We start from the raw sequence: 69,680 nt of genomic DNA on the forward strand, positions 1-69,680 counted from the left end.
TGGAACCTACCTGATTGTACCTAAGATCAGCTGTGATTTTATATGCTTATTTTTTTCCTACTCGTGTGTGCTCTGTTAGACAAATAAATTGCAAATATGCAATGCTCAATGCTTCCTTGGTTTGAATGCTACCTGGCCATATCACCTGCTTTCCTTGATAAATTCATGAATATTTTCATTGCTATTTTGTTTTACTTTTTCCCATATATCCAATGAATGAGATGAATCACTAGTTCCTGTGTTCCTGTTGGAGTCCTGCTGCTTCTCCTGCTCACCGGAAGCGGAAGTGTGCCTCCTTGGTCGGCGTCCGACCGGCTCCTCCGGTGTGTGGCAGCAACTGCTTCCTGGAGGCCTGTGTGTGTCGGTGCGTGGACAGGTGAGGTGGTGGGAGCCGCCCAGACCTGTGCTGCTAAGGAAACGCGGAGACATGCAGGGTCCCGGGCCTCCTGGGGGCTCGGGTCGCTCCCGGCGTGTGAATGGCGCGTCCCCACGTGTTGTGGAGACACAGGTGCGCGGTTACCTTGAGCTGCTCCTCAGCCCTCAGTCACTGTTGGCCCCTGCGTATATTTACCGTTTACTGAGCTGTTTCTGGAGGACTGGGCACGGGGTCGAGGACTTCGTCTAAGGGACCTTCTTTGAGCCTCCAAACACCACTGCCAGGGAGCGACGATTTGTAACGTTTTACAGAAGTCTAATAATCTCGGAGAAATTTAATACCTCGCCCGTAGACAAATATCTACTCAGTGGTAGTGTCTGAACTCAAATGCAAATCTGTTGTTACTTCAAGGGGCATAGTGATCACAGTCTCCCTGCCTGAAACGGCTCCTCTTTCTTTTCTGTCCTTCATCAGGCAGGACTTTTGTTGAGTATTAGTGGTCCTGGGGAAATGAAGATTGTGGCGAGGAATATAACCTCCTCCTTTAATGGGTATATGTATTTAGGACTGATGAGCAATCAACAAACATGAATTGGAAATAGTACGTACGTTTAGGAGCACGTTTATCCCAGTTTCAGGAGGAAAACATTTAATACAGGCACCTTTCGAGGAATTCCTGGGGCGTTAAGGCAGAAATTTTCATCACGATTGTGTGAGAAACCATACAGCCAGTCGTAGTTGGTCCGATATAAAATGTGATGTTGCTGAACGGTCTTAATGCAGGCGACGAACGATTTATAGAGATGAAACACTCTGGGTGTGTAGTCTGTGCTAGATTGGGTACTGGGAATTGAACTGTAACCTAACCACTCGGGTTCTTGCCCTGTCTTATTAGCCGATTGAAATAAGATGGACACTGATTGCAAGGGCAACAGAAAGTGGCAAGTTTATTGTCTGCACATACAAGGAGCACCTGGGGTCTAGTGACCTTATGGCCACATGCTGGCTGACTAGGGGAGTTGGGGAGCTTTTGGTTTCCAGTGGCCTCAGGGGCTGGGTTTGGTACCTGGAGTCTTCTGCCTTTAGCCCTCCCCTGCCTATATTGGGGTGGGGGGAGGGTCAGGTGAAGGATGTGATTTCAATCTGTGCATGCTTCAGGGTGTAACTAGGGCTAGTCAATGGACCCAGCCAGTACCTGCTGCGACTTCCTGCTCAAAACAAGCTTGTGGTTAGCAAGACAAAGGGGGGGGGAGGGGTGTTGCCTGGGGTTTCCACTATGGCTGACAGCCTGTTTCAGAACCATTGTTTCTGCTACCAAGGAAGCACAGTCCTTAAAAAGTCCACGGCTTCTTGGAGCACAAAGCCTGCGTATTCCTAGAGTCAGAGCGGCGAAAATTAGGAATGAAGGGAAGGTGGGAGGCCCTTGTAACGCCACTAACCCATATACTTCAGATCTTAGAGGGTCAGCGACACTGCAGTGTTGAAAAGGTCCCTCATCTTGTATAAGAATTATTTTACAAAGTGAAAGAGTGAAGTAGGGCGGCCCTGGGTGGCGGAAAAGGTTCAGATTATTAGCGGAAAGGTTGGTGGATTGAACTCACCCAGATGTGCCTTGAAAGACAGGCCTGTCTATGTGCTCCTGAAAGGTCACAGCGCTGAAAACCCTATGGAGCAAATTTCAAGTGTCTATATTTCAGTGTCCTGTTGGAGAAATTATTGAGAGTGCCAGTGCTTAATCTTTTTTAAAGTTGCTATGAATTATAGTTCCTGTTTTGTGTGTACATATATATTTAATTATTATTATGGAAGGAGTCTTTTTTTCACATATTAACCAGGTGATCTAGATCTAATTACCTTAAAAAACCAATTCTTTACACACTGCAATTCTTGAAATGTGATTTTATTTCTTTAGGTTAGTACAGCCTGAGGTTGGTGTGAAATCTGAGAAATACCAGTTTTCCTCTCTATATCCTCACAGTATCTAAAGCTCCCTCCTTTCACTTACATTCCAACCAAGAAACTAAATTTCTTTCTTTCTTCTTAATAGTGTCATTTCATGGTACCTGTGTGTGTGTGTGGTAATATAAATATAACAAGTCTTTTTCCTTTTTCAACCATTTTTACATGCAGAATTCAACGTGAATTGCTTTCACCATGTTGTGCAACTATCACCTCTATCAATTTCCAAGATTTTCCATCACCATTAGAAGAAAGTCGGTGTCGCCTAAGCATTAACTCCCCTCCTCTCTCCCATCTTCCCCTAGTAACGATTTGGTCTCTATATACTTGCCTATTACAGATACTTAAGTGAGATTGTACAAGATTTATACTTTTGTTTCTGACTTGTTTAACTTAGCATAGAGTTTTCAAGGTTCATCCATAGCGTAACATTTATGAGAACTTAATCTCTTTTTATGGCCGAATAATATTCTATTTTTTTTAATCCATGCGTCTGTTGATGGACATTTGTTTTTTTTTTTACACTTTTTTGCTATTTTGAATAGTGGTGTTTGAACATTGGTGTAAAAATAGCTGTTTGCATCCCTACTTTCAAGACTTTTGTGTATCTACTTGTTAGGTATCATTGAGGTAATTTTAGACTCATGGTGAGACCACGTGACAGAGTAGAGCTGTAGTGTAGGGTTTTTTTGCTGTAATTTTAACAAAAGCAAATCATGGCATCTTTGCCACAGGTGAAAAGTGCCAACTTTTGTTTTCTTTAATTGCATAATTTCATAATTTTGTTGTGGAGAATATACACAGCAAAACATACACCAATTCAACATTTTCTACAGGTACCGTTTACTGACATTGATTATGTTCTTCCAGTAACACAACCATTCTCACTGAACTTTTCTCAGTTGTTCTCCCCTTAACATAAACTCAGTGCTCCCTAGGGTTACTGTCAGCTCTTCTGAGTTGCTGTTGTCAGTTTGATCCCACAGACACAGTTTTCTAAAGAGCAGAATGCTCAAGGCTCATTGTTTACTACTTAAGCTAAACTATTGTTCGATTTTAAGAAGACTCTAATGGATATTTTTGGTTTAAGGTTTAAAGATGATCGCAGGGCAATAGCTTCAGGGGTTCATCCAGCCTTCATGGCTCCAGGAAGCCTGGAGTCCTTAAGAATTTGAAATTCTGTTGTGCATTTTCCCTCTTTAGATCAGGATTCTGCTCTAGAAGTTTCGATGAAGATATTCCGTAATGGCAGCCAGGCACTCTCCTGTTCTTCTACTCTCATGGCCAGTGAGGCAGCTGTTCATGGAGGCAGTTACCACACATTCCTTATCCTCCTCCTTTTCCTGACTCAACTTTTTCCTCGGTTGTTCCAGGTGAATACAGACCAACTTTTGTGCCTTGGATGGCAGCTTGTAAGACCCCAGGCACCACACAGTGAACTAGGAGGTTAAATCACTCAACACGTTATTAGGCCAGTTAACTGCGATGTCCCATGAAAGCGTAACGCTCAACCTCCAAAGCAAGGAACCACGTCCCATGAGGTATATGGTTGTTCATCAGCAGCCTCAACATCTGCTCTTTTTGTTGTTATTCGTACCGTCAGTCTTTTGGTTAGCAAGTGGGTACTTAACCATTTGCACCATCTGCACTCCTATAAATGGAAATTTCTGGGTCATAGGCTATTTGTATGTTTAACATTTTGAAAAACAGGCACACTTTTCCACAGAGGCTGAACCATTTTACAACCCACCGGCAATTTCTTCATATTCTCCCCAACTCTTGTTGTTTCTGATAGTAGCCATCCTCCTAGGGATGAGGTGGTGTGTCTTGTGGTTTGGGTTTGCATTTCCCTAATGACAAGGGCATTCATCATCTTTTCATGTGTTTATTGACCATTTGCTTATCATCTTTGGTGAAATGTCTCCTTCAGTTGTTTGCCCAATTTTACAATTGTTGCTAACACTTAGGAGGTCTTTCTCTGTCCTGGATACTAAACCCTTATGGCATGTATGATTCCCAAATGCAGTGAAACCTGCGAAAGCTGGAACCTCTAAGGTGGAAACCTGTCAGAGTAGGAAAACTCAAATATTTTCCATTAAAGAAGTGACCAAAAAGTGGCAAGGCTGCGCTGCGTAAAAGGTGGAAAAATTTCAAGACCCAGAAAAAGAAGGCAGTCCTGTCAAATTCCAGCTCTCACAGATTTCAGTGTATTTTCTCCCATTCTGTAGATTGTCTCTTCCCTTTGTTGAGAGTCTTAATTGATCTGTTTTGTCTTTTATTCCTTGAGCTTTTTGCTATTGTAGCTCAGAATCCATTGTTGAAAGCTAGTGTGTGGAGAAAAGAAACGTGCTTCTTTTTTTAAATTGTAAAAATATAGTATGAGTCAAAAACTTTAAAACTGCGTACAGTAAAACCAATTTTTGAACAGCAGTTTTAATCTCAACATGGTGTTGAATAATGTGGTGCCTCCTATTTTCCTTCTCTAGAGATAGATATTCTAGGAGTACTCCCATTCTGGATGGGACTTTCCTTTGAAGACATGACTGTTGTCATGTTACTTCATGTCAAATTCAAGCCTTCATTCAAAAATACTGAGTTTTCCTCGGTGAGAATCTAAGAAATGCTCCTCAGATACCATGACAATATCAGTTTTTTTTTTTTCAGCCAAGAAAGCTTTTTAATTTTATTTGGTTCTTTTCCCTCTCTCTCTCTCTCTCTCACACACACACACGGTAGTCATTTAATTTCTTCTTGAACAAGACAGGTTAAACCACATGAAGTTCCATGTTGGCCTTTTTCAAAGTTACGAAAAAGGCAGGTTCTCATGCTTCCTCCAAATACGCCTGGGTGTTTACAAAGATCTAAAGAATTCACTGTAACATGTACAACTATAAGGAGTGGTTCAGTTAAAATAAGGGATGTCTTCACTCAGGAGAAGTCTTCACACAGCCTTGAAAGTCAAGCAGAAAAAAAGAAGCTTTTCATCCAGAAGTTGACTGTAATTACCATCCCCTGGTCTGCATCAAGCTCGTCCAGTCCCTTAGTACAGAAACCAAATGTCTGCTGTCAGACGTTAGAATCTGTGCCAGGAGCCATTAATTATTTGCTAAAGGCCTCATCCATGCCAACACTCTGCTCTTCCTCTCCTTTAGCTTGCAGCTTCAGAAGTGGGAATGCAGCCTGTTTCAGAGGACACAGTGTGATTGTTCGTGGCCAGCAGAAGACGGCCCACAGGATGAGATTCAGGCTCTTGGGTCCCAATGGACTCAGACACCAAGTCCTTCCCATAGCCCACCTGGAACACTAAGGACTGTAACGCTCTGAAACCTAACGTGTCCAAGACAGAGCTTTTAAAATCTCACCTGAACAAATCTACTTCTCACCTGGCTTTCCCAGCCGGTAAGCTGCACCAGCCTTCATTCATTCACTGCATTCAGGGAAACAGTCCAAGCTACCGTGAGAGGGGAGCTCCCTTAGGAAGGCAGCTCTCAACTTTCTTCTCCTATTTCTCTTTTCAGAGGAAGGTACAGCCTCCACCCAGCAGCAAGAGGCAGATATCAACAATGTAAACCAAGCCAACTCTCAATCACATCCAGAAAAAATCCGCATATTTTACCCTCTCTGGCAAGACCCTCCACATCTGACTTAAATTTAGAAAACCCTCATATTTCATAGGCTCTTGACATCTTTTTAGAAAAATCTTTTTCAGACATGTCAACATTTTCCCTGCCTTTCGGCCTTCGCACCAAGTATTTCTGCTGATTAGAGGAAAACTTTTAGACTCTAGGAACTCAATAATTTCTATAATTCTTGTCTCACTTCAAATGTCACCTCTGCAGAAAGTGCCCCTCCTGTCCCCTCAGTTATTCCCACTCATTTCTATGTTTAAATGTCATTGAGGTTTTCAGAATGACGTAAATCCAGTTGAGGTTGACATTAACCTTCATGATGCAAGTAAAAGCAAACTGAGTGCAATGTTCCATTTCCCTATGTGACAGACTTTTAGCAAGCCCAAAACTGTGAAGCTCTGCATTGTGCTGCTGGCAGCTTTCATGCCCTCTCTGCCCTGTTGGTTGCTTAAGGGTCTGGTGAGTTCACTTGAGCTGTGATGCCCATTAGCTGTGTGTTGCTATTTCAATTAAAAGTAATTAAAACTAAAAGTAGAGTTCCTTCTTTGCACTAGTCATATATTCTGTGGTGAATAGGCACATAGGCCTAGTGCCTACCATATTGGAGTGTACGGAAACAGAACAAGTCTATCTTCACATAAAGTACTCTTGGACAGTGCTGCTGAGGACTATATATAACAGGTAATAATCTGTGTGTGTCCTCAATGATCAGTGTCAAAGGCCAGAAGGAACAAGAAGACAAAATACAGAGTGTCTGCCCATAGATTTATCATCTAGCTTGGGAGACAGTTTTAAAGAAAGAATGAAAAACTAAGGATATGTGATATCTGTATTAAAAAGACCTAACCCGAGAGTGAGGTGCAACTGCTTGAAAAGGGAAATTATCTCAGTGAAGATTCAGAAAATGGTTTTTTTTTTTAGCTACATGCAGTGTTGTGTAGAGCTGATACCATTTTGTATGGGTGGGGGTGGAAAGAGTATTTCAGTTGGGAAAAATAAATGTGTAAATCCCTGAGACAGCAGAGAACCCAGTATTATCTATTCATTGATGGAAGTCAGAAATGATTAAAGCAGAGAAAACAACAAGTGAGTGGTGAGGTTTGTGTGAGCTGGATTGGAACAGATCGTTTAGAACCGTGCTGAATACTCTGGGCTTTTGGAAGGCCCATGGACAGCCACTGATGGGCACTGAGCATTTCCTATGCCACAGATAGAATTTGGAAGTGACAACGATGATTGAACGATGTCAGGCAGGAGCTTGTTATGAACAAGTTAGGGAACATTGTGAGGAGGCCTAGACGCGGAGATTGATTGTGAATCAGGAGGATAGCCAGTAATTTAATAGAGGTGTGGTTGGATAAAACGGCATCCCTTCATAGACTGCTCATTCCTGTACATCACTGAATGCTTCTCACGGTTGAATGTCAATGTGCATAACCCCCGGATCTGGTTGAAATGCAAATTTTGATTGAGAAATTCTGGGATGGGACTTGAGTTTTCCACATACTGAACAAGCTCGTGGTTTATGCTGGAAATACTAGTCGAGAAATAATGATGTGAATTAAAATTAGAGAGCTGTATTACAGAAAATAAAAAATAAGGGTAATTCGTAGAGGGGAGACACTGGTGTAAAGATCTTGCAACAGAGAATTCATTGACAGTGAGACCAAGAAATGAAATAGGACTCAAGCTGGAGAGGGAGCAGGGTGAAAAGAAATAGGAAGTGAAGTACGAGACGGGTCCTTCGTGAAAGCATAAAGATTTTCTGATTTATTTGTTGATCTATATCAGGAAGAAAAAGTGTTCAGGAATCCCCCCAGATTTCTCAAAATCTTAGTGAGTGGTGTTCTCATGGTTTGAAAATGGAGGGGGAAAAAATACGAGACAAGTCAAGGGGCAGAAAGAAATGTTAGTTACTTCCAAACGAACAGAAAAAATACTGATCAGATATTACAGTGTCATAAGTGAGATGAAAAAGTTTTAGAAAGCCACAGTGGAAGGTTTTTACAGCACATAACTTAAAAATAAATGAACCATGATGAGTTCATTGTCAATATATGAAAAGTATGTTCTTAAAATTTCATCCATGTTAATGTCAGATAACAGTAACATCTGACACCAGGAACAAAGGTACATACGTAAGCCCACAACTTGACCATTGAATCCCTAAGTCCCTGGAGGAAATCACGTTCAAGTTTTGTAGCCTGGCCAGGCCTGGTTGCTTCTCATGCTGTGGGAGAGGTAAATTCCTCCATGTGTGATCTTGTTGCAGAAAGGAGAGGCCTGTGGAGCTTCCTGAAGAATGCGGGTGTGTGCTGTGGGGGCTGGAGCCTGTTCTGCCTTTAGTGTAAAGGCCCTCAGGGTGGAGCATTGCCCTGAGCCTGGAAGGAGGCCAAAGGCCTGTCACTCCCTGCTTCCTCCACACTGTTTCTTCCCCATCCTTCTTCCATTTCAGACCTCAGGTGTGGTGCAGGGAGAACTAGTCCAGTCCAGGCAGCTGGGGACCTCAGGCGACCATCTGGCACATCCATCAATCACAGGGAAGGATTTCAATTGCTGTCACTGGTGTGTGGACCAAACATTATTCATCTGCCTCCAGACTGCCCAGGCCTCTGCTTCCAGTCCTGTCCCTCTTCCTGGAAGTGGCTTCTTGGGGTCAGAGACGTCATTCCATAGACTCCCAGAAGCTGGAGAAGAAAATGGTGAGTTCTATGCAGAACTGGGTTATCCTTAGCATTATGTGGGTGAGGCTGGATCTGAATTGTTGGGGAAGCAGCCGTTTGCTGCGGGACTGTGGTTTCAGTGAAGAAGACAGTGACAGAGGAGGCTGAGGAACTGAGCCCTAGGAGGCACCCTAATACCTTGCTCCACTGTCTCTGGGCCCTTCATCCCTACATACATGGCATTTGAAGATTTGAATACCTGGTGTCACCTTCCTTATGTGACTCTCAGAGGTAGCATCACACGGTGTTAATATCCCCCCTCCCCCCGTCCAGGTTCTTGGTGTTCTGTGTTGAATGACAGAGTCTTCTGTCCTGAATCTGAAGACAGAGGAGCTCTGGCTGTGGAGGCTGAGCCCCGACCCTCTAGAGCCATCCTTGTCCCATGTCTCTGAACAGTGGTCTTGAGTCCCCCTAGGCACTGGAGCACTTTGAGTCTTTAAAGGATTGAGAGGTATCATACCAGTTTCCTCCACTGCTCAAAAGTGTAAAATTACTCAGCATTTCACTAAGATTAAAAGCCAGATTCTTTTCAGTTGCCAACGAGTTCCCCCGAACATGATAAGCCCACTGACCCCAATCACCCGTCCAGATTCCTAAGACGGTTTTTCATCTGCATTGCATTCTGCTCCAGCCACGCGGGGCCTTTGGCTCTTCCTAAGACATCCAAGACACCTTCACACCTTCTGACCTGTGCTCTGGCTGTTTGCTCCTTCTAGAACGGTTTCTTCTCAGAGACCTGAATTCTTTTATAGAACACATTGCCACATGATAGTTATATATACATGTTTATGTATTTAAATTTACTGTCCCCACTCAAAGAATTTACTATCCATGTTCATCGGAGTGTCCGTTTTGTTCACTGCTGTAGCTGCTTTGCCAGTGTGCAGTAGCCTCTGTATCAGTAGGACCTGAATGAATTTTAATGAATGAATGTAGCCACTTAAGGGTCTGGAGGGAAGAAGTCTTGTCTGAGACACAGGGCTTTGCCAGGAGAAGTATGTCTTGGTTGTAAGAATTGAATAGAATGTTTACCTTTGTCTCCTCTTCCTATTATCCAACAGGACTTTAGATCATCTACTGGGTTTGGGTTTTTTTTTTTTTTTTTTATGCTGTTATTGGACGGTAACAGCAAAAATAACAACAAAACTGTATGCATATGGACAGAAATGGAGTTCTCAGCAATTTAGACTTTAAAGAGAAATTGACCTGCATTGTGATCCTGGCTCAGCAGAGTTCCATGTGGGAAACACTGAGGATGTGATTAAATGATCCTCTCTAACTTTACTCAGCTATGACCTGTCTGAAATAATATCTGCTTAGAAGAGTCATGAAAGAAAAATCACAGTTGCTCAGTACATGGAACATTTCATCATTATTCTATAATAAATACCAGGGTTTTTGCTGAGTTTAAAATATATAACCTCGCCCACTGCAGTGGTGGAGACCTTTGGCTTGGAGCTCTGGTTCAAAGTTGTTGTGACCCCATCATACCAGGACGGATTAGAGATGTCATAGGCTGCTCACGTCACCATTTCCCTGAGAAGAGGAGTCTTCTTTCTCTAAAATTTCTCTGTTTTAGCACTGAAGGCGTCTTTTAGCAGCCTTTTCTCTCCTCTTGACACGAGGAACCCAACGGATTGCTGCTGTTTCAGAAAGGTCACTCTTACAGACCAGGGGCTTCCAGTGGTCAGGGTTCAGGTAGTCACGGTTAGGTGCCTTCCAGGGGCTGCGAATGTGAGAGAATTGTGAAGCACAGCCCCTAGAGGGCTGGTGTGTAAGTCCATTTCCTAGGCTGCACGGGCAATTTAACCGATAAACCATCTGCATTTCAGCTTACTTATAAAATTAATTTTTTTGTGGTAGAAGTTATACCTAACAAAATCTTTGTCAATTCAACAGCGTTTACATCTATAGTTTGGTGACACTGATTACGTTCATCATGTTTTACAGTCATCCCAACCAAAAACCAAACCAAGTGCCATCAAGTTGATTCCGACTCCTAGCGACCGTATAGGACAGAGTAGAACTGCCCCATAGACATTCCAAAGAGCGCCTGGCGGATTTGAAGTGCCGAGCCTTTGGTTAGCAGCCGTAGCACTTAACCACTATGCCACCAGGGTTTCCAGATGGAAATGGTAAGCTTTTCTCACTGAGCAAACACAAGGGTGTGGTGTTGTTGTTTCTGCAGATGTTTTGCTCCTTGTCATCTTCTAACATTAGACTGTGTTTGTGGACCTATCACATTCCCACCTTGGGCCTTGGTGCTCTCTGTTGAATGAGAGTCTCCTGACCTGAATCAGCCACATGCTTATCTCCAAGAGTTGAAGAAAATATGACCAGCTCAGTGTTTGGGTTGCCAGTGTGTTGATAATTGGCCCCTGGTCCTCCCATGGTTGTGAGAAACAAAAGCAAAACTGCCCTTCTGCAGTGTTTACCAGTTACTATACATCATCCTGTCTCCACCCGGTGCTTTATGTTTTGTTGAGTGTGTTCTGGTAGGGCTTACGGAAGGAGTGGTAATTGTTTGTTCACAAGGAAGTGAAGATCTGAATGAGAGCATTTCTCTAATGTCTGCTATGTTTTCTAACCATTCCAGACGGTAAAGAGAGAGGAGAATACAAGTGCAATTGGTTGCAGTCGAACTGTAGAGAGATAATTTCAGTGCTGGGCGTCTGTGAGACAGAAAGCAATCAGTGAGGAAGTGAATGTAGTTAGTGAAGGGACGAGGCTGATGGCCATACCCTAGAGTAGACCTTGATAGTACACAGAACCTTGTGTCAAATCCCTAAGAATTCTCTGTTCCCCAGGACTGTCAGCCTCACCCTTCATTCTTGTACAGACTGAAGTCCATGGTACCTTGCTGATGCAGAATGTGTCAATGTTTTAGGACTCAGTGGTTGTTGAGGATGTGGCTGTGGTCTTTACCCCGGAAGAGTGGGCTTTGCTGGATCTTACTCAGAGGAAACTCTACAGAGATGTGATGATCGAAACCTTCAGAAACCTGGCCTCAGTAGGTAGGACCAGATTCCTTTTTTTTTTTTTTCGGTTTTCTATTATTCCTTTACTGAAGAAAACTATTTTACTCATTAAGTTTACTCCAGAATTTGGGCTGAGGAATGAGAATAAATCATTAAATAAAGGAGGCATGGTCCTTTGGCCCACAGAGCTCATGTATCTTGGCTTTCCGTGAGCACAAAGGAGTATGTATTATATTTAGTTTTCATTTCTCTTGTGATTAAAAGCCTTGAGGCTCTTTCAGTGTTGTAAATGTAAGCACTGGCTTTAGGGGTCACTTTGGGGCACAGAGAGTATTGTATTTGGGGACCGTGTAGAGTATTACTGTGTTGATTACAAGTTTGACATGATTATTTTGCTGCAAATCAACCCACACCGGTCTATCTTCAGAGACCCTGAAGAGCAAAGTATTGCCTCAATGTCAAGGAACTCCTCATTACTCTTCACTGTCTTCCCTTATGATAAGCGTTTCTTCCTGAGCACCATGTCAGCTCTACACATTTGTTTTCCCAGAGACACAACTTCACAGAAACCTGAGCTTCCTTTTCTGACTTTAGCAATCCTTTCACAGCTGCAGTTATTCGGATCCTTTTCCTCTTTTAATGTTACATGTATATCGTGTCCAGTATATTTCTACTTAGCTCTAACTACGCTTGTTCATGTCTCCGTCACTGTCAAAGTTCATAGAAGTATGTCCTAGTAAACTGCTTCTAAACCATTGGTAAAGTGCTGAAACAGTGAAATGTGGCTACGTCTTTATTAACAGTGGTCTTTTTTCCCCAAATAATTTCTTTCCATTTGTTTCATATTGCGAACCTCAACTTGAATTCTTGGGTCAGACTTTGGAAACCTTAAGGATGGAGAAAAGTTACCCAGCAAAGATATAATGGTGGGATACATAAAAAATAACACCTGGTCCTCCATGTTGGGAGAAACCTCTGAATCACACAGTAAGAAAGATGATCATAAAAACCAAGAGAGTCGCTTGAGGTGAGTGTCATTCCAACAAGAGAAAACGGTGCTTCTGGAGAAAATCCTAAGTTGTGATGACGTTAAAATACACATTCATATGTTGATGTGTATATACCAAGGCTTCCAACTGTTTCAGAACAGTTCAGTAATTGCAAACATAAAGAAGGATGGTGTACACATTGCATAGCCTGTTGGATTTTGACCTGAGCAGAGAATAGTTGGCAGTGCCCTGCACAAAGACGATGTCCCACTACACTGCTTTGAATGTGTGTTGCTTGTCACAGTCCTGTTATTGAGTGTTCTGCAGCAGGTTCCTGACACTTTTTCGAATTCATGCAGATCAGATTATTGACAGTACTGTGGGCAGCGACGCACACTGAAAGCTGTGAGATTGGCTGCCATCTTTGTTCAGGGCTCTGTGGTTTGTTCCCAACACAGGTTGAAATCCCATGGGCAACAGATATCCAACGCGAACAATGCCGTTATTTACGTGGGCAATTGTTGAAGCAATACAAACCAGTTTGAAGCCCTGATATGTGCTTATACATATATAAATATATATATGTGTGTACGTATATTGTGTATGTATAAACTTTGCTGAAAACTTACGTGTTCAGAGAATTTTCACAACCTTTTCATAAATGTGTGTCAGACATTGAGTATTTGAAACATATTTCACTTAAACACAATGATCAGAAAGCCTCATATTTTAGAAAAGCAGTGACGATTATGGTACTATTTCTGCTAGATGATTTGAAGTATGAAACAGGAGAGAAGTCAAGCGAAAAACTGCATGTTCGCTTTGTTAGGTAATGGTGAAGTGGAAATAATTGATTTCCAACAACATGTTGCCTGTTTTTAACAGAATTCATGCAGTAGAAAACCTCCGTGAAAAAAATGGAGACAATCCGTGTGGGAAAACCTTCAGGCGGATTCCAAATCTTACCGTGCAGAAAAGAAATCCTCCAGAAGTAAATCCTTTTGAATGCTCTGACTGTGAAAAAGCCATCATGGATCCCTCATCACATAACCACCATGCCTGTCAGTTTATTACATCTAGAGAAGCCTGTGGTGGTACCACTCCTATGAGACCTCTTAGTGGCAAGAAACCCCATAAGTGTGAGGTATGTGGGAAGGATTTCATTTGTATCTCAACTCTTAAGAATCCTGTGACAACACTCACTAGTGACAATCAGTATAAATGTAATGAGTATGGGAAAGATTTCTGTAGTTTCTCGTCCTTTTGGACACATGTGAGAGGTCACAAGGGTGAAAGTAAAGAAAGTTCTTCTAGTGACCCTTTATCCCTCCTTTTCTATAACAGAGATAAGCCCTATGAATGTAGGGAATTTAGGAAAGCCTTTAATTTTTCCTCAGCCCTCACTGCACATTTAGGCACTCACAGTGAAGAGAGGCCTTATGAATGTAAGGAACATGGGAAAGCCTTTGGTTGGCCCTCATACCTCACTACACATATAACAACTCACACTGGAGAGAGGCCTTATGAATGTAATGAATGCGGGAAAGACTTTAGGCAATCCTCAAACCTCATTGTACATAGAAGGATTCAAAGTGGAGAAAGACCTTATGAATGTAAGGAATATGGAAAAGCCTTTAAGTGTTCCTCACATCTCACTAATGATAGAAAAACTCACAGTGGAGACAAGCCATATAAATGTACAGAATGTGCGAAAGCCTTTAGTCAGGCTTCATCCCTTATTACACATATAAGAACTCACAATGGACAGAGGCCTTACGAATGTAAGGAATGTGGGAAAACATTTAGGTATTCTTCTAACTTCACTTCACATATAAGAACTCACAGTGGAGAGAAGCCTTATGAATGTAAGCAATGTGGGAAAGCCTTTAGGCAGTCCTCAGGCCTCATGACACATAGAAGAATTCATACTGGAGAGAGGCCATATGAATGTAAGGAATGTGGGAAAGCCTTTACAGATCCCTCACACCTCACCTCGCATATGCGAACTCACAGTGGAGAGAGGCCTTATGAATGTGAGGAATGTGGGAAAGCCTTTAGTCAGTCAGGAAACCTCACTAAGCATATAAGAACTCACACTGGGCAGAGGCCTTATGAATGTAAGGAATGTGGGAAAGCCCTTAGTCTGCTCTCAACCCTCACTACACATATAAAAATTCACAGTGGAGAGAAGCCTTATGAATGTAAGCAATGTGGAAAAGCCTTTAGCAAGTCCTCAGGCCTCATGACACATAGAAGAATTCATACTGGAGAGAGGCCATATGAATGTAAGGAATGTGGGAAAGCCTTTAGTCACTCAGGAAACCTCACTAACCATATAAGAACTCACAATGGGCAGAGGCCTTATGAAAGTAAGGAATGTGGGAAAGCCTATCGTCAGCTCTCAAACCTCACTACACATATAAGAACTCACAGTGGAGAGAAGCCTTATGAATGTAACCAATGTGGGAAAGCCTTTAGGCAGTCCTCAGGCCTCATGACACATAGAAGAATTCATACTGGAGAGAGGCCATATGAATGTAAGGAATGTGGGAAAGCCTTTACAGATCCCTCACACCTCACCTTGCATATGCGAACTCACAGTGGAGAGAGGCCTTATGAATGTGAGGAATGTGGGAAAGCCTTTAGTCACTCAGGAAACCTCACTAACCATATAAGAACTCACACTGGGCAGAGGCCTTATGAATGTAAGGAATGTGGGAAAGCCTTTCGTCAGCTCTCAAACCTCACCACACATATAACAATTCACAGTGGAGAGAAGCCTTATGAATGTAAGCAATGTGGGAAAACCTTTAGGCAGTCCTCAGGCCTCATGACACATAGAAGAATTCATACTGGAGAGAGGCCATATGAATGTAAAGAATGTGGGAAGGCCTTTCTAACTTGCTCTTCCCTCACAAGACATATAAAAACTCATAGTGGAGGACTTAGGAATGTAAGGAGCGTGAGAAAGCCTTTCCTTGTTCATCATACCTCACATCACATATAAGATCTCACTGTGGAGAGACTACTCTGTCAAAAGGGGGGTGTTTCATCCTTAATTATATAATTTCAAACAGTAAGTTTCTGAAAGTCAGTGATAAAAGAACAAAGTTTCTCAGTGTGTAACAAAACAGTACTACCTCCAAGAAGGGGTCATTCGAATTCCTTTGTGCCTATGAAAGTTTCATTTTCACTATGGGCTTGTCCTCATCGGTGTTTGTTACTTTCTCAGTCCAAGCTAAATTTTACCTTTCGGAAAGTCCTTGACTATAACAAATAAGCCTGTAGGGAATAGCCAGGAGGAAATGTGGTTTTATATTTGTTAATATTTTTATGGATGTTATTTTGTATACAATGAAATACACTCTTCTTGTATTTGGTTTAAGAGTGTTTTTTGAAAAAAATTGTATTCCATGGGAATTCCACTTTGGAATACAAGCTGACAGTTCCTTTGAAATCTAAACACAGTCCTCCCATTCTGATCTAGCAGTAACACTCCTAGGTATTTACCCACATGAGTTAAAAACATATATCCATATAAAAACCTGCTCACAAATGTTTATAGCAGCTTTCTACATAGTTACAATAATTGAAAGCACCCAAAATGTCATTGAATAGGTAAATGTGTAAACAAATAGTGAGACATCCATACAACGGTGTATTATTCAGTGATGAAAATAATTCAGCTATCAAGGTAGGAAAAGTTATGGAGGAATCTCAAATCCACACTACGTGAAAGAAGCCGGTCTAGAAAAGCTACATCCTGTGTGATCCCAAGCCTATGGCATTCTGGAAAAGTATGAAGTGTAGAGGCAGTACAAAGATCATTGATTGCCAGGGGTTTGGGGAGAGGGAGGAGGAACGAATAGGTGGAGCCCAGTGAATTTTTACAACTGTGTAACTATTCTGTAGGAAATGTAATGATGGACTGATGACAGTATGCATTTGTCAAAACCTATAGGAGTATAAACACAAAGAGTGAACCCTGATGAAATCTATGTATTTTAGTTGAAAACCACGTCTCACTATTGATGTACCCGTTGTTACAAACGTATCCCACACCACAGGAATGCAACATGTTAACAATAGGAGAAACACTGTGTGTAGGTGGGATGCATGGGGAGTCTGTACTTGATGCACAATTTTTCAGTAAATCCTCATGTCTCTGAAAACAAAGTCAATTTCAAAACTATGAAAACTATGGTATCCCATTTTTGTTTTGTTTTTATAACAGGGGCTGCAGAATCTATTGAAGTTTCTTATATCTTTTTCGTATGAACTAAGTAGACATCATTTGTTTTTGTTTCTTATAAGTGAATTTAAAAACTATTGTAAAATGCATGTAAAAAATAAATTTTGCCATTTTAACCATCTGAAGTGTACAAATGCATTAGTTACATTGACAATGTTGTGCAACCATCAACCCTCTTTCAAAAATTCTTCATCCCATCCCATTTGGAACAAAGGAGAATGAAGAAAACCAAACACACACAGAAAATATTAGCCCAAAGTACTAAAGGAGTACATGAACCAGAGACTGCACCAGCCTGAGACCAGAACAACTAGATGGTGCCTGGCTGCCAGCAATGAGTGTCCTACCAGGGAACACAACACAGAGTCTCGGACAAAACGGGATAAAAATGTAGAACAGAGCTCAGATTCATGTTTGAGCAGATTTCATGGTCTGATAGAGACTGGAGGAGCCCCCGAGACCTTGGCCCCCAGACACACTGCGAACCGCTAACTGAAACCATTCTCCAAGCCCACTCATCAGACAAAGATTAGACAGGAGTGTAAAACCGGAAGTAATAAGCATGAGGAATGTGCTTCTTAGTTCAATTAGATTTATAAGACCAAATAGGTAGCTCCTGCCCAAAAGCAGGATGAGAAGGCATTTGTGGTATCTCTGTTATAGCAGCACTAGATGACTAAGACAAGGGACAGTGGAACTCTTACGCACTGCTGGTGAGAATGTGAAGGGGTACAACCATTTTGGAAGACGATTTGGTGCTTCCATAAACAATCTAGAAATAGAAATACCATAGGATTCAGCAATGCCACTCCTAGGAATATACCCTAGAGAAATAAGAGCCATCACACAAGTAGACATACCCATACCCATGTTCACTGCAGCATTGTCTACAATAGCAAAAAGATGGAAATAACCTAAGTGCCCATCGACAGGTGAATGGATGTCTTAGTCATCTAGTGCTGCTATAACAGAAATGCCACAAGTGGTTGGTTTTAAGAAAGAGAAATTTTATTCTCTCACAGTCCAGAAGGCTAGAAGTCTGAATTCAAGGCACTGTCATCTCCAAGGGAAGACTTTCTCTCTGTGTTGTCATCAGTCTTGCCTTGCTCTGGGAGCATCCCAGTGCAGGAACCTCAGGTCCAAAAGACACACACTGCTGCTGGCACTGCTTTCTTGGCGATATGAGATCCCCATCTCTCTCTGATGGTTTCTCTCTTTTATATCTCAGAAGAGATCGCCTTAAGACACTACCTAGGCTTGTAGACCTCATCAGTATAACTGCTGCTAATTCATCTTATTACATCATAGTGATAGGATTTACACCAGATAGAGAAATCAGAAGATAAAATGGTAGACAATCATACAAGGGAATCATGACCTACTGAAAATGAGAGATATATTGGGGGGGGGGGATGCAATTCAATCCATGACAATGGGTAAACAACCTATGGTACCTGAACACAATGGAATACTATGCAAATATAACGAAGAATGATGAATCTGCGGAACATCTCACAACACGGATGAGTTGGGAGGGCATTTTAATGAGTGAAATGGGTCAGTCACAAAAGGACGAATACTGTTCGAGACCACTATTAAAAAACTTAAGAAGTTTTAGACACGGAAACAATCTTTGATGGTTACAATGGAAGAGCGAGGAGGGAAAGAAAAACACTAGTGAATAGTTAAGAGGTAGCTTTGATGAAGGCTAAGGCACTAGGGAATACTGGGGAAGTCAGCAGAACTTGATCAAGCCAAGGTCATGGAAACTTCATAGACAAATCCAAATTCCCTGAGGGACCGAATTACTGGACTGAGGGCTAGGGACCATTGACTCATTAATATTTAGCTCAATTGGCATAACACACTTTAAAACGAAAATGTTCTGCATCCTACTTTGTTGAGTAGCATCTGGGGTCTTAAAAGCTCGTGAGTGGCCATCTAAGATGCTCCACTTTTCTCACCTTGTCTGGAGCAAGGAATAATGAAGAACACCACAGACACAAGGTAAAGATTAGTTCAAAGCACTAATGAATAACTACCACAGCCTCCACCAGATAGTGCAGCACAACCAGATGGTGCCCTGCTTTCAACACCGACTGCTCTGACAGGGATCACAATAGAGGATCCCAGACAGACCTGGAGGAAAAAGTAGAACAAAATCCAAACTCACAAGAGAAAACCAGACTTACTGGTCTGACAGAGACTGAGAAACCCTGAGAGTATGGCCCGCAGACAGCCTTTTAACTCAGTACTGAAGTCACTCCTCAGGTTCACTCTTCAGCCAAAGATTAGAAAGGCACCATAAAAAAAAAAAAAAAAAAGGAAGTGAATTGTAGAAAGTACGAATCTAGGAAAATTGGAAGTCTCCATTCCTGCTCCTATTTTAACACAAGTCCAGTCCCTAATCATATTTCCCAAATTCCCAGATGGGACAAGTATATAGTCCCCATTTATTTCTTTATAGCCTTATGAAATGTTTTCTTTCTGTTTTGGAGACACTCCCCCTACATCAGTGCTTCTCAACTGGGGACCATTTTCCACCTCAGGATATCTGGCAATATCTGGAAACACTGCGAGGGAGGCACGTGCTAATACACTCTAGTGTTTTAGAGGCCAAGGAGGCTGCTGAACATCCTACATGCATCCTGGGCTATGGAGCCCTGGTGGAAGCCGTTGCACATGGACAAAAACTGGCCTAACAGTATGGGACAAAATCCAGGGACACATCAAAACTTCCCTTTTACATAACAATAGCCAACATCTACTTGGAACTTCACGTGGTATTTCTTGTGCTGGTGATTTACCATATTAGCTCATTTAATCCTCATATCAACCACATGTGGCACATGTTGTCGTAGCCTCTCTTTCCCAGATGAGGAAACTGAGGCACAGGGGAGCTAAGCATATTTCTCAAAACCACCTTCTATTAAGGTGGCATCAAGATTTTTAAGCCAGGAAAGGAAAACCTAACAGTTCACACTATTAACTGCTCTGTTCCATCACCCATGGACACATGTGTCCAGCACAGGACATTGGCCGTGTCTCTGGCAGGAACTCTCACTAGAGAAACGTCTGCAGGGCTCCCTTTATGCCTTTGTTCACCAAGTTGTAGATGAAGGGCTTTGTCATGGAAGCGACCACCGTGTACAGAACGGCAAACACCCCTGCAGAAGTGACACACAGACATAAGCAGGCAGGCTTCGTAGAACAAGGAGACAAACGAGAGGTGAGACCCACAGGAGAAAATGTTTTATACTTCCTGTTACGGATCGAATTTGTATCCCCCCAAAGGATGTGTTATAAACCTTAATCCCTATACTTGTGGATATAGTGCTATTTGGGAGTGGGGTTTCTTGGTTATGTTACTGAGGCAATAGCAGTGTAAGGTATGTCTTAAGTCAGTCTCTTTCGAGATGCAAAAAAATTAGATTGAGCAAGCAGGCGAGCAGAGCTGGGGGAAGACAGATGCCACACCACATGAAGATAACCAAGAAACAGAGATCAGAAGCTGAGAAGAGACAAGGACCTTCCCTCAGAGGCCACAGAGAAAGGAAGTCTTCACTAGAGCTGGTGTCCTGAATTTGAACTTCTAGCTCCCTAAACTGTTGCGAAAATAGCTTTGTTTGTTACGGCCACCCACTTGTGTTATTTCTGTTATATCAACACTAGACAACTAAGAATTTGTTATGGGACAGTGGGATGCTGCTCTAAAAAATATCTAAAATGTGGAAGTGGTTTTCGAATTGGGTAATAGGAAAAGCCTGGAAGAGTTTTAATGTGCGTAATAGTCAAAGCCTAGATGGTCTTCAAGCGAAGGTCGGTAGAGCTATGGACATCAGAAGCAATTCTGGTGAGGGCTCAGAAAGAAGTGAGGTGAGCCATAGAAAATTCTCCATCATTTTAGAGAATACATATGGTGCCATCAACAGAATGTTGCTAGACATGTGGACATTAAATGTGCTTCTGCTAGTGCTTTAAAAGGTGAACATGTGATTGGACGATGGAGGAGGACTAATTCTTTTTCGGCAACGTCAAGGAGCTTGCCTGAATTATGTCCAAATGTTCTGTGGGAGGCAGACCTTGTAACTGATGACCTGGGATAGAAGGGTGAGGGGATTTCTAAGCAAGGTCTTAAAGAGGTCACATGGTTTCTTCTTACTGCTAATAGTAAAATGCAAGAGGAAAGAGATGGACTTAAAAGTGAACTGTGCAACATGAAAACAGAACTTAAAGGTTTGGAAAATTCTGTTGAACAAACTAAGGACACGTGTCCTAAAATGTTTGTCAAGGACGTGGCTGCAAAAGGAAAGCCCTCTGCCTCTTGGAATTCTACAGGCAAGAAAGTGGGCAGAGGAGCTACATCTGTTGTCCTCCAAAAGAAGAATAATCTCTGCAGCTGCTCTGAGATCAGCAGAAAAGTTGGAAGGAATAGCAGAACCAGGGCTGACTGATTGTCAAAGGGTGGAGAAAAGAACTCCTGGGTTTCAAAGGGTGCAGACACACCCTCCTGGGTTTCAAAGACTTAAATCTCCAGCATCTCGGTTTTGGCATGTGGGGCTGCCATTCAGTTGTGTCAAGAGGATTGGTCTGCTGCTGAAAGCTGAGGGAGTGGGGTTGCCATGCTCAAGGGGCAGGAGAATGGTGTCTGCCAGGGTCGAGGGGAAATAGTCGCCGCTCAGGTGGACTAGGAGGATAGGGCTACCTAAAGCCAAGGGAGCAGAGTAGGCAACCCAGTGGCCTTGGAAGTTAGGTGTGAAACCCCAAGCCGAGAGACCTCCAACCAGAATCCAGAAAGCGTGGCCAACACCCACGCTCTGGAGGGTGGGAACCTTGCCCAGATGCTCTCAGGGAACAGAGCATTATTTTCAAGCCTTTAGAAACAATGAAATTTGTTCTGCTGGGTTTTGGACTTGGTTGGTGCCTATTATCCCTTCTTTCCCTCCGATTTCTCCAATCTGTAATGGAAATATTTACCTTGTGCCTATTCCACCATTGTACTTTGGAAACAGATGACTTGTAGTCTAGGTTTCACAGGTTTACAGATGCAAAGGAATTTTGACACATCTTTGATTTTCAGGATTCAGAAGATGAGATTTTGGGCTTGGAGTTGATTTAAGACATTTAGGATGGTGTGACGTGAATGTTTTTTGCATGCCGTGAAGACACGCATTTGGGGGGAGTCAAAAGTGAAATGTTATGTATTGAATTGTGTCGCCCAGAAATCTGTGTTGTAAATCCTAAACCCTATCCCTGTGGTTATAATTCAGTCTGGGAGTGGGTTTTCTCATATTAATGAGACAGTGTTAGTGAAGATATTATGGATCATTTTTGTAATCTCAGAAATCTGTTTTGAGATATAAAAAGAGAAATTTTAAGCAAGCAACCTAACAAACATGCAGAGATCGAGGGAAAGACATGCCAGATCACGTGAAGATCATCAGGGAACAGAGAAACACGACCTGAGACAAGGACTTTCCCCGGAACCCACGGAAAGAGAAAGCATTTCCCTAGAGGCAGCACCCTGAATTTAGGCTTCTAGCCTCCTAAACTGTGAGAAAATTAATTTGTTAAAGCCAGCCACTTCTGGTATTTCTGTTACAGCAACTCTAGGTAACTAAGTCACTTCCCTTCCTTTCTTCAGATGCTCAGTATATAATACGCAGTTTGGCATATATGAAAAGGATCCGAGCAAGAGGAAGAAAAACCATGATGTCTGTCACAATATATAACACAAGGTTATTGATGAAGGTGTTGGAGTAGGCAAGCTTGAGGACTTTGGTGAGCTCACAGAAATAGCGTGGGATTTCACTGCACAGAAAGTACCAGCACAGTCAAAGGGTCAGGAAGAGCACCCAGCATGCTGACAAGCCAAGGATTTTGAATGACTGTGTAGTGCTGAGACAGAAAGGTCCACATAAACCAGAGGGTCCATCACCCTGACACCAGAAGAACTAGATGGTGCACAGCTACCACCAATGACTGCCCTAACAGGGAACACAATAGGGACCACTGACAGAGCAGGAGAAAAGCACCGTGCAGAACTGAAATTCTAGTAAAAAACCAGACTTAGTGGTCTCACTGAGACTGGAGGAACCCCCGAAAACATGACCCCCGGATTCTCTGTTCACCCAAAAGTAAAACCATTCCCGAAGCCAACTCTTCAGACGTAGAATAGACTGCACTATAACGCATTAAATGATACTCATGAAGAGTGTGCTTCTTAGTTCAAGCAGATACACAAGACTAAATGGGCAGCTCCTGTCCAGAGGCGAGATGAGACAGCGAAAGGGATAGGAGCTAGTTGAATGGACAAGGAAAATCTGGGGTGGAAGGGAGAAATGTGTGGTCACATTACACGGGTAGCAACTAGGGTCACATAACAATGTGTGTATAAACTTTTGTATTAGAAACTAACTTGAGCTGTAAATTTTCAACTAAAGCACACATACAAAAAAGAACAGGGCTTGTTGGGTTTGAGGTGGTGGGGCTGCCAGAGGGATTACAAGAATGGGGCCGCCCAAGGCAAGGGAGCAGTGTTGCCATCTCAGTGGGCTTCAAAGGCCAAGATCAAGCTCAGGATTCAGGGGCCTACACCCAGAATCCGAAGATCATGGTCAACACCTAGACTCTGGAATGCAGGGTTATTGCCTGGATGTTCTCAGAGACCAGAGGATTATTTTGAAGCCTTGAGTGATAATATATGTTGGGGTGCTGGGTTTTGGACTTACTTGGTGCCCCTTATCCCTTCTTTCCCTCTAATTTGCCCCTCTTGTGATGGAAATGTCAACCTTGTGTCTGTTCTACTATTGTACTTTGGAAACAGATAATTTGTAACCTAGATTTCGCAGGTTCACAGATGAAGAGGAATTTTGTCCGAGGATGGAATATGCCTAAAGTTTCACCCGTATTTGATTTAGATGACTTGGAAGATGAGATTTTGAACTTAGAATTGATTTAAGACTTTTGGAATGATGTGATGGGGTGAATGGGTTTTGCATGTGGCAGATATATTCAATTTGGCGGCCAAAACATGGAATGTTACAGACTGAATTGTGTCTCCCAAAAGTATTGTCATAAATCCTGCCCTATATATCTGTGGTCATATTCCCATTTGGGAATGGGTTGCCTGTGTTATGCTAATGAGACAGGATTAGTGCTGGCTGTGTCTGGAGTCAATGTCTTTTGAGATATAAAAGAGACCCAACAAGTAAGCCAGAGAAGCTGAGATGGAGGAAGAGAGTTGACAAGCCACATGAAGAACACTCGGGAGCACCTCGGGAAGAGATAAGGACCTTCTCCGAATTGTATTTATTTTGTTGTTGTTGAGAATATACACAGCAAAACATACAGCAATTCAACAGTTTCTACATGTACCATTTAGTGATATTGATTGCATTCTTCAAGTTGTGTCACCCTTCTCGTCCTCCTTTTCTGAGTTCTTCTTCCCCCATTAACATAAATTCATTGCTCCCTAAGTTTCCTATCTAATCTTTCCTGCTGCTGTTGTCAGTTTGATCCCACATAGATAGTTCCTGAAAGGGCCCGATGCTCAAGGTAGGCATTTTTGACGAGTTAAACAATTGTTTAGGTTTAAGAAGACTTCAGGGGATATTTTTGGTTTAAGGTTTAATGTTTATCTCAGGGCAATATTTTCAGGGGTTCATTCAACCTTCATGGATTCAGGAAGTTGGAGTCCATGAGAATTTGAAATTCTTATCTATATTTTATCCCTTTTTATGAGGATTCTTCTACAGAGCCTTTGATCAAAATGTTCAGTAATGGTACTCAGGTACCACCCAGTTCTTCTGGTCTCATGGTATTGGAAGCAGTTTTTCATGGAGACAATTATCTACACTTTCCATATGTTCTTTATATTCCTGACTCAAGTTTTTCCTCTGTTGCTGCCGGTGAATACAGACCGACTGTTATGTCTTTCATGGCTCCTTGTAAGTGTTTAAGACCCCAGGCACTACACAACTAACTAGAAGGTATAAGTACTAAACATGTGATTAGGCCACTTAATCAGAATATCCCATGAAACCATGATCCTAAACCTCCAAACCGAGTAAACAAATCTGAACAGATTTAAGCTGATTCAGCATCTACTTCATTTTTTAACGTTGTAAATATCTCTCACAAACCACTTCCTTCTTCATCATTTTTTATTTTTATTGCGCTTTACGTAAAAAAAAATTTTTTTTTAAGTTTACAAATCAGATAAGTCGCTCATACAAAAACTTATATAACCTTGCTATGTTGACATCTGAAGGGCCTATGCATCTGCATTCTACCCCTCACCCACCTGGATAAGAGACTAGGCTGGATGTGGGGTCTTTACATCTCTAAAATCCCAAATTCCAAGAATCGCCAAGACGTGAGGGTGGGTGGGCGTGTCCAAGTCAGAAAAGTCCTTGGATAGAACTGCTGATCCGCTGGGAGTTAAAAAATTAACAGGCAAAAGAAGGGATGTGCAACACAGAGGTTTAGTCAGAGAATTCTCCTTTCTTCCATCTACAACAGTTCATCAACTGTTTTCCTTATCATGGGAGTTGGCTCTCGAATCATGAAAAGATACACATTCTGTAGTTTGCCACCTCTCATTTTTAAATAACCAAGTTGTTTATGTCAGGAAGCCTCTAAATTGTAGTTTCGGTGGAGTAGAATTTGACCCAAGGATATCTAAATGTGTTTATTTTCATCTTTTCAATAATGAAAAAGGAGCCCTGTTAGCACAGTGGCTACGTGTTCAGCTCCTAACGAAAGATAGGCCTTTGAAACCCACCAGCTGCTCTGCGGAAGGAAGATGTGGCAGTCTGCTTCTGTAAAAACTATAGCCTTGGAAACCCTATGGGGCAATCCTACTCTGTCCTATAGAGTCCTTATGAGTTGCAATCCACTCGACGTCCACAGATCAGTAATCCAATTCTCTGTGCCATGATAGACACATAATCTAACAATGTGGATACTTCTTTGATTTTCCTTTCCCTCTGTGTAAGAGCTTTGAAAATAGAAGCGTCCGGTGAATCTAAAAAGGCTAGCTCGAGCCTCGGCCTCATGATTCCATTTTGTTATTTCCACTTTACATGACAACAGTTAATTTTCCGACAGGCTTAATCTGGTATCTAAAGAAATGTTTCTCTTTGTAACCAAGCTAAGAAAGAATGTTGTCAGCTTTTCCCCAGGGTCCCTGGATACAAACAGTGTACCTAACCTGTACATTCTCAGAAAAAATTGTCTTGCAAACCTGTGCAGAGAAATTCCTTAACCAGGGGAAGACTGATGACAAGGACTTTCCCCAAGAGCTAAAAGAGAGAAAGCCTTCCCCTGGAGATGGCACCCTTAATTTGGACTTGCAGTATTCTAGACAGTGAGAGAACAAATTTCTGTTTATTAAAGCCATCCACCTGTGGTATTCCTGTTATAGCAGCACTAGGTAACTAAGAATTTGGCAGTAGGAGTGGGGTGGTGGCGTGCTGCTTTTTTTTTAATATGTGGAAGCTGTTTTTCAACTGGGAATGGATAGAGGCTGGACGAGTTTTAAAGTGCCTAAGAGTAGAAGCGTAGATTGCCTTGAAGAGAGTGTTGGTGGAATTCTGGACATCAAAGACAATTGTGGTGAGGACTCAGAAGAAAGTGAAAAGAGCTGTTAAAGCCATCCACTTGGGGAATTTCTGATATAACAGCACTAGATGAGTAAGACAACAGGTGAGCCTGGGGCTCCCTCTACTGGGCACTGGTTTGGGGTTCATGTTTCAAAACGCTATAATTTCGGAATTTCAGTGATCACTTTGGGAAAATGAGTTCCCATTTGCATTGTCTATTTTCCTCTGTGGGGCACTTTTTTGGTGATCAGTTTTTGTCAGAGGGTCTGATATACCTCCATGTGAGACTCTGGCAAGTTAATCAGTTTTACCTAAAACCTGTGTTTTTGTGGAATTGACTTGATCTTACCAAAGAAATGCTGTATACCTTTTAAGAAACTGGAATCCCTATTTGTTTTCTCTTATGTTGTTTAAGGGCAGAAGCTTGATTTGTGAGCTGGCCTCACAGACTAGTAAGTTTATGATGTTCTTCTGTCCTCTTTTGTTGTGAAGCTTGACTCTGATCTAGTAAGTGTAATCATAGTAATCTTTTAGTCCACTCAGTCCTATGTAGTTAATTTCAGTTCCACAGAATCCTGGGTCAGGAACAGTCTGTATACCCATCAACTTCTACACGAGAGTTCTGGAAATCTTCATTCAGCCTAGTGTATTCCATCTTCAAAATATCACACCTTTTTTCACAAGTCCAATGTAGTCCATCTTTTGTAGGACTATTTTGATCAAGGATTTTCAGTGAGGCAGCAAAATAAAAACTTATATGCAAATGACAAAACTTTCAAACGCCATGGTTAACTTATAATAATTCATAAAAGTGGAAGATCTGATGGAAACTAATTACAAAAGTAATGCAAAGTCAAATGAAGTAAATTGAAAAAAATTTCTAAACAATAACTAACCTTATCTTCAAAGAACTTTGGATACAACACATAGTAATCTTGAGATGTAATACTATATAGTCAGGGTACCATATTTTTACACAAACAATATGTACCTTCTATTTTTGTTTTGCAGCCGTGCCTTTTCCCATGAAGTATTTTGTTAAGCGCTGTATGCTAGTTTTTATTACAGCAACATGAAAAAAATTGGTATAGCGGCACTTATGAAAATGCCTTGTGGGGGGAAGGTGCAGTTGGCAACGAAAAACAGGAGGCCCTCGTTATTTGTGTAAAAATACAGGATACCCCAAATATAACAAGATCATCAAGTTTTTGGAGCCCTGGTGGCACAGTTGTTATCAGCTCTGCTGCTAAACCAAAGGTTAGTGATTCAAATCCACCAGCAACTCCTTGGAATCCCTATGGGGTAGTTCTACTCAAAATTGACTAGACAGCAACAGATTTGGTTTTGGTGTTTTGGGTTAAGTCTCTAAACATCTGAACAGTAATTAAAAAAAAACTCCATAGGTAAATGATGGGAATGCCCCATTAAAAACATTGCCTCAGATGATGCTAGATTCAAAAGAAATAATGACTAATTAAAAAATAAAATTATGACAGTATCATGTGCTTCTTGTCTAGTATCAGGCACGCTGACACATAAATTTTTAACCCAAAGAAAATTTGACACTTTTGATTTGACAACACATTTCATGTAACTGATAACACATTCAATAAATCTTTTAAACAGTCTTTCTTATATATCTTTTGTTGAATCTAAAATTTTTTTTCTAAATTTTTTGTTTTTGTTGAGAATATGCACAGCAAACCATACCCCAATCCAACAGTTTCCATATGTACAATTTAGTGACAGATGATATTCTTCAAGGTGTGCAACCATTCTCGTCATCCTTTTCTAAGCTGTTCTTCCCCTATTAACATAAATTCACTGACTCCTGAGATTCCTGTCAAATCTTTGGAGTTGTTGCTGTCAATTTGATAGCTTACAGTTTTTAAAAGTTTATAATGTTCAATGCAGACATTTTTCAGTAGTTAAGCTAAACATCGTTTGGTTTTAAGAAGACTTCAGGGAATTCTTACTGGTTTAAGGTTTAAAGATTATCTCAGGGGAAGAGTTTCAGGGGTTTATCCAACGTTCATGGCTCCAGAAAGTCTGGAGTCCATGAATTTTAAAAAATTCTGTCCTGCATTTTCCCCCTTTTCATCAGGATTCTTTTATAAAATCTTTGATCAAAAGGTTCAGTAATTGTAGCCAGGCACAAGCCAGTTCTTTTGATCACATGGCAAAGAAGGCAGTTGTTCATGGAGCCAAGTAGCCACGTATTCCATATCTTCCTCCTATTCTTGACTCTCCTTCTTCTGTTGCTCCAGGTGAACAGAGTCCACCTGTGTATCTTGGATGGCAGCTCGTAAGCTTTTAAGACACCTGGCACTACACAACAAACTAGAAGGTAGAACAGAAGCACCAAACGTGTCATTAGGCCAATTAACTGGGATGTCTCATGAATTCATGGTCATAAACCTCTAAATCTCATGAGATTTAAGCAGCCTCAGCAAGTACTTTTGTTGTTGTTGTTAGCGTTGTGAATATATTACACAAATTTTGCTAATTCAACTTTTTACAGGTTCCAACTTATCGGTAGTTAATAGAATAATCAGCCACGCAACACTGCCCTTAATCAATGTGGTATTTCTATCACCTTTAACCCCATCTCATTTTCGTTTTCCTTTCCCTCTCACCTCAATAACCACTAATGAAATTTCTTCTCCACACATTTGCTTTTCTTCTCTTTTTACGGAGCCCTGGTATTGGAGTGGTTAAGCACTCGACTGCTAATTGAAAGGTTGGCGGTTTGAACTCATCAGTCACTCCACAGGAGAAAGATGTAACGGTCTGCTTCCGTAAATATTACAGCTTTAGAGCCCTATAGGGCAGTTCTATTCTGTCCTATAGGATTGCCCATGAGTCAGAATCGACTGGATGGCGGTGGATTTGGGTTTGCATTTTTACATCAGTCAAGTTGTACAGTATTTGTCCTTCTGCGATTGACTTATTTCACTCAGCAGAATGTCTCCCAGCTCCATCTGTATTGTAGCATGTGTACTGATAGTTCATTTCTTCTACATTTTGTTTATCCGTTCAAGTGTAGATGGGCATTTATGTTGCTTCTACTTTTTGGCTATTGTGAACAGTGCTGCAGTGAACATGGATGTACAAGTCTCTGAGCCTCTGCTTGCAAGTCTTTTGGTTATGTAAGTAGGAGTGGAGATGCTTGGTCACATGGAAGTTCTATTTTTAGTTTTTGAGGAACCACTACAGTTTTGCTGGAGGGCTTTACCATTTTGCATTCCGACTAGCAATAGGTGTTTCCAATTTCCCTACATCCTAACTTGTTTTTTTTTCCTGATTTTTTAAATTTGGCTATCCTAGTGGAAGTGAAATGGTATGTCTATGGTATTGATTTGCCCCTCTGTAATTGCTACTAAAGAGCATCCTCCTATTGAGTTTCTTAGAGCTATTTTTTACAGAAACTTTTACCCATGGAAGCAGCAGTCAAGAAATCAAATGATGAATTGGGCAAAACTATTGCAAAAGACCAGTTTAAACTGTTAGAAGCAGAAATATCACTTTGAGAAATAAGGTGCACCTGACCCAACGAATAGTATTTTCACTCACCTCATATGCATACAAAAGCTGGAAATGAATAAGGAAGACTCAAGAACTGATGCCTTTGAATTGCGGTGTTGGTAAAGAATATTGAATATACTGTGGACTGCCAGAAAAACGAAGGAATGTGTCTTGGAAGAAGTACAACCAGAATGCTACTTAGAAGCGAGGATGGCGAGAATTCGTCTGACGTACTTTGACTATTATCAGGAGGGAGAAGCCCCTGGAGAAGTGCATCATGCTTGTTAAAGTAGAAGAAAGAGAGGAAGACCTTAAATGAGGTGGATTGACACAGTGGCTGCAATGATGGGATCAAGAATAGCAATGGTTGTGAAGATGGTGCAGGACCGGACAATGTTTGGTTCTGTCGTACGTATGGTGACTATGAGTTGGAACCTACCTGATTGTACCTAAGATCAGCTGTGATTTTATATGCTTATTTTTTTCCTACTCGTGTGTGCTCTGTTAGACAAATAAATTGCAAATATGCAATGCTCAGTGCTTCCTTGGTTTGAATGCTACCTGGCCATATCACCTGCTTTCCTTGAGAAATTCATGAATATTTTCATTGCTATTTTGTTTTACTTTTTCCCATATATCCAATGAATGAGATGAATCACTAGTTTCTGTGTTCCTGTTGGAGTCCTGCTGCTTCTCCTGCTCACCGGAAGCAGAAGTGTGCCTCCTTGGTCGGCGTCCGTCCGGCTCCTCCGGTGTGTGGCAGCAACTGCTTCCTGGAGGCCTGTGTGTGTCGGTGCGTGGACAGGTGAGGTGGTGGGAGCCGCGCAGACCTGTGCTGCTAAGGAAACGCGGAGACATGCAGGGTCCCGGGCCTCCTGGGGTCTCGGGTCGCTCCCGACGTCTGAATGGCGCGTCCCCATGTGTTGTGGAGACACAGGTGCGCGGTTACCTTGAGCTGCTCCTCAGCCCTCAGTCACTGCTGGCCCCTGCGTATATTTACCGTTTACTGAGCTGTTTCTGGAGGGCTGGGCACGGGGTCGAGGACTTCGTCTAAGGGACCTTCTCTGAGCCTCGAAACACCACTGCCAGGGAGCGACGATTTGTATCGTTTTACAGAAGTCTAATAATCTCGGAGAAATTTAATACCTCGCGCGTAGACAAATATCTACTAAGTAGCAGTGTCTGAACTCAAATGCAAATCTGTTGTTACTTCAAGGGGCATAGTGATCACAGTCTCCCTGCCTGAAACGGCTCCTCTTTCTTTTGTGTCCTTCATCAGGCAGGACTTTTGTTGATTATTAGTGGTCCTGGGGAAATGAAGATTGTGGCGAGGACTATAACCTCCTCCTTTAATGGGTATATGTATTTAGGACTGATGAACAATCAAAAAACATGACTTGGAAATAGTACGTACGTTTAGGAGCATGTTTATCCCAGTTTCAGGAGGAAAACATTTAATACAGGTAGCTTTCGAGGAATTTCTTGGGCGTTAAGGCAGAAATTTTCATCACGATTGTGTGAGAAACCATACAGCCGGTCGTAGTTGGTCCGATATAAAATGTGATGTTGCTGAACGGTCTTAATGCAGGCGACGAACGATTTATTGAGATCACACACCCTGGGTGTGTAGTCTGTGCTAGATTGGGTACTGGGAATTGAACTGTAACCTAACCACTCGGGTTCTGGTCCTGTCTTATTAGCTGATTGAAATAAGATGGACACTGATTGCAAGGGTAACAGAAAGTGGCAAGTTTACTGTCTGCATATACGAGGAGCACCTGGGGTCTAGTGACCTTATGGCCACGTGCTGGCTGACTAGGGGAGCTGGGGAGCTTTTGGTTTTCAGTGGCCTCAGGGGTTGGGTTTGGTACCTGGAGTCTTCTGCTTTTAGCCCTCCCCTGCCTATATTGGGGTGGGGAGAGGGTCAGGTGAAGCATGTGATCTCAATCTGTGCATGCTTCAAGGCATGACTAGGGCTAGTCAATGGACCCAGCCAGTACCTGCTGCGACTTCCTGCTCAAAACAAGCTTGTGGTTAGCAAGACAAAGGGGGGAGGGGGAGGGGGGAGGGGTGTTGACTGGGGTTTTCAGTATGGCTGACAGCCTGTTTCAGAACCACAGTTTCTGCTACCAAAGAAGCACAGTCCTTAAAAGGTCGACGGCTTCTTGGAGCACAAACCCTGCATATTCCTAGAGTCAGAGCGGCGAAAATTAGGAATGAAGGGAAGATGGGAGGCCCGTGTAATGCCACTAACCCATATACTTCAGATCTTAGAGGGTCAGCGACACTGCAGTGTTGAAAAGGTCCCTTATCTTGTATAATAATTACTTTACACAGTGAAAGAGTGAAGTAGGGCGGCCCTGGGTAGCTGAAAAGGTTCAGATTATTAGCGGAAAGGTTGGTGGATTGAACTCACCCAGATGTGCCTTGAAAGACAGGCCTGTCTATGTGCTCCTGAAAGGTCACAGCGCTGAAAACCCTATGGAGCAAATTTCAAGTGTCTGTATTTCAGTGTCCTGTTGGAGAAATTATTGAGAGTGCCAGTGCTTAATCTTTTTTAAAGTTGCTATGAATTATAGTTCGTGTTTTGTGTGTACATATATATTTATATATTGGTATGGAAGAAGCCTTTTTTTCACATATTAACAAGGTGATCTAGATCTAATTACATTAAAAAACCAATTCTTTACGCACTGCAGTTCTTGAAATATGATTTTATTTCTTTTAAGGTTGGTGTGAAATCTTAGAAATACCAGTTTTCCTCTCAATATCCTCACAGCATCTAAAGCTCCCTCCTTTCACTTATACATTCTAACCAAGAAATTAAATTTCTTCCTTCTTAATACTGTCATTTCATGGTATCTGTGTGTGTTAAAATATATATAACAATTCTTTTTCCTTTTTCAACCATTTTTACATGCAGAATTCAATGTTAATTGCTTTCACCATGTAGTGCAACTATCACCTCTATCAACTTCCAAGATTTTCCATCACCATTAGAAGAAAGTCAGTGTCGCTTAAGCATTAACTCCCGTCCTCTCTCCCAGCTCCCACTAGTAACGATTTGGTCTCTATATACTTGCCTATTACAGATACTTAAGTGGGACTGTACAAGATTTATACTTTTGTCTCTGACTTGTTTAACTTAGCATAGTGTTTTCAAGGTTCATCCATGGCGTAACATTTATGAGAACTTAATCTCTTTTTGTGACCGAATAATATTCTATTTTTTTAATCCATGCGTCTGTTGATGGACATTTGGGTTTTTTTTTTTACACTTTTTTGCTATTTTGAATAGTGGTGTTTGAACATTGGTGTAAAAATAGCTGTTTGCATCCCTACTTTCAAGCCTTTTGTGTATCTACTTGTTAGGTATCATTGAGGTAATTTTAGACTCATGGTGAGACCACGTGACAGAGTAGAGCTCTAGTGTAGGGTTTTTTTCCTGTAATTTTAACGAAAGCAAATGATGGCGTCTTTGCCACAGAGGCGCTGGGGTGGGTGGAAACTGCCAACTTTTGTTTTCTTTAATTACATAATTTTATACTTTTGTTGTGGAGAATATACACAGCAAAACATACACCAATTCAACATTTTCTACAGGTACCGTTTACTGACATTGATTACGTTTTTCCAGTCACACAACCATTCTCACTGAACTTTTCTGAGTTGTTCTCCCCTTAACATAAACTCAGTGCTCCCTAGGGTTCCTGTCAGCTCTTCTGAGTTGCTGTTGTCAGTTTGATCCCACATAGACAGTTTTCTAAAGAGCAGAATGCTCAAGGCTCATTGTTTACTACTTAAGCTAAACTATTGTTCGATTTTAAGAAGACTCTAACGGATATTTTTGGTTTAAGGTTTAAAGATGATCGCAGGGCAATAGCTTCAGGGGTTCATCCAACCTTCTTGGCTCCAGGAAGCCTGGAGTCCATAAGAATTTGAAATTCTGTTGTGCATTTTCCCTCTTTAGATCAGGATTCTGCTATAGAAGTTTCGATGAAGATATTCCGTAATGGCAGCCAGGCACTCTCCTGTTCTTCTACTCTCATGGCCAGTGAGGCAGCTGTTCATGGAGGCAGTTACCACACATTCCTTATCCTCCTCCTTTTCCTGACTCAACTTTTTCCTCGGTTGTTCCAGGTGAACACAGACCAACTTTTGTGCCTTGGATGGCAGCTTGTAAGACCCCAGGCACCACACAGTGAACTAGGAGGTTAAATCACTCAACACGTTATTAGGCCAGTTAACTGCGATGTCCCATGAAAGCGTAACGCTCAACCTCCAAAGCAAGGAACCACGTCCCATGAGGTATATGGTTGTTCATCAGCAGCCTCAACATCTGCTCTTTTTGTTGTTATTCGTACCGTCAGTCTTTTGGTTAGCAAGTGGGTACTTAACCATTTGCACCATCTGCACTCCTATAAATGGAAATTTCTGGGTCATAGGCTATTTGTATGTTTAATATTTTGAAAAACAGGCACACTTTTCCACAGAGGCTGAACCATTTTACAACCCACCGGCAATTTCTTCATATTCTCCTCAACTCTTGTTGTTTCTGATAGTAGCCATCCTCCTAGGGATGAGGTGGTGTGTCTTGTGGTTTGGGTTTGCATTTCCCTAATGACAAGGGCATTCATCATCTTTTCATGTGTTTATTGACCATTTGCTTATCATCTTTGGTGAAATGTGTCCTACAGTTTTTTGCCCGATTTTACAATTGTTGCTGACACTTAGGAGGTCTTTCTCTGTCCTGGATACTAAACCCTTATGGCGTGTATGATTCCCAAATGCAGTGAAACCTGCGAAAGCTGGAACCTCTAAGGTGGAAACCTGTCAGAGTAGGAAAACTCAAATATTTTCCATTAAAGAAGTGACCAAAAAATGGCAAGGCTGCGCTGTGTAAAAGGCGGAAAAATTGCAAGACCCAGAAAAAGAAGGCAATCCTGTCAAATTCCAGCTCTCACAGGTTTCGGTGTATTTTCTCCCATTCTGTAGATTGTCTCTTCCCTTTGCTGAGAGTCTTAATTGATCTGTTTTGTCTTTTATTCCTTGAGCTTTTTGCTATTGTAGCTCAGAATCCATTGTTGAAAGCTAGTGTGTGGAGAAAATAAACGTGCTTTTTTTTTTAAACTGTAAAAATATTGTATGAGTCAAAAACTTTAAAAATGCGTACAATAAAACCAATCATTAAACACAACTCTTAATCTCAACATAGTGTTGAATAATGTGGTGCCTTCTATTTTCCTTCTCTACACATAGATATTCTAGAAGTACTCCCATTCTGGATGGGACTTTCCTTTGGGGACATGACTGTTGTCATATTACTTCATGTCGAATTCAAGCCTTCATTCAAAACTACTGAATTTTCCTAGGTGAGAATCTAAGAAATGCTCCTCAGATACCATGGCAATATCAGTTTTGTTTTTTTTTTTCAGCCAAGAAAGCTTTTTAATTTTATTTGGTTCTTTACCCTCTCTCTCTCTCTCTCTCACACACACACACGGTAGTCATTTAATTTCTTCTTGAACAAGACAGGTTAAACCACATGAAGTTCCATGTTGGCGTTTTTCAAAGTTACCAAAAAGGCAGGTTCTCATGCTTCCTCCAAATACGCCTGGGTGTTTACAAAGATCTAAAGAATTCACTGTAACGTGTACAACTATAAGCAGTGGTTCAGTTAAAATAAGGGATGTCTTCACTCAGGAGAAGTCTTCACACAGCCTTGAAAGTCAAGCAGAAAAAAAGAAGCTTTTCATCCAGAAGTTGACTGTAATTATCAGCCCCTGGTCTGCATCAAGCTCGTCTAGTCCCTTAGTACAGAAACCAAATGTCTGCTGTCAGACGTTGGATTCTGTGCCAGGAATCATTAATTATTTGCTAAAGGCCTCATCCGTGCCAACACTCTGCTCTTCCTCTCCTTTAGCTTGCAGCTTCAGAAGTGGGAATGCAGCCTGTTTCAGAGGACACAGTGTGATTGTTCGTGGCCAGCAGAAGACGGCCCACAGGATGAGATTCAGGCTCTTGGGTACCAATGGACTCAGACACCAAGTACTTCCCATAGCCCACCTGGAACACTAAGGACTGTAACGCTCTGAAATCTAACGTGTCCAAGACAGAGCTTTTAAAATCTCACCTGAACAAATCTACTTCTCACCTGGCTTTCCCAGCCGGTAAGCTGCACCCGCCTTCATTCATTCACTGCATTCAGGGAAACAGTCCAAGCTACCGTGAGAGGGGAGCTCCCTTAGGAAGGCAGCTCTGAACTTTCTTCTTCTATTTCTCTTTTCAGAGGAAGGTACAGTCTCCACCCAGCAGCAAGAGGCAGATATCAACAATGTAAACCAAGCCAACTCTCAATCACATCCAGAAAAAATCCACATATTTTACCCTCTCTGGCAAGACCCTCCACATCTGACTTAAATTTAGAACACCCTCATATTTCATAGGCTCTTGACATCTTTTTAGAAAAAACCTTTTCAGACATGTCAACATTTTCCCTGCCTTTCGGCCTTCACACCAAGTATTTTTGCTGATTAGAGGAAAACTTTTAAACTCTAGGAACTCAATAATTCCTATAATTCTTGTCTCACTTCAAATGTCACCTCTGCAGAAAGTGCCCCTCCTGTCTCCTCTGTTATTCCCACTCATTTCTATGTTTAAATGTCATTGAGGTTTCCAGAATGAGGTAAATCCAATTGAGGTTGACATTAACCTTCATCATGCAAGTAGAAACAAACTGAGTGCAATGTTCCATTTCCCTATGTGACAGACTTTTAGCAAGCCCAAAACTGTGAAGCTCTGCATTGTGCTGCTGGCAGCTTTCATGCCCTCTCTGCTCTGTTGGTTGCTTAAGGGTCTGGTGAGTCCACTTGAGCTGTGATGCCCACTAGCCAGGTGCTGCTATTTCAATTAAAAGTAATTAAAACTAAAAGTAGAGTTCCTTCATTCCACTAGTCATATATTCTGTGGTGAATAGGCACATAGGGCTAGTGACTACCATATTGGGCTGTACAGAAACAGAACATGTCTATCTTCACATAAAGTACTCTTGGATAGTGCTGCTGAAGACTATATATAACAGGTAATAATCTGTGTGTGTCCTCAATGATCAGTGTCACAGGCCAGAAGGAACAAGAAGACAAAATACAGAGTGTCTGCCCATAGATTTATAGTCTAGCTTGGGAGACAGTTTTAAAGAAAGAATGAAAAACTAAGGATATGTGTTATCTGTATTAAAAAGACCTAACCCGAGAGTGAGGTTCAACTGCTTGAAAAGGGAAATTATCTCAGTGAAGATTCAGAAAATTGTTTTTTTTTAGCTACATGCAGTGCTGTGTAGAGCTGATATCATTTTGTATGGGTGGGAGTGGAAAGAGTATTTCAGTTGGGAAAACTAAATGTGTAAATCCCTGAGGCAGCAGAGAACCCAGTATTATCCATTCATTGATGGAAGACAGAGATGATTAAAGCAGAGAAAACAACAAGTGAGTGGTGAGGTTTGTGTGAGCTGGATTGGAACAGGTCGTTTAGAACCGTGCTGAAAACTCTGGGCTTTTGGAAGGCCCATGGACAGCCACTGATGGGCACTGAGCATTTCCTATGCCACAGATAGAATTTGGAAGTGACAACGATGATTGAATGATGTCAGGCAGGAGGTTGTTATGAACAAATTAGGGAAGACTGTGAGGAGGCCTGGACGTGGAGATTGATTGTGAATCAGGAAGATAGCCAGTGATACAATAGAGGTGTGGATGGATGAAAGGGCATCCCTTCATAGACTGCTCATTCCTGTACATCACTGAATGCTTCTCACCTTTGAATGTCAATGTGGATAACCCCCGGATCTGGTTGAAATGCAAATTTCGATTGAGAAATTCTGGGATGGGACTTGAGATTTAAACATAGTGAACAAGCTCCTGATTTATGCTGGGAATACTAGTCGAGAAATAATGATGTGAATTAAAATTAGCGAGCTGTATTACAGAAAATAAAAAAAAGAAGGATAACGTGTAGAGGGGAGACACTCGTGTAAAGATCTTGCAACGGAGAATTCATTGACAGTGAGACCAAGAAATGAAATAGGACTCAAGTTGGAAAGGGCGCAGGGAGAAAAGAAATAGGAAGTGAGGCACGAGAAGGGTCCTTAGTGAAAGCATAAAGATTTTCTGATTTATTTGTTGATCTATTTAATACCAGAAAGAGAAAGTGTTCAGGAATCCCCCCAGATTTCTCAAAATCTTAGTGAGTGGTGTTCTCATGGTTTGAAAATGAAGGGGGAGAAAATACCAGAAAAGTCAAGGGGCAGAAAGAAATGTTAGTTAATTCCAAAGGAACAGAAAAATACTGATCAGATATTAGTGTCATAAATAAGATGAAAAAGTTTTAGAAAAGCACAGTGAAAGGTTTTTTACAGCACATAACTTAAAAATAAATGAACCATGATGAGTTCATTGTCAATATATGAAAAGTATGTTCTTTCTTAAAAATTCATCCATGTAAATGTCAGATAACACTGAGATTTGATATTAGGAACAAAGATACATAGGTAAGCCCACAACTTGAACATTGAATCCCTAAGTCCCTGGAGGAAATCAGGTTCAAGTTGGGCAGCCTGGCCAGGCCTGGTTGCTCCTCATGCTGTGGGAGAGGTAAATTCCTCCATCTGTGATCTTGTTGCAGAAAGTAGAAGCCTGGGGAGCTGCCTGAAGAATGCAGGTGTGTGCTGTGGGGGTTGGAGCCTGTTCTGCCTTTAGTGTAAAGGCCCTCAGGGTGGAGCATTGCCCTGAGCCTGGGAGGAGGCCAAAGGCCTGTCACTCCCTGCTTCCTCAACACTGTTTCCTCTATATCCTTCTTCTATTTCAGGTCTCAGGTGTGGTGCAGGGAGAACTAGTCCAGTCCAGGCAGCTGGGGACCTCAGGCGACCCTCTGGCACATCCATCAATCACAGGGAAGGATTTCAATTGCTGTCACTGGTGTGTGGACCAAACATTATTCATCTGCCTCCAGACTGCCCAGGCCTCTGCTTCCAGTCCTGTCCCTCTTCCTGGAAGTGGCTTCTTGGGGTCAGAGACGTCATTCCATAGACGCCCAGAAGCTGGAGAAGAAAATGGTGAGTTCTACGCAGAACTGGGTTATCCTTAGCATTATGTGGGTGAGGCTGGATCTGAATTGTTGGGGAAGCAGCCGTGTGCTGCGGGACTGTGGTTTCAGTGAAGAAGACAGTGACAGAGGAGGCTGAGGAACTGAGCCCTAGGAGGCACCCTAATACCTTGCTCCACTGTCTCTGGGCCCTTCATCCCTACATACATGGCATTTGAAGATTTGAATACCTGGTGTTACCTTCCTTATGTGACTCTCAGAGGTAGCATCACGCGGTGTTAATATCCCCACCCTACCCCCCGGTTCTTGGTGTTCTGTGTTGAATGACAGAGTGTTCTCTCCTGAATCTGAAGACGGAGAAGCTCTGGATGTGGAGGCTGAGCCCCGACCCTCTAGAGCCATCCTTGTCCCATGTCTCTGAACAGTGTTCTTGAGTCTCCCTAGGCACTGGAGCACTTTGAATCTTAAAAGGATTGAGAGATATCATACCAGTTTCCTCCACTGCTCAAAAGTGTAAAATTACTCAGCATTTCACTAAGATTAAAAGCTAGATTCTTTTCAGTTGCCAACGAGTTCCCCCGAACATGATAAGCCCACTGACCCCAATCACCCGTCCAGATTCCTAATCCGGTTTTTCCTCTGCATTGCATTCGGCTCCAGCCACGTGGGCCTTTGGCTCTTCCTAAGACATCCAAGACACCTTCACACCTTCTGACCTGTGCTCTGGCTGTTTCCTCCTTCTAGAACGGTTTCTTCTCAAAGACCTGAATTCTTTTATAGAACATATTGCCACATGATAGTTATATATACATGTTTATGTATTTAAATTTACTGTCCCCACTCAAAGAATTTACTATCCATGTTCATCTGGGTGTTCGTTTTGTTCACTGCTGTATCTGCTTTGCCAATGTGCAGTAGACTCTGTGTCAGTAGTACCTGAATCAATTTTAATGAATGAATGTAGCCACTTAAGGGTCTGGAGGGAAGAAGTCTTGTCTGAGACACAGGGCTTTGCCAGGAGAAGTATGTCCTGGTTGTATGAATTGAATAGAGTGTTTACCTTTTTCTCCTCTTCCTATTATCCACAAGGACTTCAGATCATCGACTGGGTTTGGGTTTTTGTTTTATTTTTTTTGTGGTGTTATTGGACGGTAACAGCAAAAATAACAACAAAACTGTATGCATATGGACAGAACTGGAGTTGTCAGCAATTTAGACTTCAAAGAGAAATTGACCTGCATTGTGATCCTGGCTCAGCAGTGTTCCATGTGGGAAGCACTGAGGATGTGATTAAATGATCGTCTCTAACTTTACTCAGCTATGCCCTGTCTGAAATAATATCTGCTTAGAAGAGTCATGAAAGAAAAATCGCAGTTGCTCAGTACATGGAACATTTCATCATTATTCTATAATAAATATCAGGGTTTTTGGTGAGTTCAAAATATATAAGCTTGCCCACTGCAGTGGAGGAGACCTTTGGCTTTGGGCTCTGATTCAAAGTTGTTGTGACCCCATCATACCAGGATGGATTACAGATGACATAGGCTGCTCACGTCACCATTTCCCTGAGAAGAGGAGTCTTCTTTCTCTAAAATTACTCTGTTTTAGTACTGAAGGCGTCTTTTAGCAGCCTTTTCTCTCCTCTTGACACGAGAAACCCAACGGATTCCTGCTGTTTCAGAAAGGTCACTCTTACAGACCAGGGGATTCCAGTAGTCAGGGTTCAGGTAGTCATGTTTAGGTGCCTTCCAGGGGCTGGAAATGTGAGAGAATTCTAAAGCACAGCCCCTAGAGGGCTGGTGTGTAAGTCTATTTCCTAGGCTTCATAGGCAATTTAACCGGTAAACTCTCTGCATTTCAGCTCTCCTTATAATATTAATTTTTCTGTAGTAGAAGTTATACCTAAAAAAATGTTTGTCCATTCAACAGCGTTTACAGGTATAGTTTGGTGACACTGATTACGTTTATCATGTTTTACAGTCATTCCAACGAAAAACCAAACCAAGTGCCATCAAGTTGATTCCGACTCACAGCGACCATATAGGACAGAGTAGAACTGCCCACATAGACTTTCCAAGGAGTGCCTGGCGGATTTGAACTGCTGGCCCTTTGGTTAGCAGCCGTAGCACTTAACCACTATGCCACCAGGGTTTCCAAATGGAAATGGTAACCTTTTGTCACTGAGGAAAAACAAGGGCGTGCTGTCCTTGTTTCTGCAGAGGTTGTGCTCCTTGTCGTCTTCTAACATTAGACTGTGTTTGTGGACCTGTGACATCCCCAGTTTCGGCCTTGGTGCTCTCTGTTGAATGAGAGTCTCCTGACTTGAATCAGCCACATGCTGATCTCCAAGAGTTGAAGAAAATATGACCAGCTCAGTGTTTGGGTTGCCAGTGTGTTGATATTGGCCCCTGGTCCTCTCATGGTTGTGAGAAACAAAAGCAAAACTGCCCTTCTGCGGTGTTTACCAGTTACTATACATCATCCTGTCTCCACCCGGTGCTTTATGTTTTGTTGAGTGTGTTCTGGTAGGGCTTACGGAAGGAGGGGTAATTGTTTGTTCACAAGGAAGTGAAGATCTGAATGAGAGCATTTCTCTAATGTCTGCTATGTTTTCTAACCATTCCAGACGGTAAAGAGAGAGGAGAATACAAGTGCAATTGGTTGCAGTCGAACTGTAGAGAGATAATTTCAGTGCTGGGCGTCTGTGAGACAGAAAGCAATCAGTGAGGAAGTGAATGTAGTTAGTGAAGGGACGAGGCTGATGGCCATACCGTAGAGTAGACCTTGATAGTACACAGAACCTTGTGTCAAATCCCTAAGAATCCTCTGTTCCCCAGGACTGTCAGCCTCACCCTTCATTCTTGTACACACTGAAGTCCATGGTACCTTGCTGATGCAGAATGTGTCAATGTTTTAGGACTCAGTGGTTGTTGAGGATGTGGCTGTGGTCTTTACCCCGGAAGAGTGGGCTTTGCTGGATCTTACTCAGAGAAAACTCTACAGAGATGTGATGACCGAAACCTTCAGAAACCTGGCCTCAGTAGGTAAGAACAGATTCCTTTTTTTTTCTTCTTTTTTCTGTTATTCCTTTAGTGAGCAAACCTCTTTTACTCATTAACTTTACTCCAGAATTTGGGCTGAGCAATGAGAATGAATCATTAAATAAAGCAGGCATGGTCCTTTGGTCTATCGAGCGCATGTACCTTGGCTTCTCCGTGAACACAAAGCACTATGTATTACACTTAGCTTTAACTTCTCTTGTGATTAAAAGCCTTGAGGCTCTTTAAGTGTTGTAAATGTAAGCATTGGCTTTAGGGGTCACTTTGGGGTACAGACGGTATTGTATTTTGGGACCGCGTAGAGTATTACTGTGTTCATTACAAGTTTCACATGATTATTTTGCTGCAAATCAACCCACACCTGTCTATCTTCAGAGACCCTGAAGATCAAAGTCTTGGCTCAATGTCAAGGAACTCCTCATTACTCTTCACTGCCTTCCCTCATGATAAGCGTTTCTTCATGAGCACCATGTCAGCTCTACACATTTGTTTTCCCAGAGACACAACTTCACGGAAACCTGAGCTTCCTTTTCTGACTTTAGTGATCCTTTCACAGCTGCGGTCATGCGGATCCTTTTTCTCATTTAATGTTACATGTATATCGTGTCCAATATCTTTCTACTTAGCTCTAATTACGCTTATTCATGTCACCATTACTCTCAAGGTTCATAAAAGTATGTCCTAGTAAATTGCTTCTAAACCATTGGTAAAGTGCTGAAACCGTGAAATGTGGCTACGTCTTTATTAACAGTGGTCCTTTTTCCCCTAATAATTTCTTTCTGTTTGTTTCATATCGCGAACCTCAACTTGAATTATTGGGTCAGACTTTGGAAACCTTGAGGATGGAGAAAAGTTACCCAGGAAACATATAATGATGCGATACATAAAAAATAACATCTGGTCGTCCACGTTAGGAGAAATCTCTGAATTACATAGTAATAAAGATGATCATAAAAACCAAGAGAGACGTTTGAGGTGAGTGTCATTCAAAGAAGAGAAAGCGGTGCTTCACGAGACAATCCTGAGTTGTGATGACCTTAAAATACACATTCGTATGTTCATGTGTGTATACCAAGGTTTCCAACTGTTTCACAACAGTTCAGTAATTGTAAACATAAAGAAGGTTGGTGTACGCATTGCATAGCCTCCAAACCTATTGCCTGTTGGATTTTGACCTGAGCAGAGAACAGTTGGCGGTGCCCTGCACAAACACGGTGTCCCACTACACTGCTTTGAATGTGTGTTTCTCGTCATACTCCTGCTATTCAGAATTCTGCAGCAGGTTCCTGAAACTTTTTTGGAATCCATGCAGGTGGGATTATTCACAGTACTGTGCGGAGCGACACGCGTTGAAACCTATGAGATTGCCTGCCATCTTTGTTCAGGGCCCTGTGGTGTTTCCAACACAGGTTTAAATCCGATGGGCAGCAGATATTCAACGCAAACACTGCCCTTATTTACGTTGGCAATTTTTGAAGTAATACGAACCAGTTCGAAGCCCTGATATGTACTCATACATATATAAATATATATGTGTATGTATATTTGTATATGTATAAACTTTGCTGTAAACTTACGTGTTCAGGGAATTTTCACAACTTTTTCATAAATGTGTGTCAGACATTGAGTATTTGAAACATATTTCACTTACACACAATGATCAGAAAGCCTCATATTTTAGAAAAACAGTGACAATTATGGTAGTATTTCTGCTAGATGATTTAAGCTATGAAACAGGAGAGAAGTCAAGCCAAAAACTGCATGTTCACTTTGTTTGGTAATGAGGAAGTGGAAATAATTGATTTCCAACATGTTACCTGTTTTTAACAGAATTCATACAGTAGAAAACCTCTGTGAAAGTAACGAAGGCAATCCGTGTGGGAAAACCTTCAGCCGGGTTCCAAATCTTACCGTGCAGAAAAGAAATCCTCCAGAAGTAAATCCTTTTGAATGCTCTGACTGTGAAAAAGCCATCATGGATCCCTCATCACATAACCACCATACCTGTCAGTTTATTACATCTAGAGAAGCCTGTGGTGGTACCACTCCTATGAGACCTCTTAGTGGCAAGAAACCCCATAAGTGTGAGGTATGTGGAAAGGATTTCATTTGTATCTCAACTCTTAAGAATCCTGTGACAACACTCACTAGTGACAATCAGTATAAATGTAATGAGTATGGGAAAGATTTCTGTAGTTTCTCGTCCTTTTGGACACATGTGAGAGGTCACAAGGGTGAATGTAAAGAAAGTTCTTCTAGTGACCCTTTATCCCTCCTTTTCTCTAACAGAGATAAGCCCTATGAATGTAGGGAATTTAGGAAAGCCTTTAGTTTTTCCTCAGCCCTCACTGCACATTTAGGAACTCACAGTGAAGAGAGGCCTTACGAATGTAATGAATGTGGGAAAGCCTTTAGATGGCCCTCATACCTCACTAAGCATATGCGAACTCACAGTGGAGAGAGGCCTTATGAATGTCAGGAATGTGGGAAAGGCTTTAGTCAGTCAGGACACCTCACTACCCATATAAGAACTCACACTGGGCAGAGGCCTTATGAATGTAAGGAATGTGGGAAAGCCTTTAGTCGGGTCTCAACCCTCACTACACATATAACAACTCACAGTGGAGAGAAGCCTTATGAATGTAAGCAATGTGGGAAAGCTTTTAGGCAGTTCTCAGGCCTCATATCACATAGAAGGATTCATACTGGAGAAAGGCCATATCAATGTAAGGAATGTGGGAAAGCCTTTAGGTATTCTTCAGCCATCGCTTTGCATAGGAGAATTCATAGCGCTGTCAGGCCTTATGAATGTAAGGAATGTGGGAAATCATTTAAGTATTCTTCTACCTTCACTTCACATATAAGAATTCACAGTGGAGAGAGGCCTTATGAATGTAAGGAATGTGGGAAAGTCTTTAGGCAATCCTCAAACCTCACTGTACATAGAAGGATTCACAGTGGAGAAAGGCCTTACGAATGTAAGGAATGTGGAAAAGCCTTTAATTGTTCCTCACATCTCAGTAATCATAGAAGAACTCACAGTGGAGACAAGGCATATAAACGTACACAATGTGGGAAAGCCTTTAGTCAGGTCTCATTCCTCACTAAGCATGTAAGAACTCACAGTGGAGAGAAGCCTTATGAATGTAAACAATGTGGGAAAGCCTTTAGCCAGTCCTCAGACCTCGTGACACATAGAAGAGTTCATACTGGAGAGAGGCCATATCAATGTAAGGAATGTGGGAAGGCCTTCGTGATTTCTCGTCCTTCAGAAGACATATAAAAACTCATCGTGGAGGACTTAGGAATGTCAGGAGTGTGAGAAAGCCTTTCCTTGTTCATCACACCTCATATCACATATAAGATCTCACTGTGGAGAGACTACTCTGTCAAAAGGGGGGTGTTTCATTCTTAATTCTGTAATTTCAAACAGCAAATTTCTGAAAGTCAGTGATAAAAGAACAAAGTTTCTCAGTGTGTAACAAAGCAGTACTACCTCCAAGAAGGGGTCATTCGAATTCCTTTGTGCCTATGAAAGTTTCGTTTTCACTATGGCATTGTCTTCATCAGTGTTTCTTATTTTCTCAGTCCAGGCCAAATTTTACCTTTCGGAAAGTCCTTGACTATAACAAATAATCCTGTAGGGACTAGCCAGGAGCAAATGTGGTTTTATATTTGTTAATATTTTTATGGATGTTATTTTGTATACAATGAAATGCACTCTTCTTGTATTTAGTTTAAGAGTGTTTTTTGAAAAAAATTGTATTCCATGGGAATTCCACTTTGGAATACAAGCTGACAGTTCCTTCGAAATCTAAACACAGGCCTCCCATTCTGATCCAGCAGTAACACTCCTAGATATTTACCCACATGAGTTAAAAACATATATCCATATAAAAACCTGCTCACAAATGTTTATAGCAGCTTTCTTCATAATTACAATAATTGAAAGCACCCAAAATGTCATTGAATAGGTAAATGGGTAAACAAATAGTGAGACATCCATGCAGTGGTGTATTATTCAGCGATGAAAATAATTAAGCTATCAAGGTAGGAAAAGGTATGGAAGAATCTCAAATCCACACTAAATGAAAGAAGCTGGTCTAGAAAAGCTACATCCTGTGTGATCCCAAGCCGATGACGTTCTGGAAAAGTATGAAGTGTAGAGGCAGTAGAAAGATCATTGATTGCCAGGGGTTTGGGGAGAGGGAGGAGGAACGAATAGGTGGAGCCCAGGAAATTTTTACAACTGCGTAACTATTCTGTAGGATATGTAATAATGGACTCACGACATTATGCATTTATCAAAACCTAACACAAAGAGTGAACCCTGATGAAGTCTATGTATTTTAGTTAAAAGCCACGTCTCACTATTGATGTGCCAGTTGTTACAAACGTACCCCACACCACAGGAATGCAAGATGTTAATAGGAGAAACACTGGGTGTAGGTGGGGTGCATGGGGACTGTGTACTTGATGCACAATTTTTTAGTAAATACGTCTCTAAAAATAGTCAATTTCAAAACTATGAAAAATATGGCATCCCATTTTTGTTTTGTTTTTATAACAGAGGGTGCAGAATCTATCGAAGTTTCTTATATCTTTTTTGTATGAACTAAGTAGACATCATTTGTTTTTGTTTCTTATAAGCGAATTTAAAAACTATTGTAAAATACATGTAAAAAATAAATTTGCCATTTTAACCATCTGAAGTGTACAAATGCATTAGTTACATTGACAATGTTGTGCAACCATCAACCCTCTTTCAAAAATTCTTCATCCCATCCCATTTGGAGCAAAGGAGAATGAAGAAAACCACACACACAGAAAATATTAGCCCAAAGTACTAAAGGAGTACATGAACCAGAGACTGCACCAGCCTGAGACCAGAACAACTACATGGTGCCTGGCTGCCAGCAATGACTGTCCTACCAGGGAACACAACAAACATTCTCGGACAAAACAGGATACAAATGTAGAACAGAGCTCAGATTCATGTTTGAGCAGATTTCATGGTCTGACAGAGACTGGAGGAGCCCCCGAGGCCATGGCCCCCAGACACACTGCGAACCGCTAACTGAAACCATTCTCCAAGCCCACTCATCAGACAAAGATTAGACAGGAGTGTAAAACCGGAAGTAATAAGCATGAGGAATGTGCTTCTTAGTTCAATTAGATTTATAAGACCAAATAGGTACCTTCTGCCCAAAAGCAGGATGAGAAGGCAGGAAGGGACAGGGAAATTGGTCAAATGGACACAGGGAACCCAGGGGATTCCAACTAATGCCACAAAACAATATCTATGTAAATTTCTTAATAAGAAACTAACTTAAGGTGTAATGTTTCACCTAAAGAATAAGAGAGGTTTTTTTTTCATCATCCCAAAGAGACACTCTGTACCCAACAAGCAATAAGTCCCCATTTCCACTCCCTCCAGCGCCTGGTAACTAAGAATAAACTGTTCTCTCTGCCTTTGCCAGTTCTGGACATTTCACATAAACGGAATTGTATGAAATTCGTCCTTTAGTGTCTGGCTTATTTCACTCGTAATATGTGCTCAAGGTTCACGATCACCTTGCATATACCAGAACTTCATTTCTCTTTGTGGTGGAATAAATATTCAATTTCTTGATCTGTGGCGTTAGTTGTTGATGCATAAATTTGAATAATGTTTGTATTAACTGTTCTTCCTTGTAGGCATATGGCGATTATGGTGTCATTGACAGTGTTGTAATGCAGGATCTTGAAATGTTCTTTTTGATCATGAATGCGATTCCTTTCCTCTTCAATTTGTCATTCCTGGCATAGTTGGTCATACAAATGTCTGACATGGCCCATAGCAGTCCATTTCAGCTCAGTAATGCCTAGGATATTGATCTTTATGAGTTCCATTTCATTTCTGATAACTTCCAAAGCTGCAGAATTTCATTAATAATGGTAATGTGGGGCAGCTAACAGGATTGAGAAAATGCTCACCATCACTGGCCATTAAAGAAATGCAAATGAAAACTACAATGAGTCAGGGAGAGAGGGATATTCACTAACTAGATAGCAGACAAAAATGTAGGCGACGGGAAGTACAACTGAAGAAAACCAAAAGGAATTTCCTCAATACAACCAACAGCTTCAAAGGCCAGAGTAGTAAGGACAGGTGTCTGGAGACAATGGTTGCAAGGGACATGTCGGTCAACTGGCATAACAAAATGTATTAAGAAACCAGTCTGCATTCCACTTTGGTGAGAGGCCGCTGGGGTTTTAAACGCTAGGAAGCGGCCATCTAAGATGCATCAATTGGTCTGAACCCACCTGGAGCAAAGGAGAATGAAGAACACCAAAGACTCAAGAGAAATACGAGCCCAAGAAACAGGGCCACATAAACCAGAGACTCCACCAGCCTGAGACTCAAAGAACTAGATGGTGCCCAGCTGCTGGTGATCATTGCCCTGGGAGAACACAACAGAGAATATCTGATGGAACAGGACAATAGTGGGATGCAGATATTAAAATCTCATAAAAAGCCCAGGCTTAAGGGTCTGCCTGAGACCGAGCGACCCTGACAGCCAAGGTCCCCGAACCCTTTGATAGCCCAAGATTGGAACCATTCCCGAAACCAACTCTACACACAGCGAATGGCCTGGGCTATAAGACAATGATGCTGCTGAGGAGTGAACTTCATGGCTCAAGCAGACACATAGGATTATGTGGGCAACTCCTGTGTGCTGGCGAGATGAGAAGGAAGAGGGGGACAGGAGCTGGCTGAATGGACACGGGGAATGCAGGTTGGAGAGGAGGAATGTACTGTCTCATTAAGAGGAGCACAGCTGGGACTGCATAGCAAGGTCTGCACAGCTTTTTGTATGAGAGACTGACTTGATGTGTAAACTTTCACCTAAACCACAATAAGTTAAGGAAAACTATGAGCTACCTTCTCACCCCAACATTATTGGCACATAAGAACAACAACAAAAAAAAACAAAAATCAATGCTGGAGAGGTTGCGGGGATGTCATGGGTTCAATTATGTCCCCCCGGAAATATTAACTTGGTTAAGTCATGATTTCCAGTATTCTGTGGTTTTCCTCCATTTTGTGATTGTAGTTTTATGTTAAAGAGGATTAGCGTGGGATATAACACCCTTACCAGGTCACCTCCCTGATCCAGTGAAAAGGGAGTTTCCCTGGGGTGTGGCATGCACCACCTTTCATGAGAGATAAAAGGAAAAAGAAGTGAGCAGAGAGACAGGGGAACCTCATACCGGAAAGCACTGCCGGGAGCAGAGGGTGTCCTTTGGATCCAGGGTCCCTGCTCAGAGAGGCTTCCAAAGCTGGGATAGATTGAGGAGAAGGCTGACAGTAAAAGCCTTTCCCTGGAGCCGACGTCTCAAATTTGGACTTTTAGCCTACTTTACTGTGAAGAAATAAATTTCTCTTTGTTAAAGCCATGCACTTGTGGTATCTCTGTTATAGCAGCACTAGATGACTCAGACAAGGGAGATTCGAACTCTTATGCACTGCTGGTGAGAATGTAAAGGGGTACAACCATTTTGGAAGACGATTTGGTGCTTCCATAAAAAACTAGAAATAGAAATACCATAGGATTCAGCAATACCACTCCTAGGAATATACCCTAGAGAAATGAGCCATCACACAAATAGACATACCCATACGCATGTTCACTGCAGCATTGTCTACAATAGCAAAAAGATGGAAATAACCTAAGTGCCCATCGACAGGTGAATGGATGTCTTAGGCAACGAGTGCTGCTATAAGAGAAATGCCACAAGTGGATGGTTTTAACACAGAGAAATTTTATTCTCTCACAGTCCAGAAGGCTAGAAGTCTGAATTCAAGGCACTGTCCTCTCCAAGGGAAGACTTTCTGTCTGTGCTGGCTCTGGAGGAAGTTCCTTGTCATCAGTCTTCCCTTGGTCTGGGAGCATCCCAGTGCAGGAACCTCAGGTCCAAAGGACACACACTGCTGCTGTCGCTGCTTACTTGGCGGTATGAGGTCCCCATGTCTCTCTGATGGTTTCTCTCTTTTATATCTCAGAAGAGATCGCCTTAAGACACTACCTAGGCTTGTAGACCTCATCAATATAAAACAAAAAAATTTTTTTTTTGCCTGCCGCTAATTCATCTTATTACATCATAGTGATAGGATTTACACCACATAGAGAAATCAGAAGATAAAATGGTAGACAATCATACAAGGGAATGATGACCTATCGAAATTGAGAGATATTTGGGGGGGGGGAATCAATTCAATCCATGACAATGGGTAAACAACCTATGGTACCTGAACACAATGAAATACTATGCAAATATAATGAAGAATGATGAATCTGCAGAACATCTCACAACACGGATGAGTTGGGAGGGCATTTTAATGAGTGAAATGGGTCAATCACAAAAGGACGAATACTGTTCGAGACCACTATTAAAAAACTCAAGAAGTTTTAGACACGGAAACAATCTTTGATGGTTACAATGGAAGGGCGAGGAGGGAAAGAAAAATACTAGTCAATAGTTAAGAGGTAGCTTTGATGAAGGCTAAGGCACTAGGGAATACTGGGGAAGTCAGGAGAACTTGATCAAGCCAAGGTCATGGAAACTTCATAGACAAATCCAAACTCCCTGAGGCACCGAATTACTGGACTGAGGGCTAGGGACCGTTGACTAATTAATATTTAGCTCAATTGGCATAACACACTTTAAAATGAAAGTGTTCTGCATCCTACTTTGTTGAGTAGCATCTGGGGTCTTAAAAGCTCGTGAGTGGCCATCTAAGATACTCCACTTTTCTCACCTTGTATGGAGCAAGGAATAATGAAGAACAGCACAGACACAAGGTAAAGCAGTAATGAACAACTACCACAGCCTCCACGAGACAGTCCAGCACAACCAGATAGTGCCCCGCTATCAACACCAACTGCTCTGACAGGGATCACAATAGAGGATCTCAGACAGACCTGGAGGAAAAAGTAGAACAAAATCCAAACTCACAAGAGAAAACCAGACTTACTGGTCTGACAGAGACTGAGAAACCCCGAGAGTATGGCCCCCAGACAGCCTTTTAACTCAGTCCTGAACTCACTCCTGAGGTTCACTCTTTAGCCAAGGATTACAAAGGCACATTAAAAAAAAAAGGGGGGGGGAGTGAATTGTAGAAAATACGAATCTAGGAAAATTGTAAGTCTCCATCCCTGCTACTCTTTTAACACAAGTCCAGTCCCTAATCATATTTCCCAAATTCCCAGATGTGACAAGGATGTAGTCCCCTTTTATTTCCTTATAGCCTTATGAAATGTTTTCTTTCTGTTTTGGAGACACTCCCCCTACACCAGTGATTCTCAACTGGGGATCATTTTCCACCTCAGGATATGTGGCAATATCTGGAAACACTGCGAGGGAGGCACGTGCTAATACACTCTAGTGTTTTAGAGGCCAAGGAGGCTGCTTAACATCCTACATGCATCCTGGGCTATGGAGCCCTGGTGGAAGCCGTTGCACGTGGCTAAAAACTGGCCTAACAGTATGGGACAAAATCCAGGGACACATCAAAACTTCCCTTTTACATAACAATAGCCAACATCTACTTGGAACTTCACGTGGTATTTCTTGTGCTGGTGATTTACCATATTAGCTCATTTAATCCTCATATCAACCACATGTGGCACATGTTGTCATAGCCTCTCTTTCCCAGATGAGGAAACTGAGGCACAGGGAAGCTAAGCATATTTCTCAAAACCACCTTCTATTAAGGTGGCATCAAGATTTTCAAGCCAGGAAAGGAAAACCTAAGAGTTCACACTATTAACTGCACTGTTCCATCACCCGTGGACTCATGTGTCCAGCACAGGACATTGGCGATGTCTCTGGCAGGAAGACTCACTGTAGAGAAACGTCTGCAGGGCTCCCTTTATGCCTTTGTTCACCAAGTTGTGGATGAAGGGCTTTGTCATGGAAGCGACCACCGTGTACAGAACGGCAAAGACCCCTGCACAAGTGATGTGGATGTAGAACACACAGACATAAGCAGGCAGGCTTCGTAGAACGAGGAGACAAACGAGAGGTGAGACCCACAGGAGAAAATGCTTTATACTTCCCGTTACGGATCAAATTTGTATCCCCCAAAAGTATGTGTTATAAAACTTAATCATTATACTTGTGGATATAGTCCTATTTGGGAGTGGGGTTTCTTGGTTATGTTAATGAGGCAATATCAGTGTAAGGTATGTCTTAAGTCAATCTCTTTGGAGATGTAAAAAAAATCAGATTGAGCAAGCAATCAAGCAGACAAGCAGAGCTGGGGGAAGACAGATGCCACACCACATGAAGATAAGCAAGAAACTGAGATCAGAAGCTGAGAAGAGACAAGGACCTTTCCTCAGAGGCCACAGAGAAAGGAAGCCTTCCCTAGAGCTGGTGCCCTGAATTTGAACTTCCAGCTCCCTAAACTGTTGAGAAAATAGCTTTGTTTGTTACAGCCACCCACTTGTGTTATTTCTGTTATATCAACACTAGACAACTAAGAATTTGTTATGGGTCAGTGGGATGCTGCTCTAAAAAATATCTAAAATGCGGAAGTGGTTTTCGAATTGGGTAATAGGAAAAGCCTGGAAGAGTTTTAATGTGCGTAATAGTCAAAGCCTAGATGGTCTTCAAGAGAAGGTCGGTAGAACTATGGACCTCAGAAGCAATTCTGGTGAGGGCTCAGAAAGAAGTGAGGAGAGCCCTAGAGAAAATTCTCCATCATTTCAGAGAGTAGGTTGGTGCCATCAACAGAATGTTGCTAGACACGTGGACATTAAATGTGCTTCTGCTGGGGCCTTAAAAGGTGAACCTGTGATTGGACGATGGAGGAGGACTAATTCTTTTTAGGCAACGTCAAAGAGCTTGCCTGAGTTATGTCCAAATGTTCTGTGGGAGGCAGACCTTGTAACTGATGAACCGGGATATAAGGGCAACGGGATTTCTAAGCAAGGTCTTAAAGAGGTCACATGGTTTCTTCTTTTGCTAATAGTAAAATGCAAGAGGAAAGAGATGGACTTAAAAATGAACTGTGCAACATGAAAACAGAACTTAAAGGTTTGGAAAATTCTGTTGAACAAACTAAGGACACGTGTCCTAGAATGTTTGCTAAGGATGTGGCTGCAAAAGGAAAGACCTCTGCCTCCTGGAATTCTACAGGCAAGAAAATGGGCAGAGGAGCTACGTCTGTTGTCCTCCAAGAGAAGAATAATCCCTGCAGCTGCTCTGAGATCAGTAGAGAAGTTGGAAGGAACACTAGAACCAGGGCTGACTGATTGTCGAAGGGTGGAGCCAAGAACTCCTGGGTTTCAAAGGGTGCAGACACACCCTCCTAGGTTTCAAAGACTGAAATCTCCAGCAACTCGGTTTTGGCATGTGGGGCTGCCATTCAGTTGTGCCAAGAGGGTTGGTCTGCTGCTGAAAGCTGAGGGAGTGGGGATGGCATGCTCAAGGGGCAGGAGAATGGTGTCTGCCAGGGTCGAGGGGAAATAGTCGCCACTCAGGTGGACTAGGAGCATAGGGCTACCTAAAGCCAAGGGAGCAGAGTTGCCAACCCAGTGGCTTTGGAAGTTAGGTGTGAAACCCCAAGCCGAGAGACCTCCAACCAGAATCCAGAAAGCATGGCCAACACCCACGCTCTGGAGGGTGGGAACATTGCCCAGATGATCTCAGGGAACAGAGGATTATTTTCAAGCCTTGAGAACTAATGAAATTTGTTCTGCTGGGTTTTGGACTTGGTTGGTGCCCATTATCCCTTCTTTCCCTCCGATTTCCCCCATTTGTAATGGAAATGTTTACCTTGTGCCTGTTCCACCATTGTACTTTGGAAACAGATAACTTGTAGTCTAGGTTTCACAGGTTTGCAGATGCAAAGGAATTTTGCCCCATATTTCATTTACAGGTTTCAGAAGATGAGATTTTGGGCTTGGAGTCGATTTAAGAAATTTAGGATGGTGGGCCATGGTGAATGTTTTTTGCATGTGGTGAGGACATGAATTTGGGGGAAGTCAAAAAGTAAAATGTTATGTATTGAGTTGTGTCCCCCAGAAATCTGTGTTGTAAATCCTAAACCCTATCCCTGTGGTTATAATTCCGTCTGGGAGTGGGTTTTCTTATGTTAATGAGACAGTGTTAGTGAAGATAGTATGACTCACTTTTCAAATCTCAGAAATCTTACTTAAATCAATCTGTTTTTGAGATATAAAAAGAGAAATTTTAAGCAAGCAACCAAACAAACACGCAGAGATCGAGGGAAACAGATGCCACATCACGTGAAGATCATCAAGGAACAGAAAAACACGACCTGAGACAAGGACATTCCCCTGGAGCCGACAGAAAGAGAAAGCATTTCCCTAGAGGCAGCACCCTGAATTTAGGCTTCTAGCCTCCTAAAGTGTGAGAAAACAAATTTGGTAAAGCCACCCACTTCTGGTATTTCTGTTACAGCAACTCTAGGTAACTAAGTCACTTCCCTTCCTTTCTTCAGATGCTCAGTATATAATACGCAGTTTGGCATATATGAAAAGGATCCAAGCAAGAGGAAGAAAAACCATGACGTCTGTCACAATATATAACACAAGGTTATTGATGAAGGTGTTGGAGTAGGCAAGCTTGAGGACTTTGGTGAGCTCACAGAAATAGCGTGGGATTTTAAAGACTGCACAGAAAGTGCCAGCTCAGTCAAAGGGTCAGGAAGAACACCCAGCATGCTGACAAGCCAAGGGTTTTGAATGACTGTGTAGTGCTGAGACAGAAAGGTCCACATAAACCAGAGGGTCCATCACCCTGACACCAGAAGAACTAGATGGTGCACAGCTACCACCAATGACTGCCCTAACAGGGAACACAATAGAGAGCCCCTGACAGAGCAGGAGAAAAGCACCGTGCAGAACTCAAATTCTAGTAAAAAACCAGACTTAATGGTCTGACTGAGACTGGACGAACCCCAGAAAACATGACCCCTGGACTCTCTGTTCACCCAGAACTAAAACCATTCCCAAAGCCAACTCTTGAGACATAGAATAGACTGCACTATAACGCATAAAATGATACTCATGAAGAGTGTGCTTCTTAGTTCAAGCAGATACTCAAGACTAAATGGGCAGCTCCTGTCCGGAGGCGAGATGAGACAGCAAAAGGGATAGGAGCTAGTTGAATGGACACGGAAAATCCGGGGTGGAAAGGAGAAATGTGTGGTCACATTACAGGGATAGCAACTAGGGTCACATAACAATGTGTGTATAAACTTTTGTATGAGAAACTAACTTGAGCTGTAAATTTTCAACTAAAGCACACATACAAAAAAGAACAGGGTTTATTGGGTTTGAGGTGGTGGGGTTGCTGGAGGGATTAGAAGAATGGGGCCGCCCAAGGCAAGGGAGCAGTGTTGCCATCTCAGTGGGCCTCAAAGGCCAAGTTGAAGCACAGGATTCAGGGGCCTACACCCAGAATCCAAAGATCATGGTCAACACCTAGACTGTGGAATGCAGGGTCATTGCCTGGATGTTCTCAGAGAACAAAGGATTATTTTGAAGCCTTGAGGGATAACAAATGTTGGGGTGCTGGGTTTTGGACTTATGTGGTGCCCCTTATCCCTTCTTGCCCTCTAATTTGCCCCTCTTGTGATGGAAATGTCAACCTTGTGTCTGTTCTATTATTGTACTTTGGAAACAGATAATTTGTAGCCTAGATTTCACAGGTTCACAGATGAAGAGGAATTTTGTCCGAGGTTGGAATATGCCTCAAGTCTCACCCGTATTTGATTTAGATGACTTGGAAGATGAGATTTTGAACGTAGAGTTGATTTAAGACTTTTGGAATGATGTGATGGGGTGAATGGGTTTTGCATGTGGCAGATATATTCAATTTGGGGGCCAAAGCGTGGAACGTTACAGACTGAATTCTCCCTCCCAAAAGTATTGTCATAAATCCTGCCCTGTATATCTGTGCTTATATTCCCATTTGGGAATGGGTTGCCTTTGTTATGTTAATGAGACAGGATTAGTGCTGGCTGTGTCTTGAGTCAATGTCTTTTGAGATATAAAAGAGACCCAACAAGTCAGCCAGAGAAACTGAGATGGAGGAAGAGAGTTGACAAGCCACATGAAGAACACTCAGAAGCAGCTCAGAAGAGATAAAGACCTTCTCTGAATGTTACTTATTTTGTTGTTGTTGAGTATACACATAGCAAAACATACACCAATTCAACAGTTTCTACATGTACCATTTAGTGACATTGATTCTTCAAGTTGTGTAACCATTCTCATCCTCCTTTTCTGCGTTCTTCTTCCCCCTTTAACATAAATTCATTGCTCCCTAAGTTTCCGATCTAATCTTCCCTGCTGCTGTTGTCAATTTGATCCCACATAGATAGTTCTTAAAAGGGTAGTACGCTCAAGGCATGCATTTTTTAGTAGTTAAGTTAAACTACTGTTCAGTTTTAAGAAGTCTTCAGGGGATATTTTTGGTTTAAGCATTAATGTTTATCTCAGAGCAATAGTTTCAGGGGTTCATTCAACCTTTATGGATTCAAGAAGACGGAGTCCGTGAGATTTTGAAATTCTTATCTGTATTTTATCCCTTTTTAGGAGGATTCTTCTATAGAGTCTTTGATCAAAATGTTCATTAATGGTAGCTGGGTACCATCCAGTTCTTCTGGTCTCATGGTACTTGAAGCAGTTTTTCATGGAGACAATTACGTACACTTCCCTTATTTTCCTTATATTCCTGTCTCACGTTTTTCCTCTGTTGTTCCAGGTGAATACCGACCAACTGCTATGCCTTTCATGGCCCCTTGTATGTGTTTAAGCCACCAGTCACTACACAACAAACTAGAAAGTATCAGTACTAAGCATGTTATTAGGCCAATTAATCAGAATATGCCATGAAAACATGATCCTAAACGCCCAACCCAAGAAATCAAATCTGATGAGATTTCAGCAGATTCAGCATCCCTTTTTTGATTGTTGTAAATATGTCTCACAAACCATTTCCTTCTTCATCATTTATTTTTATTGTGCTTTAAGTAACAGTTTACAAATCAGATAAGTCGCTCATACAAAAATTTATAAAACCTTGCTATGCTGAGATCTTGAGGGCCTATGAATCTGTGTTCTACCCCTCACCCACCTGGATAAGAGACTAGGCTGGATGTGGGGTCTTTACAACTCTAAAATCTCAAATTCCAAGAATCGCCAAGACGTGAGGTTGGGTGGGCATGTCCAAGTCAGACAAGTCCTTGGATAGAACTGTTGATCCGCTGGGAGTTCAAAACTAACAGATAAAAGAAGGCATGTGCAACACAGAGGTTTAGTCAGAGAATTCTCCTTTCTTCCATCTACAACAGTTCATCAACTGTTTTCCTTATCATGTGAGTTGGCTCTCGAATCATGAAAAGATACACATTCTGTAGTTTGCCACCTCTCATTTTTAGTTAAATAACCAAGTTGTTTATGTCAGGAAGCTTCTAAATTGTAGTTTTGGTGGAGTAGAATTTGACCTATGGATATCTAAATGTGTTTATTTTCATCTTTTCGTAATGAAAAAGGAGCCCTGTTAGCACAGTGGCTAAGTGTTCAACTGCTAATGGAAGATAGGCGTTTGAAACCCACCAGCTGCTCTGCGGAAGGAAGACGTGGCAGTCTGCTTCTGTAAAAATTACAGCCTTGGAAACCCTATGGGACAATCCTATTCTGTCCTATAGAGTCCTTATGAGTTGTAATCCACTCGACATCAACAGGTCAGTAATCCCAATCTCTGTGCCATGATAGACACGTAATCTAACAATGTGGATACTTCTTTGATTTTCCTTTCCCTCTGTGTAAGAGCTTTCAAAATAGAAGCGTTCAGTGTACCAGAAAAGGCTAGTTCGAGCTTAGGCCTTGTGACTCCATTTTGTTATTTCCGCTTTTACATGACAACAGTTAATTTTCGTACAGGCTTAATCTGGTATCTAAAGAAATGTTTCTCTTTGTAACCGAGCTAAGAAAGAATGTTGTCAGCTTTTCCCCAGGGTCCCTGGATACAAACAGTGTACCTAACCTGTACATTCTCAGAAAAAGTTGTCTTGCAAACCTGGGCAGAGAAGCTCCTTAACCAGGTGAAGACTGATGGCAAGGACATTCCCCAAGAGCCAAAAGAGAGAAAGCCTTCCCCCGGAGATGGCACCCTTAATTTGGACCTGCAGTATTCTAGACAGTGAGAGAACAAATTTCTGTTTATTAAAGCCATCCACTTGTGGTATTCCTGTTATAGCCGTACTAGGTAACTAAAAATTTGGCAGTAGGAGTGGGGTGCTGCTTTGACAGATACCTAATATGTGGAAGCTGTTTTTCAACTGGGAATGGATAGAGGCTGGACGAGTTTTAAAGTGCCCAAGAGTAGAAGCGTAGATTGCCTTGAAGAGAGTGTTGGTGGAATTCTGGACATCAAAGACAATTGTGGTGAGCACTCAGAAGAAAGTGAAAAGAGCTGTTAAAGCCATCCACTTGGGGTATTTCGGATATAACAGCACTAGATGAGTAAGACAACAGGTGAGCCTGGGGCTCCCTCTACTGGGCACTGGTTTGGGGTTCATGTTCCAAAACGCTATAAGCTGACTTTAGGAGAATTTCGGAATTTCAGTGATCACTTTGGGAAAATGAGTTCCCATTTGCATTGTCTATTTTCCTCTGTGGGGCACTTTTTTTGCTGATCAGGTTTTGTCAGAGGGTCTGATATACCTCCATGTGAGACTCTGGCAAGTTAATCAGTTTTATCTAAAACCTGTGTTTTTGTGGAATTGACTTGATCTTACCAAAGAAATGCTGTATACCGTTTAAGAAATTGGAATCCCTATTTGTTTTCCCTTATGTTGTTTAAGGGTAGAAGCTTGATTTGTGAGCTGGCCTCACAGACCATTAAATTTGTGATGTTCCTCTGTCCTCTTTTGTTCTCAAGCTTGAGTCTGATCTAGTAACTGTAATCATAGTAATCTTTTAGTCCACTCAGTCCTGTGTAGTTACTTTCAGTTCTACATAATCCTGGATCAGCAGCAGTCTGTAAACCCATCAACTTCTACACGAGAGTTCTGGAAATCTTAATTCAGCCTAGTGTATTCCATCTTCAAAATATCACACCTTTTTCATACGTCCAATGTAGTCCATCTTTTGTTGGACTATTTTGATCAAGCATTTTCAGTGAGGCAGCAAGATAAAAACTTATATGCAAATGACAAAACTTTAAAAGGCCATGATTAACTTATAATAATTCTTAAAAGTGAAAGATCTAATGGAAATTAATTACAAAAGTAATGCAAAGTCAAATGAAGACAATTTAAAAAAATTTAGGAAAAAAATTTCTGAACAATAACTAACCTTATCTTCAAAGAACTTTGGATATAACACATAGTAATCTTGAGATGTAATACTATATAGTCAGGATACCATATTTTTACAGAAACAATGTGTACCTTCTACTTTTGTTTTGCAACCGTGCCTTTTCCCATGAAGTATTTTGCTAAGCACCGTATGCTAGTTTTTATTACAGCAACATGAAAAAAATTGGCATAGCGGCATTATGAAAATGCCTTGTGGGGGGAAAGTGCAGTTGGCAAAGAAAAACAGAAGGCCCTCGTTATTTCCGTAAAAATACAGGATACCCCAGCTATAACAAGGGCATCAAGTTTTTGGAGCCCGGGTGCACAGTTGTTATCAGCTCTGCTTCTAAACCAAAGGTTAGTTGGTTCAAATCCGCCAGCCACTCCTTGGAAACCCTATGGGGTAGTTCTACTCAAAATTGACTACACAGTAATAGGTTTGGTTTTGGTGTTTTGGATTAAGTCTCTAAACATCTGAAGAGTAATTAAAAAAAAAAAAAAAACCTCCATAGGTAAATGATGGGAATTCCCCATTAAAGACATTGCCTCAGATGATGCTAGATTCAAAAGAAATAATGACTAATTAAAAAATAAAATTATGACAGTATCATGTGCTTGTTGTCTAGTATCAGGCACGCTGACACATAAATTTTTAACCCAAAGAAAATTTGACACTTCTGATTTGACAACACATTTCATGTAACTCATAACATTCAATAAATCTTTTAAACAGTCTTTGTTATATATCTTTTGTTGAATCTAAAAATTTTTTTCTAATGTTTTTGTTTTTGTTGGGAATATGCACAGCAAACCACACACCAATTCAGCAGTTTCCATATGTACAGTTTAGTGACAGATGATATTCTTCAAGGTGTGCAACCATTCTCATCATCCTTTTCTAAGCTGTTTTCCCCTATTTACATAAATTCACTGACTCCTGAGATTCCTGTCAAATCTTTGGAGTTGTTGCTGTCAATTTGATACCTTATAGTCATTAAAAGTTTATAATGCTCAATGCAGACATTTTTCAGTAGTTAAGCTAAACATCGTTTGGTTTTAAGAAGACTTCAGGGAATTCTTACTGGTTTAAGGTTTAAAGATTATTTCAGGGGAAGAGTTTCAGGGGTTTATCCAACATTCATGGCTCCAGGAAGTCTGGAGTCCATGAATTTTTAAAAATTCTGTCCTGCATTTTCCCCGTTTTCATCAGGATTCTTTTATGAAATCTTTGATCAAAATGTTCACTAATGGTAGCCAGGCACAATCCAGTTCTTCTGATCACAAGGCAAAGAAGGCAGTTGTTCATGAAGCCAATTAGCCACGTATTCCGTATCTTCCTCCTATTCTTGACTCTCCTTCTTCTGTTGCTTCAGGTGAACAGAGTCCACCTGTGTATCTTGGATGGCAGCTTGTAAGCTTTTAAGACACCTGGCGCTACACAACAAACTAGAAGGTAGAACAGAAGCACTAAACATGTCATTAGGCCAATTAACTGGGATGTCCCATGAAACCATGGTCATAAACCTCTAAATCTCATGAGATTTAAGCAGCCTCAGCAAGTACTTTTGTTGTTGTTGTTATTGTTGTGAATATATTACACAAATTTTGCTAATTCAACTTTTTACAGGTTCCAACTTATCGGTAGTTATTAGAATAATCGGCCATGCAACACTGCCCTTAATCAATGTGGTATTTCTATCACCTTTAACCCCATCTCATTTTCGTTTTCCTTTCCCTCTCACCTCAATAACCACTAATGAAATTTCTTCTCCACACATTTGCTTTTCTTGTCTTTTTACGGAGCCCTGGTATCGGAGTGGTTAAGCACTCGACTGCTAATTGAAAGGTTGGCGGTTTGAACTCATCAGTCACTCCACAGGAGAAAGATGTAACGGTCTGCTTCCGTAAATATTACAGCTTTAGAGCCCTATAGGGCTGTTCTATTCTGTCCTATATGATTGCCCATGAGTCAGAATCGACTGGATGGCGGTGGATTTGGGTTTGCATTTTTACATCAGTCAAGTCGTACAGTATTTGTCCTTCTGCGATTGACTTATTTCTCTCAGCAGAATGTCTTCCAGCTCCATCCGTATTATAGCATGTGTACTGATAGTTCATTTCTTCTACATTTTGTTTATCCGTTCAAATGTAGATGGGCATTTATGTTGTTTCTACTTTTTGGCTATTGTGAACAGTGCTGCAGTGAACATGGATGTACAAGTCTCTGAGCCTCTGCTTGCAAGTCTTTTGGTTATGTAAGTAGGAGTGGAGTTGCTTGGTCACATGAAAGTTCTATTTTTAGTTTTGAGGAACCACTACAGTTTTGCTGGAGGGCTTTACCATTTTGCATTCCGACTAGCAATAGGTGTTTCCAATTTCCCTACATCCTAACTTGTTATTTTTCTTGATTTTTTCAATTTGGCTATCCTAGTGGAAAAAAAAAAAAAAGTGGAAGTGAAATAGTATGTCTATGGTTTTGATTTGCCCCTCTGTAATTGCTACTAAAGAGCATCCTCCTATTGAGGTTCTTAGAGCTATTTTTTACAGAAACTTTTACCCATGGAAGCAGCAGTCAAGAAATCAAATGATGAATTGGGCAAAACTATTGCAAAAGACCAGTTTAAACTGTTAAAAGCAGAAATATCACTTTGAGAAATAAGGTGCACCTGACCCAACCAATAGTATTTTCAATCACCTCGTATGCATAGAAAAGCTGGAAATGAATAAGGAAGACTCAAGAACTGATGCCTTTGAGTTGCCGTGTTGGTGAAGAATAATGAATGTACTATGGACTGCCAGAAAAACGAAGGAATGTGTCTTGGAAGAAGTACAACCAGAATGCTACTTAGAAGCGAGGATGGCGAGAATTCGTCTGACGTACTTTGGCCATTATGAGGAGGGAGAAGTCCCTGGAGAAGGACATCATGCTTGTTAAAGTAGAAGAAAGAGAGGAAGACCTTAAATGAGGTGGATTGACACAGTGGCTGCAATGAAGGGATCAAGAATAGCAATGGTTGTGAAGATGGTGCAGGACCGGACAATGTTTGGTTCTGTCGTACGTATGGTGACTATGAGTTGGAACCTACCTGATTGTACCTAAGATCAGCTGTGATTTTGTATGCTTATTTTTTTCGTACTCGTGTGTGCTCTATTAGACAAATAAATTACAAATATTCAATGCTCAATGCTTTCTTGGTTTGAATGCTACCTGGCCATATTACCTGCTTTGCTTGATAAATTCATGACTATTTTCGTTGTTATTTTGTTTTACGTTTTCCCATATGTCCAATGAATGAGATTAATCACTAGTTTCTGTGTTCCTATTGGACTTGTGCTGCTTCTCCTGCCCACCGGAAGCGGAAGTGTGCCTCCTTGGTCGCCGTCCGACCGGTTCCTCCGGTGTCTGGCAGCAACGGCTTCCTGGAGGCCTGTGTGTGTCGGTGCGTGGACACGTGAGGTGGTGGGCGGCATGGGAGCCGCGCAGACGTCTGCTGCTGCGGGAGCTGGGAGACTTGCGGGGTCCCGGGCCTCCCGGGCGCCGGGGTCGCTTCCTGTGTGTGTCGGTGCGTGGACAGGTGAGGTGGTGGGAGCCGCTCAGACCTGTGCCGTTTAGGGAGTTGGGAGACATGGAGGGTCCCGGGCCTCCCGGGCGCCGGGGTCGCTCCCTGTGTGTGTCGGTGCGTGGACAGGTGAGGTGGTGGGAGCCGCTCAGACCTGTGCCGTTTAGGGAGCTGGGAGACATGGAGGGTCCCGGGCCTCCCGGGCGCCGGGGTCGCTCCCTGTGTGCGTCGGTGCGTGGACAGGTGAGGTGGTGGGAGCCGCCCAGACCTGTGCTGCTAAGGAAACGCGGAGACATGCAGGGTCCCGGGCCTCCTGGAGTCTCGGGTCGCTCCGGCGTCTGAATGGCGCGTCCCCACGTGTTGTGGAGACACAGGTGCGCGGTTACCTTGAGCTGCTCCTCAGCCCTCAGTCACTGCTGGCCCCTGCGTATATTTACCGTTTACTGAGCTGTTTCTGGAGGGCTGGGCACGGGGTCGAGGACTTCGTCTAAGGGACCTTCTCTGAGCCTCCAAACACCACTGCCAGGGAGCGACGATTTGTAACGTTTTACAGAAGTCTAATAATCTCGGAGAAATTTAATACCTCGCGCGTAGACAAATACCTGCTAAGTAGCAGTGTCTGAACTCAAATGCAAATCTGTTGTTACTTCAAGGGGCATAGTGATCACAGTCTCCCTGCCTGAAACGGCTCCTCTTTCTTTTCTGTGCTTCATCAGGCAGGACTTTTGTTGATTATTAGTGGTCCTGGGGAAATGAAGATTGTGGCGAGGACTATAACCTCCTCCTTTAATGGGTATATGTATTTAGGACTGATGAACAATCAACAAACATGACTTGGAAATAGTACGTAGGTTTAGGAGCATGTTTATCCCAGTTTCAGGAGGAAAACATTTAATACAGGTAGCTTTCGAGGAATTTCTTGGGCGTTAAGGCAGAAATTTTCATCACGATTGTGTGAGAAACCATACAGCCGGTCGTAGTTGGTCCGATATAAAATGTGATGTTGCTGAACGGTCTTAATGCAGGCGACGAACGATTTATAGAGATGACACACCCTGGGTGTGTAGTCTGTGCTAGATTGGGTACTGAGAATTGAACTGTAACCTAACCACTCGGGTTCTTGCCCTGTCTTATTAGCCGATTGAAATAAGATGGACACTGACTGCAAGGGCAACAGAAAGTGGCAAGTTTATTGTCTACACATACAAGGAGCACCTGGGGTCTAGTGACCTTATGGCCACGTGCTGGCTGACTAGGGGAGCTGGGGAGCTTTTTGTTTCCAGTGGCCTCAGGGGCTGGGTTTGGTACCTGGAGTCTTCTGCCTTTAGCCCTCCCCTGCCTATATTGGGGTGGGGGGAGGGTCAGGTGAAGGATGTGATTTCAATCTGTGCATGCTTCAGGGTGTAACTAGGGCTAGTCAATGGACCCAGCCAGTACCTGCTGCGACTTCCTGCTCAAAACAAGCTTGTGGTTAGCAAGACAAAGGGGGGGGGAGGGGTGTTGCCTGGGGTTTCCACTATGGCTGACAGCCTGTTTCAGAACCATTGTTTCTGCTACCAAAGAAGCACAGTCCTTAAAAAGTCCACGGCTTCTTGGAGCACAAAGCCTGCGTATTCCTAGAGTCAGAGCGGTGAAAATTAGGAATGAAGGGAAGGTGGGAGGCCCTTGTAACGCCACTAACCCATATACTTCAGATCTTAGAGGGTCAGCGACACTGCAGTGTTGAAAAGGTCCCTCATCTTGTATAATAATTACTTTACACAGTGAAAGAGTGAAGTAGGGCGGCCCTGGGTGGCGGAAAAGGTTCAGATTATTAGCGGAAAGGTTGGTGGATTGAACTCACCCAGATGTGCCTTGAAAGACAGGCCTGTCTATGTGCTCCTGAAAGGTCACAGCGCTGAAAACCCTATGGAGCAAATTTCAAGTGTCTATATTTCAGTGTCCTGTTGGAGAAATTATTGAGAGTGCCAGTGCTTAATCTTTTTTAAAGTTGCTATGAATTATAGTTCCTGTTTTGTGTGTACATATATATTTAATTATTATTATGGAAGGAGTCTTTTTTTCACATATTAACCAGGTGATCTAGATCTAATTACCTTAAAAAACCAATTCTTTACACACTGCAGTTCTTGAAATGTGATTTTATTTCTTTAGGTTAGTACAGCCTGAGGTTGGTGTGAAATCTTAGAAATACCAGTTTTCCTGTCTATATCCTCACAGTATCTAAAGCTCCCTCCTTTCACTTACATTCCAACCAAGAAACTAAATTTCTTTCTTTCTTCTTAATAGTGTCATTTCATGGTACCTGTGTGTGTGTGTGTGGTAATATAAATATAACAAGTCTTTTTCCTTTTTCAACCATTTTTACATGCAGAATTCAACGTGAATTGCTTTCACCATGTTGTGCAACTATCACCTCTATCAATTTCCAAGATTTTCCATCACCATTAGAAGAAAGTCAGTGTCGCCTAAGCATTAACTCCCCTCCTCTCTCCCATCTTCCCCTAGTAACGATTTGGTCTCTATATACTTGGCTATTACAGATACTTAAGTGAGATTGTACAAGATTTATACTTTTGTGTCTGACTTGTTTAATTTAGCATAGAGTTTTCAAGATTCATCCATAGCGTAACATTTATGAGAACTTAATCTCTTTTTATGGCCGAATAATATTCTATTTTTTTAATCCATGCGTCTGTTGATGGACATTTGTTTTTTTTTTTACACTTTTTTGCTATTTTGAATAGTGGTGTTTGAACATTGGTGTAAAAATAGCTGTTTGCATCCCTACTTTCAAGACTTTTGTGTATCTACTTGTTAGGTATCATTGAGGTAATTTTAGACTCATGGTGAGACCACGTGACAGAGTAGAGCTGTAGTGTAGGGTTTTTTTGCTGTAATTTTAACGAAAGCAAATCATGGCGTCTTTGCCACAGGTGAAAAGTGCCAACTTTTGTTTTCTTTAGTTACATAATTTTATAATTTTGTTGTGGAGAATATACACAGCAAAACATACACCAATTCAACATTTTCTACAGGTACCGTTTACTGACATTGATTATGTTCTTCCAGTCTCACAACCATTCTCACTGAACTTTTCTCAGTTGTTCTCCCCTTAACATAAACTCAGTGCTCCCTAGGGTTCCTGTCAGCTCTTCTGAGTTGCTGTTGTCAGTTTGATCGCACAGAGACAGTTTTCTAAAGAGCAGAATGCTCAAGGCTCATTGTTTACTACTTAAGCTAAACTATTGTTCGATTTTAAGAAGACTCTAACGGATATTTTTGGTTTAAGGTTTAAAGATGATCGCAGGGCAATAGCTTCAGGGGTTCATCCAACCTTCATGGCTCCAGGAAGCCTGGAGTCCATAAGAATTTGAAATTCTGTTGTGCATTTTCCCTCTTTAGATCAGGATTCTGCTCTAGAAGTTTCGATGAAGATATTCCGTAATGGCAGCCAGGCACTCTCCTGTTCTTCTACTCTCATGGCCAATGAGGCAGCTGTTCATGGAGGCAGTTACCACACATTCCTTATCCTCCTCCTTTTCCTGACTCAACTTTTTCCTCGGTTGTTCCAGGTGAATACAGACCAACTTTTGTGCCTTGGATGGCAGCTTGTAAGACCCCAGGCACCACACAGTGAACTAGGAGGTTAAATCACTCAACACGTTATTAGGCCAGTTAACTGGGATGTCCCATGAAAGCGTAACCCTCAACCTCCAAAGCAAGGAACCACGTCCCATGAGGTATATGGTTGTTCATCAGCAGCCTCAACATCTGCTCTTTTTGTTGTTGTTCATACTGTCAGTCTTTTGGTTAGCAAGCGGGTACTTAACCATTTGCACCATCTGCGCTCCTATAAATGGAAATTTCTGGGTCATAGGCTATTCGTATGTTTAACATTTTGAAAAACAGGCACACTTTTCCACAGAGGCTGAACCATTTTGCAACCCTCCGGCAATTTCTTCATATTCTCTCCAACTCTTGTTGTTTCTGATAGTAGCCATCCTCCTAGGGATGAGGTGGTGTGTCTTGTGGTTTGGGTTTGCATTTCCCTAATGACAAGGGCATTCATCATCTTTTCATGTGTTTATTGACCATTTGCTTATCATCTTTGGTGAAATGTCTCCTTCAGTTTTTTGCCCAATTTTATAATTGTTGCTGACACTTAGGAGGTCTTTCTCTGTCCTGGATACTAAACCCTTATGGCATGTATGATTCCCAAATGCAGTGAAACCTGTGAAAGCTGGAACCTCTAAGGTGGAAACCTGTCAGAGTAGGAAAACTCAAATATTTTCCATTAAAGAAGTGACCAAAAAGTGGCAAGGCTGCGCTGCGTAAAAGGCGGAAAAATTGCAAGACCCAGAAAAAGAAGGCAATCCTCTCAAATTCCAGCTCTCACAGGTTTCAGTGTATTTTCTCCCATTCTGTAGATTGTCTCTTCCCTTTGTTGAGAGTCTTAATTGATCTGTTTTGTCTTTTATTCCTTGAGCTTTTTGCTATTGTAGCTCAGAATCCATTGTTGAAAGCTAGTGTGTGGAGAAAAGAAACGTGCTTCTTTTTTTAAATTGTAAAAATATAGTATGAGTCAAAAACTGTAAAACTGCGTACAGTAAAACCAATTTTTGAACAGCAGTTTTAATCTCAACATGGTGTTGAATAATGTGGTGCCTCCTATTTTCCTTCTCTAGAGATAGATATTCTAGGAGTACTCCCATTCTGGATGGGACTTTCCTTTGGAGACATGACTGTTGTCATGTTACTTCATGTCAAATTCAAGCCTTCATTCAAAACTACTGAGTTTTCCTCGGTGAGAATCTAAGAAATGCTCCTCAGATACCATGACAGTATCAGCTTTTTTTTTTTTTTCCAGCGAAGAAAGTTTTCTTCATTTTATTAGATTCTCTTCTCTCTCTCTCTCTCTCTCACACACACACACACGGTAGTCATTTAATTTCTTATTCAACGAAACAGGTTAAACCACATGAAGTTCCATGTTGGCGTTTTTCAAAGTTACCAAAAAGGCAGGTTCACATGCTTCTTCCAAATACGCCTGAGTGTTTACAAAGATCTAAAGAATTCACTGTAACGTGTACAACTATAAGCAGTGGTTCAGTTAAAATAAGGGATGTCTTCACTCAGGAGAAGTCTTCACACAGCCTTGAAAGTCAAGCAGAAAAAAAGAAGCTTTTCATCCAGAAGTTGACTGTAATTACCATCCCCTGGTCTGCATCAAGCTCGTCCAGTCCCTTAGTACAGAAACCAAATGTCTGCTGTCAGACGTTAGAATCTGTGCCAGGAGCCATTAATTATTTGCTAAAGGCCTCATCCGTGCCAACACTCTGCTCTTCCTCTCCTTTAGCTTGCAGCTTCAGAAGTGGGAATGCAGCCTGTTTCAGAGGACACAGTGTGATTGTTCGTGGCCAGCAGAAGACGGCCCACAGGATGAGATTCAGGCTCCTGGGTCCGAATGGACTCAGACACCAAGTCCTTCCCATAGCCCACCTGGAACACTAAGGACTGTAACGCTCTGAAACCTAACGTGTCCAAGACAGAGCTTTTAAAATCTCACCTGAACAAATCTACTTCTCACCTGGCTTTCCCAGCCGGTAAGCTGCACCAGCCTTCATTCATTCACTGCATTCAGGGAAACAGTCCAAGCTACCGTGAGAGGGGAGCTCCCTTAGGAAGGCAGCTCTGAACTTTCTTCTCCTATTTCTCTTTTCAGAGGAAGTTACAGCCTCCACCCAGCAGCAAGAGGCAGATATCAACAATGTAAACCAAGCCAACTCTCAATCACATCCAGAAAAAATCCACATATTTTACCCTCTTTGGCAAGACCCTCCACATCTGACTTAAATTGAGAACACCCTCATATTTCATAGGCTCTTGACATCTTTTTAGAAAAATCTTTTTCAGACATGTCAACATTTTCCCTGCCTTTCGGCCTTCGCACCAAGTATTTCTGCTGATTAGAGGAAAACTTTTAAACTCTAGGAACCCAATAATTCCTATAATTCTTGTCTCACTTCAAATGTCACCTCTGCAGAAAGTGCCCCTCCTGTCCCCTCAGTTATTCCCACTCATTTCTATGTTTAAATGTCATTGAGGTTTTCAGAACGAGGTAAATCCAGTTGAGGTTGACATTAACCTTCATGATGCAAGTAAAAGCAAACTGAGTGCAATGTTCCATTTCCCTATGTGACAGACTTTTAGCAAGCCCAAAACTATGAAGCTCTGCATTGTGCTGCTGGCAGCTTTCATGCCCTCTCTGCCCTGTTAGTTGCTTAAGGGTCTGGTGAGTTCACTAGAGGTGTGATGCCCATTAGCTGTGTGTTGCTATTTCAATTAAAAGTAATTAAAACTAAAAGTAGAGTTCCTTCTTTGCACTAGTCATATGTTCTGTGGTGAATAGGCACATAGGCCTAGTGCCTACCATATTGGAGTGTACAGAAAGAGAACATGTCTATCTTCACATAAAGTACTCTTGGATAGTGCTGCTGAAGACTATATATAACAGGTAATAATCTGTGTGTGTCCTCAATG

General features: G+C 41.9%; 2 protein-coding genes across 2 annotated transcripts; both read left to right on the forward strand.

The window, feature by feature from the left end:
- The first annotated feature begins 13,519 nt into the window (after positions 1–13,519).
- LOC135229725 (zinc finger protein 345-like) lies at positions 13,520–31,090 on the forward strand. Its single transcript, XM_064279075.1, has 3 exons — positions 13,520–15,607; positions 20,022–20,135; positions 30,719–31,090. The coding sequence occupies exons 1-3, from the start codon at positions 13,520–13,522 to the stop codon at positions 31,088–31,090; spliced, it is 2,574 nt and encodes an 857-aa protein (XP_064135145.1).
- Positions 31,091–44,004: 12,914 nt separating this feature from the next.
- On the forward strand, positions 44,005–45,477 carry LOC135229726 (zinc finger protein OZF-like). Its single transcript, XM_064279076.1, has one exon. The coding sequence runs from the start codon at positions 44,005–44,007 to the stop codon at positions 45,475–45,477; it is 1,473 nt and encodes a 490-aa protein (XP_064135146.1).
- Positions 45,478–69,680: the final 24,203 nt, after the last annotated feature.

The sequence above is a fragment of the Loxodonta africana genome, unplaced genomic scaffold (assembly GCF_030014295.1).
Source record: "Loxodonta africana isolate mLoxAfr1 unplaced genomic scaffold, mLoxAfr1.hap2 scaffold_481, whole genome shotgun sequence".
In the NCBI taxonomy this organism is placed as follows: Eukaryota; Metazoa; Chordata; class Mammalia; order Proboscidea; family Elephantidae; genus Loxodonta; species Loxodonta africana.

Bases quoted from the DNA above. Each gene is read 5' to 3' on its own strand.
- LOC135229726 (XM_064279076.1), top strand. From the start codon at position 44,005: ATGTTACCTGTTTTTAACAGAATTCATACAGTAGAAAACCTCTGTGAA.
- LOC135229725 (XM_064279075.1), top strand. From the start codon at position 13,520: ATGTTGCCTGTTTTTAACAGAATTCATGCAGTAGAAAACCTCCGTGAA. The intron at 15,608-20,021 runs GTAAGGAGCGTG...ACCAAGTTGTAG, and splicing joins ATAGTGGAGGACTTAGGAAT to ATGAAGGGCTTTGTCATGGA. The intron at 20,136-30,718 runs GTGAGACCCACA...TTCCTGTTGGAG, and splicing joins AACAAGGAGACAAACGAGAG to TCCTGCTGCTTCTCCTGCTC.